Source organism: Musca autumnalis, unplaced genomic scaffold (assembly GCF_047663935.1).
Source record: "Musca autumnalis isolate F117 unplaced genomic scaffold, ASM4766393v1 scaffold_4, whole genome shotgun sequence".
Taxonomy (NCBI): domain Eukaryota; kingdom Metazoa; phylum Arthropoda; class Insecta; order Diptera; family Muscidae; genus Musca; species Musca autumnalis.
In genome coordinates, this window is record NW_027411977.1 from 6,165,833 (window position 1) to 6,237,921 (window position 72,089).

At 33.7% G+C, this 72,089-nt stretch overlaps 6 protein-coding genes across 6 annotated transcripts; 3 read left to right on the forward strand and 3 right to left on the reverse strand.

The window, feature by feature from the left end:
* Positions 1-441: 441 nt before the first annotated feature.
* On the reverse strand, positions 442-1,446 carry LOC141401156 (arylalkylamine N-acetyltransferase-like 2). The gene has a single exon (XM_073981082.1). It carries the CDS (start codon positions 1,369-1,371, stop codon positions 514-516), a length of 858 nt encoding a protein of 285 aa, XP_073837183.1. The 5' UTR covers positions 1,372-1,446; the 3' UTR covers positions 442-513.
* Positions 1,447-7,394: 5,948 nt separating this feature from the next.
* On the reverse strand, positions 7,395-8,227 carry LOC141402126 (arylalkylamine N-acetyltransferase-like 2). The gene has a single exon (XM_073982838.1). It carries the CDS (start codon positions 8,122-8,124, stop codon positions 7,474-7,476), a length of 651 nt encoding a protein of 216 aa, XP_073838939.1. The 5' UTR covers positions 8,125-8,227; the 3' UTR covers positions 7,395-7,473.
* Positions 8,228-22,758: 14,531 nt separating this feature from the next.
* On the forward strand, positions 22,759-23,621 carry LOC141401224 (arylalkylamine N-acetyltransferase-like 2). Its single transcript, XM_073981235.1, has one exon. It carries the CDS (start codon positions 22,889-22,891, stop codon positions 23,540-23,542), a length of 654 nt encoding a protein of 217 aa, XP_073837336.1. The 5' UTR covers positions 22,759-22,888; the 3' UTR covers positions 23,543-23,621.
* A 3,209-nt stretch (positions 23,622-26,830) lies between these two features.
* LOC141402231 (arylalkylamine N-acetyltransferase-like 2) lies at positions 26,831-27,606 on the reverse strand. The gene has a single exon (XM_073983102.1). The coding sequence runs from the start codon at positions 27,529-27,531 to the stop codon at positions 26,869-26,871; it is 663 nt and encodes a 220-aa protein (XP_073839203.1). The 5' UTR covers positions 27,532-27,606; the 3' UTR covers positions 26,831-26,868.
* A 21,004-nt stretch (positions 27,607-48,610) lies between these two features.
* LOC141402228 (arylalkylamine N-acetyltransferase-like 2) lies at positions 48,611-49,464 on the forward strand. Its single transcript, XM_073983098.1, has one exon. It carries the CDS (start codon positions 48,709-48,711, stop codon positions 49,282-49,284), a length of 576 nt encoding a protein of 191 aa, XP_073839199.1. The 5' UTR covers positions 48,611-48,708; the 3' UTR covers positions 49,285-49,464.
* Positions 49,465-62,873: 13,409 nt separating this feature from the next.
* LOC141402125 (arylalkylamine N-acetyltransferase-like 2) lies at positions 62,874-66,262 on the forward strand. Its single transcript, XM_073982837.1, has 2 exons — positions 62,874-64,102; positions 65,722-66,262. Exon 1 carries the CDS (start codon positions 62,959-62,961, stop codon positions 63,622-63,624), a length of 666 nt encoding a protein of 221 aa, XP_073838938.1. The 5' UTR covers positions 62,874-62,958; the 3' UTR covers positions 63,625-64,102; positions 65,722-66,262.
* Positions 66,263-72,089: the final 5,827 nt, after the last annotated feature.

The window sequence follows — 72,089 nt, forward strand, 5'->3', positions numbered from 1 at the left end:
TAAACTACACCTCGTGCTTTTGGCGGTAATTTATTATTTCTGAAAAATGATCAGACACCTATACAAGGGTTCATCGGCAGCATAGTGTATAGAGCGCATTATGAAATTAACAGCGAAAATTAATAAGAAGACTTTATTCCAAATTGCAGAGTGGTGTAATAATTTTGTGGCGGATTTTAAGATGATAATGTTGGCGGTAAATGTAGGACGGGAATGCCACTACCCCAATGTAAAAAAAAAAACAAATGGTCATTGATATCGAAAAGCGTGCTTTTTAACATTGGAAAAAATAGAAGACTATTCTTAGTTTGCGTTATGGGAAAAATTTCCGTATCGTACGAACTTTTTTGAGTTGTTAAATTTAAATCGATCAATGTATGTTGCTTTAAATTTATTTTAGTTTGTTTAGGTAATAACCTCAAAATATGTGAGACCACTCCATTTTTCATACTCTTACATTTTTATTATTCACACTGATTAGATTTGATTTAATAACAGTAATTAATTTAATACTCATAGCCTCACAGCAAAGGTTTTGCAGCATTCATGTGGTGGATCAAGAACAAAAACAGGTTTCTTATGCTCATCAACATAGTCTCTGTAATAGACAGTATTTATACATTCCCAACCCAGACGTTCACACATTTTGGCGGAATAGTAGCTTGTGCAGTCTGCAGCTAAAAGTTCATAACCCAACTGATTACCCAGCTTCATCAATTCACTCATTAAACGTCCTCCAATATTTTTACCACGCATTTTTCTGTCCACACCAATGACATGGGCATGTAAAACCTTTTGTACACCATAACGCTGGCATACATTGGCATCACGTTCAACACAGGCTAAAAATTTCAAAATTCTTCCCCATTTTGAGGAACCTTCTGTGGCAGCTTCTTCGAATAAGTGATCAGCTTCGTCGGGTCCTTTGGGACCTGCCAATACAGCACCAACAATTGCCTCACTTTCAGTATGAATTGCCATGAGACATGTTCCATGATTTATGTTTGACATATTAAACTCCTCATCAGCTTGGTCTTGTTGTTTGGGTTCTGTACCGATAGTCAGAGGTTCTTCGTGGTAATAATGGATACGCAGGAAATCCAAAACACGTTGTCGTTCGTTCGGTTGTATAACACATATCCGAATATCGTCAATATTGCCCATATTTGTTTGAGATTGATAGCTGCTAACCAGATGTTTTCTGGATTGATGACGTCGTTGTGGTTGCTTCCAGTTGGTTTGTTGTCGTCTAAATATCAGCTGTGATCGAGGGGCACCAATGCGTGGCGACGAGAAGATAACGTACTGTAAAGACGCGATCGTTGTGTGAAACTGAACGCGCTGTAGCATTGCGTTGATGAGAGACCACATACTGCTCAAATGAAGAGATTTTATTATCGCAAGAATTTTGAGTATGCGGAAGTTTAGAAAGAGAATTTTGAATTTAAGAGAAAACAACTATCAGCTGATATCAGTTTTGTTATTTTTACCATATGAGAATACAGTGGCTCAAAAAAAAAAAAAAAAAATAAATCAGAAAAATAAAATAGTTATTTTTTGGGCAAAATAAAAATTTTCATCAACTTTATTAGTTATTCGAGTATGGTTATTATTTGTTCATCTATTCTTATCAATAAACTAGCAAACCTAGAACACCATTCCAACAACTGCAACTAATAGGGTGAAGCTCACATATGTACATTAGCGTTGTGACCTTTTTCTCAAAAATAATTTCCTGTAGCGAGAATGAATGAGCTTTTGCCTATCAATGTCTAAAATAACTTTCATTCCATTTAAGTATTAAAGATACCGCACAGACCAAAATGAAATAAAAAAAAATTCTGAAAAGAATATATCCTGTTGCATGAATGAGTCACATTTTGCATATTAAAAACTAAAATAATTTTCATTCTTTTAATTAATATGATATAATGTAATGATATGATGATAAAATTAGTGAGAAACAAACGGTTATATCATTTTGGTTATGTCATGTGGCTCTTAAGCTTGTTTTCAGTTAAATATATCGTCGGTGTCATGCTTAAGTGTTCCATACGCCATTTTTGACTTTTTGAGATACATGTGGTTTCTAGTTTTCTCGTATGCTCTTTCTGAATTTCTAGTCGGCTTTCTCTTATCTGCTCTAGTTTCCGAGATATCCACGGCTTGACGGGAAAGCATAAACATTTCCCAGTTATGAAATTAATATTTTAAAAATTTACAAGTTTAACCCCCAGTTTTTGTAACTTATTTTTATTCGTTCGTCTATATTCGTAATAATTTAGGCATCCATAGCTCAGCCCACAGATGACATACATACTTAATTTTTCGTAGATGAGTTCCATATACCGTTAATAATTCATCATTTAAAAATCAGCGCTCTACACTTGCGCTAAGGCGAGTGAATCGATCAACAAAATTTGACAATTCGTGTGAGAAGAATAAAATTTTTTACAAAAACAGGGGGTAAAAACATATTTCAAAAATCAGAATTTTAATTTTCGATTTAGAAGTATTTAATTTATTGAGGCAAAGATGGAAATTTTTTTTGTCACTTTGTTCCATGTGATTTACAATATTTCACATTTGTGTCATAAGTGCGGATATGGAACAAATCGACAAAAATTCTTTTTTTTAAAAAAATCTCTATAACTTTTATATTCCAATACATATTCCTCTAAATTTTTGCAAATATGTTCTATATACTATTATTAATATTTCAAGTCAAAAATATAAATATTTTCTTTAGCCAGCTCCACACAGTTGTGACGCAAAACATTAAAATGCGATTATCTCAAAACGGGCAAATGGCGTATGGAACACTTAAGCATGACACCGACGATATGTTTACAGTGACATCAACAAATTGTCCAAACTTCTGAAAATGCAAACGTTGAAACCTTTTTTATCGAGTCACTTTATAATTAAAATTTTATATAATATTAGGTAAAAACTCATGAAAATATCAAACAGGGATATGAGTTTGTAAGAAAGTCACTACCCTGATCAATCCATCCATTTAAACCAAGCTAAACGTTGCAGGGATTCACAATGACAATGCATCAGTATGATATGCAGAATATCATGGAATTATAAAAGATAATCAATCATGTATGTACGCATGCTGAAGCAAATAAAACCTAGGAAATGAATGTGGTGAGATCGTGCTTTAAGAAAAAAATTTACTTGAGTGGAATCCACAAGGAACACGATTTCAAAGTCGACCAAAAACCCAAGAACTAACCACATAACAGAAATCAATCGTGTATGTTGGCGAGTTTTTGGGAAATCCAATGCTCTTATGAGGAGTAAACACTTTCTCAGAAGACATTTCCTACGTTAATTTTGAGTCGTTTGTGGGCTAGGTATCATAATTGCCTAATAAAACTTTAAATTTGCATACGATTAAAAATGAGCATTATCGAAAGATGGTTTAGACCTCTACACGTCCGTCTGGCTGATGGCTGCAGCGTACGATATTTCTCGAAAGGATTAACCGATTTGGTCCATACTCTGACCCTTGTAATATTTCGTCCAAACTTATATCAAACTCAATAATGGGCAATATAGGACTTCCCCTTCGTCTACCTACCCCACAAAACGTTCAAAATTGTTCTTTAAAATGGTGCGGATTTCATCCATACATTGTAATATTTCTAACAGATTGTATGTACCAGGTTCGAATATGTACTATATAGGTGCATTGCTTAGGTTTTATAAAATGCTGTCGTCGCGGCAACAATTACGACGGAGCAAGTCTATACTTCCTGAGATAATGCTTCAAAAGCTCCGACAAATAATACTGCCAGCTGCAACTAAAATTACTGATGAGCACCATAACATACAAATTGAGTATATTTGACAGAACTTTTCCCATTCTAAAATGACTTTCAACCGTGCATGAAGTTGCAAGAAGGGCTTCGCCTTCTGGTATATCCCACTTTTTGGGATGAAGTTTAAGGACTGTTCGAGGATTGATCCAAAACTCTAAGCGGCACGAAATTATTGCTATAGCCTTTGCTGGTAAAAGACTAAAATGCTAATTTGTCTGGCCCTTTCATTATTCTTTTACCAGAAATGACTTAAGCAAGATTGCCATTTTGCTTATGTACCGAAGCCTTTAGGACATGGCTGCTCAAAACGGTGTTTTTTCACACCAAAGAGAATAAAACACAATTTAAGAAAAATTAGGAAATAACGATTTTTGGAAGTTTGTTTCGACGTTTCATCCATTTTTGCACTTCAGTATCCTCAAAAACAATTCCCCTCATTTAACAATTAATAATTTAAACAAAAAATCTACAAAAATATTTGTTTATTTCCGTTTCAACAAAAGCCGATAGAGATTTGATGGTGAACCATTTCACCTTATATTTTATGTCCTCATTTTAAAGTAAAGACAAAAATTAGCTGCGATATGAGCGTTGGAAGAGGAGCATATGTATTGGGCCGGTGCGATTTGAAAAACTTGATGGGTGGGTCGCGTTTCTGGTTCCTGGGATTGAACTGAGCAAAAGAGTCTACGGTGAAAATCGAACATCCCGAATTTGACTTGAAATTTTGTTATCCACGTTGTTTGGATATTTTGGAATATAACAGCCAAACCATTCAGATTTTCGATCCAACACTAAGACAACAATTGTAGCCAAGACATTGCAAAAACATTGGAACGCTCAATCAGACAGTTTTGGCCTTGAGACAGTGCAAAATTTTCGGAAAATATCGATAAATGACGCTGTGCTACAAGCGCTCTGATGCAAAAATTCTTTCGTGCTGGGGTTCACGGACAACGTTTTATTGTTTTATAACGGTGAAAGTAGTGAACATTTAAACGGGCATAACTTCTTTTTTTTTTACAACGTACTTCTATTGTTCCTTTTTTGCTTTTAAAGGGGTGAATAATATCTAATCACTATAGCATCCACAAAAATTGAGATAGGATGCTGAAATTTTGGAAAGGGACATGTCAAGTTGGAATATGAGCGATATGGGCCCACGTTTTGGCTTAGCCCCCATATAACGGTACCGCCTGATTTCAGGTACTTTGAAGTTTTTAGAACAAACCGTGGACCTATGACAATCATTTTTGTAGAGGCTTTTCTTGATTATGGTGAAGCCAAAGTGCAAACACCCATTGTTGTTGTAAAAAACAAAAAATGCATTTTGAAAGAAGAAAAGTTCTATGACAGAGAAGCCGCTCCATAGCCGATATGTCTCAAGGGCCTCTGCCAAAAGCGAAACATGCATGTCACATAGTGGTGGTTGCGTGGGTCATTGGTCATTAAGCTCGATTCCAACGAGAAATTAATTAAAAATTAATATTAAAAAGTGATCTTCGCCCTAAAAGGCAACATTTTCAAATAATGTTTTTGGTTAATTGAATTAATCGATCTAACATGACCTAAGGGGGTTTGTATTAAGGGGGTTTGTATTAAGGGGGTTTGTATTAAAAAAGTGAATTCTAGCGAAGTCCCACACACCCAACCAATATGCTACGTGTGTTTCCCTATTGGTTTGTTTCAGCTAATGAGGCATATCGGATGTGAATGGGTAGAAGGCAAGGGCTGATTTTGATAACTTCTATTTATACAAACATTATTGAAAATTTGCAGATATGAAGTATTTTTTAAGCCTTTTTGTTGAACCAACTTTAAATGAAAGGAGCTTACACATGGGATGTTTTTGCGGATTCTGAAACTACAATGTTCATAGATAAGAAAAATCAAAAAACAAAAATCGCCGGAGCGCATTTTGAATATATCACCGGAGGGCTTTTTTAAATAAATCGTGGTCAAAGTTCACATTTGTATGTTTTTTTGGGTTTCACGATTTTGCTTGGAAACCGCAAGTCTTATCGAAATGTGGTTAGAAAAAATATTGTACCTGTGAAAATTCTCTACAAGGCTGACCTTTATGATATTTTTGTAGGTTTAACCATTTTTGAGATATAGAAGTTCTGGGAAGCTTTTGTGGATTCTGGAACAACAATGTTCATAGTTGAGAAAGATCTAAAGACTAGAAAAATCGCTGGAGGGATTTTTAAATAAATCGCGGCCAAAGTTCACATTATTTCCTAGTTTGTACAATTTTTGAGATATATATGTTTAAATTGGCATTGTTTTCTAAGAAGACGAAGTGCATTGTCCCAATTTGAACGTCTCTATCTCAAAAATGGTAAGAGCTACGAACATAGCATAAAGGCAAGTTTTGTAGAGAATTTTCACCGCTACAACATTTTTTTAGTTCCATTTTAACAGGGGTTGCGCTGCACCCTAAATATGTGAACTTTGACCGCAATTTATTTAAAGAGCGCTCCGGCGATTTTTTTGTTTTTGATTTTTCTCATTTATGAACATTGTAGTTTCAGAATCCGCAAAAACTTCAAACGTCAAATAAACCCTCATTGAGAAGGTTAACCCTGAAAAAGTCTATAATATTATTAACCGATTTAAAAAATAATAGCTTATTCGAAAGATATTATTCACCCCTCTAAAAGGAAAAAAGGATCAGTAGAAATCCGCTGCGAAAAAGAAGTCATCCCCTTTTAAATTTTTACTATTTTTACCGTTATAAAACGATAAAACGAAGTGACCCAAAGGAACCAACGGTATTTTCGCTGTCCATGAACCCCAACACGGTAGAATTCCTCAAGGGGCATTCCAATGTTTTTGCGATGTACTTGTCTTGACTACAATTTTTGTCTTAGCGTTGGATCGAAAGTCTCAATGGTTTGGATGTTATATACCAAAATGTCCAAAGAACGTGGATAAAAAACTTCAAGACAAAATCGGGAGGCTCGATTTTCGGGGTAAAAATAGACTCTAGTAGACTTTTTACTCAGTACAATCACAGAAATCAGAAACGCGACTCGCAAAACACAATATACATTTAATAGGTATATTTGTAGAAACTATGCAAGATTTTTCAACAGAAAAAATCCCGAAGGTCGCTCAAGTTGCGACCATTCAGATGAAAAACATATTCTAAATAGATAGATTTCTTGAAAAAAATCACGAAAAAATGCTTTTTTGTGCTCAATAAATGTTAATAGGTATTATATATTTAAGGGGTTATAAATATGAAATAAATGAGCTAAATAAACACCAGCGAAACGATCGTAGCATATTGCTTCGATGTAAGGCCCTTTGCTAGATATCATTTTCCAAAAACAACTCTGTAGGTCATATAGGTCAATGAATTATTTTTTTTTATTTAGTACGATTGACAAAAATAACTTCTCAATTATGGTCTGATGCTAAAAGACTCAGTTTTCATTCATTAATTTATTTTTGAATATGTTTCTGAAACCTCAATTAAAAATGTATTGTAACTACTGTAATTTTTTCTCACTCTCAATCAGAGAGTAATAGCCATTAAAATAATACACATTTCAATTCCGCATAGTAAACATCGATTAGATTTTTATTAGATTTTAATTGACACTTTTATTAGACACCATAATTGCTTCAATATTCACAGCCTTAGAACAAAGGTCTTGCAGCATTCATGTGGCGGATCAACAGCAAAAACAGGTTTCTTATTTTCATCCAAATAGTCGTTGTAATAGATTGTATGTACACATTCCCAGCCCATGCGTTCACACATTTTTATAGAATAATAACTGGTGCACTCTGCAGCAATGCATTCATATCCCAACTGTTTACCCAGCTTAGCCAATTCACTCAATAAAAGTCCTCCAATATTTTTGCCACGCATTTTGGAGTCCACACCAATGCCATAGGCATGTAAAACTTTTTGTACTCCATAACGCTGACATACGTTGGCGTCACGTTCAGCACAGGCTAAAAATGTCAAAATAGTTCCCCATTTAGAGGATCCCGCAGCTGCAGCTTCTTCGAATAACTTATCCGCCTCATCAGGACCTGTAGGTCCAGCTAATAAGGCACCAACAATTGCCTTGCTTTCTTTGTGAATTGCCATGAGACAGGTTCCATGATCTATGTTTGATATGGTAAATTCTTCATCGGCTGGGGCTGGTTCCTTGGGTTCTATACCGATGTTTATAGGTTCGTCGTTATAAAAATAGATTCGCAGGAAATCCAAAACACGTTGTCGGTCCTTCGGCTCTATAATACATATACGAATATCGTCAGCGTAATCCATGTTAAGAGTTTAATACAAACTATTCTTCTAAATTGAATTGGTTGTTAATTTCAGTTTAAATGTTGGAAAACAAACAAGCTGAAAAACAAGCTGTGTAAATAGAACGTATAGTACCAAGGCCGCCGTGTATGAGATTAAACGGTATTCTAGCTGAAAGACAATTTAACGAGAAGTATGTTCTAATCGCAATCAGTGTTGCCATTATGGAAAGTTTTTTTTCAAACATGTGACAATACTTTTATTGGTCATTTATAAAAATGTAATTCAACTTTTATAATGATTAGTGCAGAATGTTTTAACATTACGAAATGAATTGATTATTGGGTAGATAGAAAATAAATGGTTTGCTGTAGAATTAACCTCAACCAAAGAGCTGCATGATAAGGTACATAAATATGTTTTTATGAAGTTTGAAATTGAATGCTGTATCCTACTCGCTAACGAGAATCATAGCAATAAATAATGTAGCACACGTAAGTTATCGGTATCTGGCTTGTCTCTGCGAAGTTGGCCTTGCCTTGAAAGAGGTTATTCTCATCTTTCATCAGAATAGGTTGTTCATCTACCATTTCTTTTCGATGTTTAGGGCTAGATATATTATTAAGTTTATTTATGGCTAACTTACGCCATTAGTACCGATAGACTGAATAACAGTATGTACTGGGTTTCTCTCACATTTCAATATATTATGGATTTTACACCCACATTCAAGTTCAAAACAACATTAAATACTCTTAAATTTATTTTAATAAATTTTTCTTGTGTAAGTGCAACACTATGACCAAATGGCCTTCTCCAGACAATGACAGTCGACTGACAGCAGCAGCATTGCAGTCTATAAACTGATTATATAAATAAACCATTATTTGGCACCAAATCACACACACATACATGTGTACACTCACACTCATTCAGAATCAAAAACCACACTCGAATCCTTTCGCTTCTTTTTTCAGAGACCCATAATCGCACACACACACATAGAAACAAACTCATGTGTCATTACATGGTGACGTATACGTTATATTGATTGAAGAACGTGCTGCATTCATAGATGGATTCGTTCATAGCGTGCGTGGAATATTTTAATAAAGTCAACCGAACGACAAGAAGCCAATGATAGAACGATAGAGGGTGACAGATTCTTGACAAGACTGCAAAATGAACTCAAAGAAAAAAGGAATTGGAGGGGAATAAAACAAACGACATCCAAAAATGTTACAAAATTGTTGAGGATTTTTGCAATATTAACTGTGATTCAACGTGAGTGGGCAATGCTGGTATTTATAAAATGTTTTTTTTTTTCTAAGGATTTACACCTTTTTACACCCTACAACACATTGTGGTAAGGGTTTTTATGTGTTAGTGCATGAATTTGTATCATGCTAAAGAAAATGATCTAGACCCTTAGTTCCTCTTAGGGATATATGAGTCGATTTATGCATGCCCGTCCATTCGCAACGTGCAGGTCGCATTTTCTGTCCGACTCAGCTGAAAAATGGGAAAAAATAATTTTTTAGCCATATGAAGAACGCTATTGCATTTGGTGAAAATCGGTCTACATTTGGATATAGCTCCCATATATATTTTCACCCTATTTGATGTACTTAATGCACCAACCTCGCTATTTACATTGCACAGACATATGTCAAATTTTGATTAAATTTTAAAGGTATGACGGAAATTAAATTTGTTTTACAAACGGTCCAGATGTATATATCGTCTGCACCGTCGGAAAAGGTCGTAAGTCCCTCTCAATAAATTTTTCAGGAGGAAGAAAAAACATTCCAGCGCTTTCCGTATTAAAGATTTTATTATGGTGGTAAAGACAGTATTCTTCGTTTATTTATTCCGCTCCAATACCTGTACTTTGTTTGAAAAATTCCGTCGCGTTTGGAAGATAATTGGATGTCTTTGGACTAACGACCTTTTCCTTGTACAGTTTTGTATTTTTGTAGGGACTTTTCCTACAACTTACGGAAGTTTTTAAAATCAAATATTCATACTTCACAAAACAATGTGGAAAGGGTATTATAAGTTTGTTTTGTCCAATAATCGTGTAACATCGCGAAGTATTCGTCGTAGACCCCCTCCCCTTGCCATTTTTTCATATCTTGGCGAGATAAAGCGATCAAGCTATGTGTGTCCTTCCATCCATTAACAATTGTAATAAAACTCCAGGCCTCAATTTTGGACCGATCGTCACGAAATTTTGTGGAGAGATCGGGTTTCGACCAGAAGTGACCCCATTAATGTTGGTAACGATCGAAAGGTGTGAAATGGACCAAACCCACAATTTTTACCCGTCCTGTCCTGTAGATCGCAGTAATATCCCGATCGGAGCGAAATTTTAAGAATGATTTGAGTTTAAGACAAATAATAAGCTTGCAATTTAACATGGTGATGATATAATAATTAGCGGGTTTAATGGACCAGAACTTTTGGGTGAAATCTTATATATAAAAAAAGACAATGTGTGTATGTTTGTATGTTCCGCATAGACTCAAAAACGGCTGAACCAATTTTTTTGAAAATTTCAGAGAATATACCAGGATCAACCGAGGTGAAAATAGGCTTTATATATTTTTTTTGATTTTTTAAAAAACGTTTTTTTGCAAAGGTTATAAAAGTATCGGTCAGAAAATTAATTTGCGAGGCAACGGTTGTTGAATCTCCGACGCTAAGTAATTATTCCATGTAATTTTCAGATTATGCACAGGGATGTCCCTTGGTGGAAGTAGGCTATATATTTTGTTGAATTTTGGAGGAGCGGGTTACACCTGTGCCCTATTTTTTAAATGCGCTATATACATATATAAAACTTACGAACGATTCCGTTTTCCCAATCCTGGGTACATATTTTAGCAATAAAACCCGACCACCCCCACTTTCTTAAATATGCTAAAAATCAATGGAAATACCAGATGTTATGCATAACGAAGCTTTGGTATTATTGGAAAGCAAGTGTTTAGATTAGAAGGCAACATATCGATAGCTATAGTTCCATCAGGTATATAAGATACATTATAAGAAGGTGGACACTGTCGGCATGCCTCAAGTTATTAGTTAATTGGCGGCATGTTAAAATTGCATATCGACACCAACATTTCTGAAGATTTTTATACCCTCCACCATAATATGGAGGGTATAATTAAATTTGTCATTCAGTTAGTAACATATCAATATATTCAGCGGAGACCCTATAAATTATATATATTTTTGATCAGAGTAAAATTCTAAGTCGCTATAACCATGACCGTCTGTCCATCTTTTGAAATTAAGATCGACAGCTCGCAATTTTTAAGATAGTCTTCGTGATTTGGTATAGAAGTTTCTATTACTTCTAGGATGTTTGGTATTGACGCCTTTATATAGCCCCATAGAACCGTACCTCCCGATTTCCGGTATTTTGAAGGTGTGGCCTCAATATTCCTCCGAAATGGCTGAAATTTGGTATTTATTCTTCGTTTGAGGTATAAAACTTTCTCCCATGAATTTGTCTATATAGGTCCCGACCTTCATATAGCCCCATAGAACGGTGCCTCCCGAATTTCGGCATTTTGAAGGTTAGCCACATTGTTTTACCGAAATTGCTGAAATTTGGTATGTAGTCTACTTTATAAACGAAAGGAAACTAATTGAAGTAATATTCAATACAACTCATGGAGGAGGGTATAAAAAGTTCGGCCTGGCCGAATTTAACGACGTTCTTACTTGTTATTGATAGTCACTTTTATATCCCAACTATTTTGCAATGCAAAAAAATAATAGGAAAAGGTAACATAAACTGTTTCAAGGACCAGCAACGTGGACCGGTTCGGCTAACATTTAATATAAAACATGAAACGTTGTACTTACGACCTTGTATTTTTGCCTTACGACCTTTTCCTTCAATTAAATTTCAAGATTAATTCCGTTAATGTACGTAGTTTCTTAGCTACATTGTAATCCCAAATAGTGTTATTTTTTGTCTTCCCAAGTATTTCTGCCCCAACTTCCTGCGTATTATCACGAATATTGTCAATTATTTCATATTCCATATTCGCGCTACATCAAAGATTTTTGATATGTAGATTAAGAAAAAAATTCCCAGTACAAATCTGGTCGCGAGCCAATTTTTGGTTGTTGCGGACAAAAGTTATGGCGCTTTTATTTCGGTTTTTAAGAAACAAAATATTATAAAAACGCTAATTATTTTAATGAGCACCATTGTTACAAAAAAGATTTCTCGAAGTGATTTCAGCGAGTAGATTGCATAATACCTGCAAAATGTTACACAGAATTCGCGGAATGTACATAAAATTGATAAATTATTGAATATACGTAAACTTTTTTCAAAATTAAGGCCCACTTAGTGGTCATAAAAATTTTGTTGTGGATCAAAACTTCACGGCGAATCAAACGAGACTACAATCGTGCAGATTGGTGTTATATCTTTGATGTTACATACAAAATAAGCACATATTTTGGTCAAAAAATAATTTTTTGTTTGACAAAATATTTTTTCACATGAATTATGTAGTAGAAAATATTGGAAAAATCTGTAGGAATACTTCCTTCATTTTGTTTAAATCTCTTAATAAAATAGACGGATTTTGCTTTATAGACATTCATATTAAAGCTTTCCCATTAGGAAAGGTAATTGGGTTGATGAGGATATATCTCAAAGCTTCTGAAATGGAAACAGTGGTCAAATAACCCATTTTAATTTATATGCATTTTAAAATACATGTAAATCGCGTAATTATCAAAATCATTTTGTCCGCATGTGATTTTCATGTACAGTAAGACTATATCTTTTAATTTATATATATTTTTCGAAATATACATTGAAGGCTAAGATGTAGCATCGGCTGCATCCTAGCATTAAAAACATATTATATATCGCTAATTTGTGCAAAGTGCATACAATTTTTGTCCGCATCCGATTTCAGTGTTCACCATGAAAATCTATATCGATATACATCTATTTCAAGGCGATCAATCAAGAACCGTGGATGTAGCATCTCACACTATTTTTTGGGATAAAATGAATGTAGCTCCCTTATCAGTGAAGTTTTCAAATCTCTGTTTCCACTAAAACGAAGATGCTGTACTAGTTCTTTCATTGCAGTGGAAACGAACCTTAGAAAACGCGATAAAATACGCGATATTTCCAAAAACAATTTTAGATGATTTTTCTACTTTGGAATTTCTTGTAACTCGCGTTTTAGTAGATGGATTTTCACGGGGAATGATTTATTGGATCAGGAACGTAAAAAACTAAAATGTGCAATCAAGTACGAAGAAATCGAATGACAACTGTTAAAATTAGACCCGAAAAATATGATTTTTAGAAAAATGTTCGCACAAAATTTTCGCATTTGGATGCAGATTTCTATGAAGCTGTGCAGACTACATTCACAATATTCATATCAAATAACTCAGAATCGCAAGTACCACAATCCTATATATGGTTTTTTGAAAAACCTGTTTGCGGAATGAAATTAGAAGGAAATTTCAAAAAACACTGTAAATCTGGCTTCAAAATGTCAGCATCATTTAATGGTAGTAAGATGTTAATGGTTAGTAAGATGATCCTTATTTAGTTTGCTTCTGCTTTTACTTTGACAGGAAACTCGAGAGAAGTATATATGTATAATATCTCCCATATATGTTCGCCCGATCTCATGTATTTAATTCACCAAAGTCAAAATTCGTTTGGTGTAGAAAAAATTTCTCCAAATTATATTAAAATCGTGGTGGTGTAGGGTATCATATAGTCGAACCCGCCGACATTGATCCTTTCCTATGTACATCGTAACATTTTAATTATATTTCAAGAAATTTCCATTCATAATTCGAATTAACCATTTGAAATTTTAAATATTCCATGACTGTTGCTATGTGCTGTGTTGTGAAATGTTCATAGCCCTAGCATAGTCAAAAGCATTTTATGTAAAAATATCCGTAGCGCAGCACAGCAATACTTTCATATTCGCAGCATAGCACAGCAACAGTTTTCGTTTTTGTTTTTGAAAACAGCACAGCATAGCAATAGCATTCCTTTTTGATTTCACAATCACAGCGTAGTGCTATGCTTATTTCATGATGGTAGCATAGCACAGCAAAAGTTTTTGTTTTTGAAAACAGCACAGAATAATAATAGTCCTGGTTTTGGAGGATGACACATGTTACATAATACACGCAGAGAAAAAATATTTTTCGCTATTAAAAACAAAAATATATGTTTTGGTTCCAAAAATGTATTTGTTTTGTTCAAACATTGTAATCCAAATCCAAAAATACCATCTTTTGTTCCAAACATAGAAAACAAAAACAACTTTCGAATTTCCGCAATATTGTTAAAATCGTTAACAATACCGATTGTAGGAACTAACATAATCTAATTTTGTTTACAAAAAGTATTGTCAATACAGAAAACCAGCCCAGAAATTTTTGATTTGAGTGCATATACTTCTCATATACACTTTTCGCATAACTTGGATATAAATGTCGCGTATAATATTGCAATCATTGATGAACACAATACATGGTTTGCTGCATTGGCTGACAACAAAGACAAACAAAAAACCACAAGAACCCACCACAACATAAGGAATAATTAAACACCATAACAAACATGAAAAGGAAAGAAGAATGAAACAAAACAGAAACAAATAAGAACAAGAGTCTCACAAGTACATACACACAAAAACAAAGGTAAAGGCAGCATGTCATATAAACACACCACAACTCACCAAAATTGTTTTTTCAACACGGCATCGAATAGCGAGAGAAGAGAAACAAATTTTCGAAGAAAAGAGAGAAATATTGTTCAGTTGACACAAACTATTTTTGGATTTACAATACTACATGAGGAATCCAACAATATGTTAACAATACATATTTTGCTCTTGGAATATTGTTGGATCAAACATATTTTTTTCTCTGCGTGTATGTGTATATCACTGGAAATGTAACGGAACTGGTATCCTATCTAGAAATCAATTTTTTAATATTATTATTTATATGTGGTTGTTGTTGAGTTGTATTTGTTGTAGTATTTACTTTACCTTATTTGTATCACCATGATCGAATCCCATTTGGAAATTAACAATCGGTGATGACCAAAAATTGGGCTTTTGGCCAAATTCAAAATTCCCACTTCTACAGTGATTTATAATCATATGTTTTTGTTTTGTTTCTTTGTTCTAATGTTGACATATTTATACTAAATAATAAGATTTTCAGAATTCACCAAATATATCGAAATCTGGAGAAGGTAAAACAAAAACGATCGAAATGAAATTACGGAATTGAAACCATTCCGATCGGAATCTGTGACATGCCTGAAAATCTTTTCCATATGACAATTTTTGAGGAGCACGTCACTTTACATATACAAGTGGCACTAACATTACCAACAAAAAAAAAAAAAAACAAATTTAATTTGTTAAGTTTTTCCTTTTTAGGGCGAAGGTCATTATATGTGAGGTTTTTAATTAATTTAATTAATCGAGCTATATGACCACGAGCAAAAAACGGAAGATTCGCCGTAAACTCGATGTGGCAAAGCTTGAAAATACCACATTCAAAGCAAATTTCCGAGATAAAATAAATCAAGAACTGAGAAACATAAATACTGAAAACGTTGACGACTTGTGGAACGCACTAAGGACTACGCTCAAGCCCCTAGCGGATAATACCCTTGGATACCACAAAATATCTAAACAGAAAGAGTGGATAACACAGGATATTCTCGACTTGATGGAAGAGAGACGAAAACATAAAAACATAAATTTTGAACGATATTGGGAACTAAATAGGGAAATCCAAACCGCTGTAAGAATAGCAAAAAACAACCACATAATTAAACAATGTCAGGAGATTGAAAGATTAAAAAGCCTTCACGACGATTTTAATCTCCATAGAAAGTTAAAAGAACTTGCTGGTGTATACCGCAAAACTCCCTCAAAAGTACTTTACAACAATAATAATGATCCTGTTTTTGACATAGAAGAAAAGAAAAATATCTGGAGAGATTATATAAAACAAATTTTTACAGATGAACATAGAACAACTTTTGAAGAACAGACGCAACATCCTCTTACAGGAACACCAATAAGTAGAAGAGAAGTTGAAACTGTTATAAACAGTCTGAGAGATAAGAAAGCTTGTGGGCCGGACGAGATTCCCTCGGAAATCCTAAAACTAATAGATGAAGAAAATATAGAAATTATAACAAAATTATTTAACCATGTGTATGATACAGGCCGATTCCCGCAAGATTGGCTAAAATCAACATTTATTACCATTCCGAAGAAATGTCATGCAAAATATTGTAGCGAATACAGACTTATTAGCCTTATGAGCCATGCTCTAAAAATATTTCTGCGTATTATCCACTCCAGAATATACTCAAAATGTGAAAAAGCCATGGGAACATCCCAGTTTGGATTCAAGGAAGGTATGGGAACCCGAGAAGCACTTTTTTCAATACAAACATTAGTTCAGAAATGTAAAAACGCACAAAAAGACCTATTTCTATGCTTCATTGATTACGAAAAAGCTTTCGACACAGTGTTACACGATAAGTTGATTGTCATCCTCATCTCCATTGGCCTAGATCAGAAAGAAGTACAATGTATTAAAAGTCTATATTGGAATCAAAATGCACAAATAGAAGTGAACGGGGAAATGACAAATAGTATTGATATATCCAAGGGAGTCAGACAAGGGTGCATATTATCACCTTTGCTATTCAATATCTATTCAGAAAAAAATTTTCAAGAATCGATAAACAAAATTCCAATCGGCATTCCTTTAAATGGAACATTTCTGAACAACATACGATATGCTGATGATACAACTTTACTGTCGCATAGCATATCTGGACTCCAGAATCTTGTGAATAAGCTCACAACACACAACGAGAAATATGGTTTGAAAATTAACATCAGTAAAACAAAATTCATGGCTATAAGCAAAAAGAATGACCACAATAATGCAACATTGAAAATTCACAACACCAATGTGGAGAGGGTTAAAAGTTTCAAATATCTAGGAATTACAATAACTGAGCAGTGGGACTGTTCAAAAGAAATACGATGCAGAATTGAACTGGCCAGAGAAGCATTTTCAAAATACAGACGAGTGTTTACGAGTCATGACATTAATCTTGAAACAAAGATTCGTTTTATCAAAACCTATGTCTGGTCAGTGTTATTGTACGCAATGGAAGTATGGACCATAAAAACTGCTGATATAAAAAGACTTGAAGCTTTTGAAATGTGGATTTATAGGAGAGTTCTGAAAATTCCTTGGACAGCCCATTTGACAAATGCCGATGTTCTAAGAAGGAATGCACTGCGAAAGAGAACTTATCTCAGTTATAAAAAGACGAAAGACAGCGTATTTGGGACATATTATGCGAAATCAAAAATATAAATTACTGCAAATTGTAATCCGCACAAGGATAGAAGGAAGGCCTGCTAGAGGTAGAAAGGAGACAACATGGATCGATAACATCACAGAATGGACTGGCATCCGAGACATTACAACCCTATTGTTTAAGGCTAGAGATAGAGAGGCGTTTGCAGATATACTAAGCAATATATAAACAAAAATATTACAAATATTGTATTCATATGTATTTATAAAAAAAATATTTGTATTGTATTGGTCGCTAACATTCGGAAAACGAATTAGCAAATAAAGAAGAAGAAGATATGACCTAGATTACATTGAAAAATTGATATCTAGCGAAGTCCTACACACACATCAACCGCTATGCGACGATCGTTTCGTTAACTGGTTAGGTTAACATCCTCAGGCATATTAGATGTTGTTGTTGCTAGACAATTTTCGCCATTTGGAGCTCCTATTTATACATCCAAGATTGCAAATTTGCATTTGTGCCACCGTGGTGCAATGGTATGCACGCCCGCCTTGCACGCAGAAGGTCGGGGGTTCGATTCCCCGGCCAAGCAACATCAAACATTTTTCAACGGTGGCAAAATACCCCTCAGTAATGTTGGCGACATTTCCTGAGTATTTCAGCCTTGAAAAACTTCTCCATAAGTGGTGTCTTAAGACACGCCGTTCGGACTCGGCGATAAACAGTAGGTCCCATATCATTGAGCTAAATATGAATCGGGGTGCACTCATTGATATGAGAGAAGTCTCCCTTGTCCCGTATGGGATGTTGTGGAACAATGTTTTTTTTTTGTGAATTTCAAATTGAAGCTTTTTATTTCCAAAGACGACTCATTGTTCTAGAAATCAATTTTTCAATATTATTATTTCTATGTGGTTGTTTTTGAGTTGTATTTGTTGTAGTATTTACTTCACCTTTACCATGATCGAATTCCATATAGAAATTAACAATCGGTGACGACGAAAAATTTGGGGTTTTGGCCAGGAAAATCGATTTCTGAACCACTGTGCGACGATGAACCCACCAAAATGACAGACCGGGAAAGACATGGCTCCGATGGAGTAAGCGAGTGAAATCAAAAATCGTGATATTTAAAATTGACAACGTAAAACAACAATAAAAGGGGAGTCGAAATCTACTCTTAGTTTGCCTTACAGGACAAATATTCTGTAGAGGGCTGCCTGTCTAATAGGCTTCGTCATAGTCGTATGGACCTTGCATACTTTTTATTTACATTTGACGATATTTTACGTAAGATTAGATAAAATCATAATTATATGGTGATTCGACAAAAAATTCACACACAAATTCATTTCAAAATTTTTCTATATAAGGTTTTTTGACAAACGTTGGAGCCACACGACATAACCAAAATGATTTCTTAATAAATTGATCATCATATCATTACATACATATATCATTTTATATCATATATTTATTTTATTTGATAAAAGTTGTTTGCGCGGGACCTTTTTCAATTTTTAGATGATATAAAAGTTGTTATATTCAATAATAGGCAAATGCCCATTCATTCGAAATATTTTTTGGAGATTTTTTTTTCATTTCATAGTATTTGTTTCAAAAAAATATTTTTTAAAAGTGGTTTGTGCGTGCCCTGTTTTAATACGTAAATAGAACAAACGTCATTACTAGGCAAAAGTTCATTCATTTCCGCTACAGGAAATCATTTTTTTTTTTTAGAAAAAAAAACATCGAAGATGTCATAACCCTAATTCACGCACACAATGACACCCCTTAAGTATGCAATTAAAAAATGGAGAAAAAATATTGTGCCGATCGATCCCTGTTCAACACCTTGTGACTTCTTCCTTTGCGCCATTCAACACATAATGTCTACGCCACAAAAATGGAATAAATGAGGCTATCGAGGACACAGGTCAGCAACTTTCCGATTTGTTTATGAAGATTGGGTTTATGAAGAAAGATATGGTACTTTAAACGTACCATTGGTACTGGTATTTTAAACTGATATTGTTTTTCATCATTAACGCCATGTTCAAATGCGTTCTCATTGTTTGACCGGGTACGTCAACCTACTTTGCATGATTTTAATTGCGCCTATTTTCCCAAGAGAACATCCTATAAAATGTGCGATCTGTTGCGTGATTACATAGTTTAGATGGACAGACGGACGGACAGACATATTCAGATCGACTCAGCTCATCGATACATTAATTTTGGTATATATAGAAACCAATTTCTAATAACCTGCCCACATAGTTTTGTTAGTTATAAAAACAAACATTTGCTCTGTTCCAGAATCTGAAAGAAGCTACGAATTTTTACTATGATAACATTTTTTCCTTTTGGCCTGTTCCCGTATTTTATAAAGTGGTAAAAGTCGTAAAAGTTGTAAAAGTCGTAAACGATTTTCATATACATTTTGTGTAAGGGAACGCAAATTGTGTAAAAGTGGTAAAAATAGTAAAAACTTTATAGTTCTGGAACAGAGATTTTATGTTATCGGAGAAAATGGTAAAAATTAGTAGATTCTTGCAGTTCTGGAACAGACTAATTTTAAACTAAATTTACGTTTAAAGATTAAACAAGAAAATTATAAAACGTTCAGCGTTCACTAGTTTCCGTTTAAATATTTTTTATTTTATTTCCTTTCATCAAATAGCGGGCACTTTGCTAGTTTAGTTTTATACGTTGTTCAAATTATTGCGTGTATTCCTAATCAGAGGGCGACTTGGTTGGGATTGTATTGACATAGTTGTCAACCGTGAATTTGTGGATGAAAACAATAAACGGTACTTTAGTCCCCCACCACCTCATGTTAGCTGTAAGTGATTATAAGTGCGTATTTCCCTTACTAACTGATCGCAGATGAAGATAAAGACAGAATACATGCGGGTTGATGTCACGAAACTTATGTAGTATATGGATAATTGAGTAATTGAGTTTGATTAGTTCGCAAAACAAATAGATTTGGATCACCGCCTTAGGGAAGAGACGGAAGCAACCAAATGAACTAAAATACGATGCAACGCAACAAGAAAGCGGGAATTCGGGATAATGAAATCACAACAGGCAGCTTCAGAAAATTAAGCACGATTTACCAAATTGCTTGATAAAAACACTCTGCGTGCCGATAATGTACCAGCAGATAGGGCCTGTCAGAAACGGTGACCTATGTGTAATACGTTTTAGACGTTTAGTACATACATATGTATGCATGTTAAGAACGTCATATAATAGCTTGTTTCCAACGAGAAATTAACTAACAAATTTATATTAAAAAAATGATATTCACCCTAAAAGGCAAAACTTTCAGACAAAAATATATTTTTGACACAATTGACATTTCAAATTCTGGGTATGTTAAGATTGTATAGCAAACCTCCATTCTACATTTGATTTATGACATGGTTCATCTTGAAATTGGTAAACGTGACGGTAGTGATCTTGCGTTTGGATCGTATTTGATTATTTGGGAGTTTGTCTTGGTCCGTTTATTCTTTGGTGATTTTTAAATCCTCAGCATTTATGCTAACGGGGGTGAAAGTGTATTCATACGGGCAAAATGTGCCTCATCGAAATAATGGTTTTAGACCCCAAGTATGTTTGGACGAAATGTGTTTCAGACAATTTGGAGTTGGATTAGCCATGTCCGTCCGTCTGTCTGTCTGGCTGGAGTGCACGATAACTCTCGAACCGATCAACCGATTCGGTCAAAAATGTGCCTTTCGTAATATTTTGTCCAAACTTACTTTAAGTGCGAAGATGAATTATATCGGGCCACCCATTCCGGTACCTCCCACCAAAAGTTCGAAAATGTTCGGAACATTTGTGTGCACCATAATTCTTGAAGCAAGTAGATAGATTTGGTAGATACTTTGGACATCGTGAAATTTCTACCAGATTTAGATGACGTTCCAATAGGGACTCTATTGGTGCCTCCTTCGGGTACCTCCCACACAAAAAGTTCGGAAAAGTTAAGTTTAGGCCTGCATTCGAATCGCTTTGATTTTTGTTGTAACAACTTGTATTCACTGCCCCCCATACGTCGGTACAAGTTTTAGGAGCAAGTCCATACTTCCTGAGAAAATAGCCTGAAAGGTGCAAAAAACCCCTATGACAGCGTGTGTATGGTTCGAGCGCAAGATAACTCTCGAACGAATCTGCCGATTCGGTCCAAAATGTGCCTTTCGTTATATTTTGTCCAAACTTAGTTTAAGTTCGAAGATAAGCCATATCGGTCCACTCATTCAGATACCTCCCCCTTAAAGTTCAAACCTGTTCGGAAAAATTGTGAGCACAATAGCTTTTGATAGCAGTGACCGATTTGGTCCATACTTTACACATCCTAATGTATCTACCAGATATAGATCAGGTTCGAATATGGAATATTTTTGTCCACGGGATAAGTTCGGATAAGTTCACTTTAAGGCCTGATCTCGAATCACATTGCGTTCGCTAAAAGTTGTTTCAGAGACAAGTCCATACTTCTTCAGAAAACAGTCCGAAAGGTGTAAAAAATCCCTATGGCAACATAAGTAGTGGCTGCAGAGTATGATAACGCTCGAACTGATCAACCGATTTGGTCTAAAATTTGTCCTCCGTCATATTTTGTTCAATCTTAGTTTCAAAATTCAACTTTCAGCATTTGTGTCTAATTGCAGCTTAAGGTCTTTTCGAAGATCCTTTGGAAATGTATACCGATGCTATTGGTTGTGGTCCTGCTTTCAGCGATATTATGTTTTCCGTGGACGAGTCAATGCTTCCTGGCATATTGGTCTAAAAGTCATACGATGGCTCACTGAAATAACTAGTGGGCGCGATACCTATCGAAAAGATATGATTCTCAAAATGAGATTCACTTCCATAATGGACTATGTCAGTCCATTACTTTAAGTACTTCCTCCGCAACACTTCTGAAGTTTAATCCTAATTCACATTTTTGTCAACAAGTTCAAATGTGCAAAAGGGCTACTAAATTCTGAAAGACCCTAAATACATTCGATCTGTCCGTAGATGAACGTTTCAATTCACATAGGCAAAGCCGACTGATACTTTTTTATTTGTGTTAATAATTTCTTCGATCCGTCTGATATACTTTTGCTTGTAGTGCTCATTAAACTATTGTTGTATTTTATGTCCGAATGCGATATGATCGGTTTATTACATTGTCATCACCCGCAGTATTGTTTTTATTTGTATATACACCACATTTTCACAATTGTTGATAAGGAATAATTGACTAGATTCTCTTTGTGTGTATTTCTCAATTCTTTCATATACATTCAGTTATATAGTTAACGCTGTTCGGACAACACTACACACTTTAAGTATTTAGAAATAAAAAAACACATTCCCAATAAAATGAGCTGCGCAGATGACATTGAACTTAAAGTTATAAAGGAAGAACATCGTGAAAAAATTGCGGATCTCCTAAGAAAATTCTTTTTCCCAGATGAACCATTAACGGGTCACACAGAACCAATTGGTGTGGCTTCCGCCTCCGAAGAGGAGTTCGTTTTGGACAACATCAAATATGGCACCTGTGTTATGGCTGTACACAAACCCACAAACAAAATTGTTGGAGCCTGTATGGCTGGACCTCAGGGTGTCGACGAAGCGGATAAACTATTCGAAGAAGCTGCTAAAGAGGGCGATACAAAATGGGGAAAGATTTTGAAAATGCTAGCCTGCATAGAACGTGATGCTAAGGTCAGCCAACGTTATGGTGTAGATAAAATTCTCTATATCATCGGAACTTGTGTGGATTCTTCAATGCGTGGAAAAAATATTGGTGCCTACTTGTATAATGCTGTCCGGGATTTGGGCAAAGAGAAAGGCTATCAATTGCTGAGGGCTGATTGTTCCAGTTTCTATTCAGCACAAATCAAAGAGCGTCTTGGTTGGGATTGTATTAACACTGTTGTCTACAGCGAATTTGTGGATGAAAATAACAAACCGTACTTTAGTCCCCCACCGCCGCATGTTAACTGTAGATCGTATGCTTTAAGATTGTGATGGTGTTGTGTAAAATAAATATAATTGTTGATAGTTAAAAAATTATAGCGCATAACAAATGTTACACTACTAATTAATATTCTTAGATTTGTTTTCTTTCAAGAGACTGCAGACTATCTCTTGAGCTGGTCTTCAAGCTTATAAATATATTTGTAAGACAAAAGTGAGATTATAAACTTGGTGTTCGGATTGCGGGTGATTTCAAATCACTGATTTGTAACTAATCGGGGACTCCATTTATTCGCTGTTCTGGTACATACGATGTGTAGGCAATCTGGAATTCAATGTGATGATGCTCTGGGCGATTTTTATATAACCGGGAGTTCGATGTGGGGATATTCGGTTTGTAAAAATTTTCTAGAAATCCGGAACACATTGGAGTGGATAATTTGTAGAAAACTGGTAGCTGAAGGCACTGATGTTCGTCCTGTAAATGATCGGGATCCTGTACGGGATGTAGACTATCGGAAAAACTCAGTAGTCGATCGACGGTTTTGTTGATGGACAAGTTTGTAGAAGGTTCATGAGTTGTAAAGACGGTGATGTCAGCCACTCTCTATTGTTTCATTCCACAAGGGTCTCTATGATAATGATCTCGCCAATCATTAAGGATATTGATTGATATTCAGCGAAACGCAATAGCCTCGTTGTTGACATTACTTTTGTGGGTTCTAAGTTGAGTAATTGCCGTCAGTTACAGGTGCTTTTATTAATTCTTGGCAATCGGAGACGAAAGACGTAAATCATCGACGTTCCTTACCAGCGATTGTAGAACACGGTGCGCGTTAACCAACTATAAATGAAATGAGCTTACATAAGAAGTTTTTTTCGAATTTTGAAACTAGGTGAGAAAAATCAAATGAGAAAAATCAATGTTCAAATCAAACAAACTAAAAATCGCTTTCAAAGTTGACAGTTTTAGGGTTTTTTAGGTATTCACGATTTTGATTGGAAACCACAAGTCCTGTGGAAATGGGACTAAAGATAATTCTCTACAAGATCGGCTCTTATGATATGTTCGTAGTTTTTACCGTTATTGAGATATATAAGTTCAAATTAGGACAATGGATTGACTTATCGCCTCCTTATAAAACAATGCCATGACTGCAACTTCTCAACTTAAACTTATATATCTCAAAAATGGTACAACCTAGAAAAAACATACAAGCGCCAATCTTGCAGAGAATTTTTACAGCTTTAAGATTTTCTCTAGTTCCAATTCGAGAAAAATCGTGAAAAACTAACAAAAAAATCTAAAAACGTGACATGAACTTTTATATCTCAAAAATGGTAAAACCTAGGAACAAATCATAAGGGCAAATCCTCTAGAGAATTTCCACAGCTACAACATTTTCTTTAGACCCTATAGAAGTGGCAGTTTTCAAGCGAAATCGTGAAAACCTAAAAATGTGACCTTTGACAGTGATTTATTTAAAAATCCCTCCATAAATTTAGTTTTTTGATTTTTCTCATCTATGAACATTGCTGTTTCAGAATCCGCAAAAACTTCCAGGTTGGAAGCGGTTTTCATTTAAAATTAGTTAAGGGGTGACCCCCAGTTGTAAAGCCCAATTAAAGCCATTTTTCATGAATTTTCTTCATCTGAAGTAGCACATCTTAATCTACTTTCTGAATTTTTCTTGTTGAAAAATATTTCGTAGTTTTGTGGCAATTAACCATTTACCAAACCATGTTTTTATTGAAGCGTTTTGCGGTGCCAAATCTAGCTCGAAAACTAATAGATCGATCGTCATATATTTTTGTATGTTTATTAAGAACATAAAGATCTAGTCCTTCATCGATCGATTTTTTAAAAAATATTAGGTTTTAGGGAAATGTTGGAACCAAGAGTTAAAATTTAATTTTTTTTTGCTTAAAAAACTGACGTTTCTGGTCATAAAACGAGCAAAAAAATTAAAAAATAAAATTACACGTTAATTTGCATGATGTTACTCATACGTTTTTGAACTAGGGCAGTGAACTAGGTCGTTCAATTGCCCAACTCTATTACAAATCACAATGATTTTTTCCCCTTCCAACACTCATATCTCTGTCAATTTTATTCCGATCTGCTTGAAAGTTACCACATATTCTATGATACTTATACTTTAAAATAGGCCTGTAACATTTTTTCGATTTTCTGAAATTTACAAGTGTGGGTCACCCCTTAAGTCTCACCGTAAATGACAATGTTTTATAAGGAGGCGATACAGTCAGTACATTGTCCCAATGTGAACTTCTATATCTCAAAAAAGGTAAAACCTACGAAAATACCATAAAGGTCAACCGTTTAGAGAATTTTCTCAGCTAAGCAATATCTTGAAAACCCCTATAAATGTGAACTTTGACTGCGATTTATTTAAAGTTTTTTTTGTTTTTTGATTTTTCTCATCTATAAACATTCTAATTTCAGAAAAGTCCCAGGTGTAAGCAACTTTCATTTAAATTTAGTTCGGGCGCACCGTGAGAAGTAATATAAATTTTAGTAAAATTTCGAAACTCAGTTACAATTTAGTTGAAAGTTTACACACATGTGTCTCGTATATGTTTTGAATATATCGGCGCGACGATGGAATATTTAAGTATTCCCATACTCCATTATTCTGCTTAAAAAATGCATATTAAAGTTTGATCCGAATTGACTTGGAGCTGAATAAAAAATAGATTTGTGACTTGAATTATTAGAAACAGTGTATGGAATATCTGTGGAAAAATTAGGTGAATAATTTGAGGATTTAAACATTATGAGGAATTGTTTGAGAATATATTTCAGTGTTTCTATGTAAAACCGGGAAAGGATCGGGTAAAGTGAAAAGGACAATATCAATTACTTGTACTTAAAGACCTCACCTAAAATCTTCTACTTGATATTTTTCATAGAATATTTGGATGTAAAAAATCACATCTTATGCTACTTTTATTACGGTTCATAAAGAAGGGACAAAGATGCCATAGAAAACGAAACTACAATAACAATAAGAGATGTAAAGTTATTTTCTTAAGAACTATAGAAAGTCAATCAAAGAATTTGTTAAGCCATAACTCTGAAACTTTACCTACGTTGAAATTTCCTTTTGAGTTCTTAATGTACTCGTCTAGAGCTATCATCCTCAGAAGTAATTTTTAAAGCTAAAATATTAAACCAATAACGTTTATGTTGTCATATTGTCAGCGCACTCCATATTAAGCAACGAGAATCTTCCGCAAAAAAAAAAATAAAATAAATCAAACCAAATGAAATAATTCAAATATATCCAAATCATAACAAACTCTTTTCGTTACGGCATTATCACTTTTTATTTGCCTTTGAAAACACTTCTTCTAATTCACAAACGTATGGCATACAGCCTACAACCATCATGCGGTGCTTTTGGATTAAATACTTGTTTCATATTCTCATCCAAATAATTTTTATATAAAACACAATGAACCAGATCCCAGCACATTTTCTCAAACATTTTTGCCGTATAAAAACTTGTGCACTCAACAGCAATCAATTCATAGCCCCTTGTTTTTCCCATATCCATAACTGCTTTACTTAGGCGGGATGCAATGCCTTTGCCTCTCCATTCAGTTTTCACAGTTACAATAATAAGATGTAAAAACTTTTCAATATTATAGCGTTTAAATAAATCTGCCTCATTTTGTACTTTGGTGAGGAATTTATGAATACGTTGACCGGTTGTGCCATTTGTATGCACTACAAAACTGCACAGGTTTTCATCTTTTTTGTTGTGTTTATTCTCAGCATCATTGAGTACAACTCCAATCAATTCGTTGGTCTCTTCAACAGTTGCCATTAGACATAGACCGGACCCAATTATTGAACTTAAATTTGATTCGTCGAACCCCCGTTCCTCATTTGCTTTATGACATGTTGACAATGGTTCATCTTGAAAGAAATATAATTTTAGAAATTCGTAAACTTGTCGGCAATCAGCTTGCGTTATGCTTCGTAGTTGAATATTTGGGAGTTTGGGTGAATCCATTTACTCTTAGTTGATACTTCTTTTTTCAATTTATATGATCCGTTTGTTGTTATTTTGCTTGCAGTGCAGTTGCAACTATTTTTTGTAATTTATGTCCGAATGCGAAATGATCGTATATTTTACATTGTTATCACCCACCGGCTTTCCAGTGGTGACATACATTCAGTTTTTTATGAGTGCAATAAACTCTGTATTTATTCGCACATCATGTTTTCGCAATAGTGTTTATAGGGACTTATTTTCTAGATTCTCTGTACTAATGAGTTTATCTCTTGAGTGGATTTTACAACGTGTAGCCGATGACAAAGAAGTTCCTTATCAAGTTACACCCATCAGGTTCTAGTGAGAATAGACGAGAGGCACACTATGTGCTTTTTTAATTCTACCAAACCTATGCGCCAACTGAGTAAAAATAACTAGAGTTGTTCCAAATGTACTATATGGAACTATCTAGTTCACTATGCAGATCCAATGGTACACATCATTTGTATGAACAAACTGCGTATAAGTAATATCACACGTTAGATTTTATGACGTCACTCATACGTTTTGGAACAAGTACAGTGAACTAGGAACTTGTTTACCCAACTCTAAAAATAACCCAGTATTTTTCATCAATGAATCAGGTAGTTTACATTACTTTGTAATATGATATTTGGCTCATGTAGCTTCCAATTTTTGCACAACCGTAGGTGTATAAAAGTTAAGAAAAAAAAAAAACATAAGCAATAGACGACAGAAAAGGGGAATAGAAAATGTACACTATACACACAAGAAAACATATTACTTGCCAACGAAGATGACATTGATCGACAAACGTTGCGAACTGAAGCCACATTCAACTGACAATTAAACCCTACGGGCAATAACCAAAATGATATATTTGTCCCAGCAAAATGTTCGATGCCAAAGATGACATTCAATCATGGGTGCAAGTGATCTAGCATGTCATCTTTTTAGCATCTTCATCGATGAATTTTGTATGAGCGTGGACCCCAAAAGATGACGTTCTTTTCTGGATCCTAAGCATGTTATTTTAACCAATGCGTTGACATGTCATTTCCACCAATGCTTTGGCATGTCATTTCCACCAATGATTTGACATGTCATTTTCACCAATGCTTTGACACGTCATTTTCACCCATGCTTTGACATGTCATTTTAACCAATGCTTTGGCATGTCATTTTCACCAACCCCTTGGCATGAAATTTTCATGTCTTGTTTGGAAAATGGAAATGCTGTATTGAAATATGGTTTTCATGAAAAACAAAACTCTTTATTAATTCAAACGAATTCATGAAATAGGTACAATTAATTTATCAGTTTAGTTTTTCAAAAGTTTACATCCAAAATTGCAATGTAATCACCACCGCTGCAACGCAAAAGATTACTTCCTCCGTTCTCCGCAACTGATATTCTTTCATCTTACAAAAGGTTTTTTCAATTATTTTCCCATCACCAGTTCAGATTTCAACATGGACTCCAAATGCACTCCTTTAAGTATTTTAATTTCGTAAATAACTTTTATTTTATAATTTTGTTATTTTATAACACATTTTGGTAATTTATACTCTTTTGTTTAGTGACGGAAATATGTAGGGATCTACAACCCGGCTTGCTTTAGGGATCTCTAAGAACAAAATGTAACGAACGGGGAGGAGAGACTTTTTATGGAAAATACCATTTATGCTTAATTAATTTATTTTTAATTGTTTCTTTCCAAAAGTAGTTTCTTCTTTATTTTCAGATTCTTGTTCCTCTTCGTTTCGGACTTTTTTTTCAAATTCCAAGAAGCGAGATTTGATTGATTTCATTCTACATATGTCAGATTTAGAACAGACAAGGGAACTTTTAAAATAGCAATGTGTGCAGTCCGATTCTATTTTTAGCTCGATGGTTGGGACTTCATATAATACCAATTGTTTAGAAGTTTTAGTTGTTTGATATGCAGGAAATGTAAGACAACTTCACGACGACAGTTCTAACAACTTTGGTCTGTTCCAGAAACTCCAAGAATCTACTTATTTTTACTACGATAACAATTTTTCCTTTATGTTATCGGAAAAAATAGTAAAAATTAGTAGATTTTTGCAGTACTGGAACATACCAAAATGAAAATAAACAGGTGTGTAAATAAAAACACAAACATCATCTCTATTGGATCGATGGAATGGGTACAAATGCTGATGAAAAGATCGGATCTTTCACGACTTCCTTTGCATTGGTTCAAATCCTAATGAAAATATCGGATCTTTCACGACTTCCTTTGAACCAATGCAAAAGATGACATGAAATCACGTCATCGCAAAGAACCCCTTCCGTCAAATTTTGCTGGGTGTACCAATATAAAATTGACGTTGTAACCCATAGAAAAAATGAGGACTTCTTTCTGTTTTTTTTTTCTGCAAATTAGTGTGTTAGAATGCGAGCTATATTTTAGAGCTGCAGTGTATGTATCTTCTTTATAGCTTTTGGATAGGCTAAAGTATATTGAAGAAATTTTGAATGTAAGAAATTAGGACTCGTGCATATGTATACATTCAAGTATTGGTATTGGACGACGTTTTTACGTCCTTTTATTGGAACAGATGTTATCACTGAACTTCAGAAAATGAAGCAAAGTCTTTATGTAATGTTGGTGGAAAAGATAGCGGCTGTACTATTTCCAGAAAATTACAATAGTTCTTATCTCCAGCACACTCTCAGTAATAGAATAACACGAGAATTAAAACATTTAATGAGCGATAAGGGACTGATACAACAAACATTTCCAAGCTTGTGTATACATTCAGTAAAATAGTTAACGATCTTTTGTCATCAGTACAGTACAGTACATTTTTGGGGGGATTTCTTAATGAAATCGAATACTTTAGAAAATAGTGTTCTTTGATTTCCTTTATTTATTGCTGTATTGATGATGTTCCGCAGCAAAATATTTCAGTACATTTTCATATTATTTGACTAACGGTTGCGAAAATATCGCACTTTGAAAAAGTCGAATTCGAAGCTATATGCAAAAAATACTTAAAATATCTTTAAAATTGGTTGGGATTGTATTGACAGCGTTGTCTACAGTGAATTTGTGAATGAAAATAACAAACCGTACTTTATTCCCCCACCACCTCATATTAGATCTAGATCGTATGTTTCAGGATTGTGATCGTGTTGTTAAACATAAATGGCATTTTTAATTAACTGTTCATAGAGCATCCAAAATGTGGGTGATAATAATAATAATAATAATAATAATAATAATAATAATAATAATAATAATAATAATAATAATAATAATAATAATAATAATAATAATAATAATAATAATAATAATAATAATAATAATAATAATAATAATAATAATAATAATAATAATAATAATAATAATAATAATAATAATAATAATAATAATAATAATAATAATAATAATAATAATAATAATAATAATAATAATAATAATAATAATAAAAATAATAATAATAATAATTAATAATAATAATAATAATAATAATAATAATAATAATAATAATAATAATAATAATAATAATAATAATAATAATAATAATAATAATAATAATAATAATAATAATAATAATAATAATAATAACAATAATAACAATAATAATAATAATAATAATAATAATAATAATAATAATAATAATAATAATAATAATAATAATAATAATAATAATAATAATAATAATAATAATAATAATAATAATAATAATAATAATAATAATAATAATAATAATAATAATAATAATAATAATAATAATAATAATAATAATAATAATAATAATAATAATAATAATAATAATAATAATAATAATAATAATAATAATAACAATAATAATAAAAATAATAATAATAATAATAATATTAATATTAATAATAATAATAATAATAATAATAATAATAATAATAATAATAATAATAATAATAATAATAATAATAATAATAATAATAATAATAATAATAATAATAAAAATAATAATAATAAAAATAATAATAATAATAAAAATAATAATAATAATAATAATAATAATAATAATAATAATAATAATAATAATAATAATAATAATAATAATAATAATAATAATAATAATAATAATAATAATAATAATAATAATAATAATAATAATAATAATAATAATAATAATAATAATAATAATAATAATAATAATTAACACTAATAATTATAATTAACACTAATAATTAACACTTAAGCATGACACCGACGATATGTTCTACCGCATGCCATACAAGAAATAAATGCAGGTGAAAGGTGTATAGTAGATTAACGAACACCCTGCTAACCGACAGAGCTTAATGACGAACGATTTAACTACTGAAACTACGAAAGACGACATAAGCTTAACCTGGAAGGAGCGATAAGCTTAGTTCAGCTATAAATTACGACTCTAGTCCAAAAGCTCTAAAAATCCTATGGTTTCCTTCTAAAACGGCTGATTCAACACTTTTTCGCTTTAATTCAGTTTAAAGCCATATGGGCCTCGAAATGTCCGAATATTAAGGGCCAATCCTTCATACACCTGTTGCATTAAAATTTTTTGTGGTTTTTGCTACAATGCACGATGGGGCTAATAGCAGGTTTTCGAGGCAAAAAGTCAATTTTTGAAGTGAACAATTTGAAAAAAATAATAACGGATTTCGGTTGCCAACACTCTGAATCACTAAAAATAAAAAATAAAAAAAAAAATGGTAACATCACATAGCGACATACTGATCTGGCAATGGTGACATATTTTCTTATGCATCACATTTTCCGACATTCATTATAAATAAGTAGTGAAAGCATTTTAGGTGCCAAAAAGACAATTTCAACATTTTTATATTTGTTAAACATGGAAAGCTCTTCAATGGGTATATAAAAAAGATAGTGTTAACAAATTATAAAAATGTTATGTGTGGTAAATGTATTTTTGAGTTAAGATGTTATGTCATTTTTGGAGTATTTTGCTTTGTTATCCATGTGTCCTCTGGAGTATAACTTTTGAGATCTAGGTAGATCTAGGACATTATATATATGTGGTGAAAGGTATTAATGTGTACTATCATTTTGTGAAAAAATTAGCTGCGCCCAGCTGCGCCTTTTCATAAAAATCTGATTTCAGATGTCGTAATACTTAAAAATATGGACATTTTTATGTTTTGGTTGGAGAATAATCGGAAACCCATTAATGTTATCAATTGGATTTCGGAAAAATTTAATAGATGTATATAATAATATATAATTTCCAAGATATCGCAGACAAACTTTGGCTTTTGTGGCGGAATCTTAGCCGATTTTTACTAAATTTGGAACCTTGTTTTATTAACTTATAACAAACCACAGACAAAACCATGAAATTTGAACATATGTATATAGGGGAGCTTTTTCTATATCTGAACCGATTTCAATATAACTTGAAAAACTTATTTGTAGTCCGAATTCCGTAACATTTTCCAAATTTCATTGTAATTTGATGGAATTTGCATGCTTGGTCAATCATTTGCCTTAAATCGGGCGAACATATATATGGGAGCTATATCCAATTCTGAACCGATTTCAATATGATTTGCCAAAAATGTTTCTAGACCAAAATCCGTCACACATTTCAAATTTCATCAAGATTGGACATACATAGCGGGATTGGTGACCAAATAACTAAAATCGGGCGAAAATATATATGGGAGCAATATCAAAATCTGAACCGATATCAATATAACTTGGCAAACTTATTTGTAGTCCTAATTCCGCGGTATTTCCCAAATCGCATAAAAATTGGGCAGAATATGCGTGTTTGGTCCATCAATTGCTTGAAATCGGACGAACATATATACGGGAGCTATATGCATATATGAACCGATATGAACCAAATTTGGCATATTAGTTTCTAAGCCCATTATAAACTTCTGTACAAAATTTGGAAGGTCTAGCTTGCCCCAGTGATTTGTTGCCTCGAAAACCTGTCATTGGCCCCATCGTGCAATGCTCTAATTATACCCTCAGCCTTTAGGCTAAGGAGGGTATATACACTTTGATACGATGAAAATGTGCCTCATCGAAATAATGGTTTTAGACCCCAAGTATGTTTGGACGAAATGTGTTTCAGACAAATTGGGGTCGATCTAGCCATGTCCGTCCGTCTGTCTGTCTGTCCTGCTGGGTGGAGCGCACGATAACTCTCGAACCGATGAACCGATTCGGTTCAAATTTTGGCTTTCCTAATATTTTGCCCAAACTTAGTTTAAGTTCGAAGATGGGCTATATCGGTCCACTCCTTCCGGTACCTACCCCACAAAAGTTCGAAAAAGTTCGGAAAATTTGTGCGCACGATAACTCTTTAAGGGGGTAACCGATTTGGTTCATACTTTGCTCATCGTCAAATATGTACCAGACTTAGATGAGGTTCCAATATGGACTCAATAGGTCTACTCCTTCGGGTACCTCCCACACAAAATTTCGGATAAGTTCAGTTTAGGATCTGCTCTCGAATCGCTTTCGTTTTTGTTTTAACAGCTTGTATTCACTGCCCCCCATACGACGGTACAAGTTTCAGCAGGGGCAAGTCCAAACTTCCTCAGAAAATAGCTTGAAAGTTTCACAAAACCCCTATGACACCGTGTGGGGTGGTTGGAGCGCAAGATAACTCTCCAACGGATCTGCTGATTGGGTCCAAATTTGGCCTTAGTAATATTTTGTCGGTCCACTCCTTCAGGTACCTCCCCCACAAAATTTCAAAAATGTTCGGAAAAATTATTCGTACGGTAACTTTTGAAGGGAGTGGCCGAATTGGTCCATACTTAACACATCTTAATATATCTACGAGATATAGATCAGGTCCAAATATGGACTATATTTGTCCACTTCATCCAGTACCTCCCAAACAAAATTTCGGGTAAGTTCCCTTTAAGACCTGCTATCGAATCACTTTTATTTTTGTTGAAGCAACTTGCATTCGCTGCCTCAATTATGATGGTAAAAGTTTTTTCAGGGGCAAAACCACACTTCTTAAGCAGACAGCCCAAAGGGAGTAAAACCCCCCTATGGCAACGTATGTAGTGGCTGGAGATCGACTTCCGTAATGGTCAATGTCGATCCATTTTTTTAAGTAATTCCCCCGCAAAACTTCTGCTCTTTAATCTAATCAACATATTTGTCGGTTCATGCGTTCAAAATTTTTAAAACCCTCTAAATACCTACGTTTTATGGGAAAAAATTGTTTCAATATACACAGGCTGAGGGTATATCTCTGTCGGCCAAGCCGACTGATACTTTTTTTACTTGTTTTATTCTTCAGAAAGCTACAAGTGATATTCTTGCAATATATGAAGGCTTATTTTTTGGTGTTAGCTGATTATTAACATTTTTACATTTGTGTGTTTGGTGCATCAAATACATTAAATCGGTTAACAATATCCAAATCCGATTTCAATATAATTTGGTAAAACTTTTTTAGTCCGAATTCCGTCACGCATTTCACGTTTCATCAAAATTGGACCTACGTACATAGCTTGGTACGAATATGCGTGTTTGGTGCATCAAATACATCAAATCGGGCGAAAATTTATATGAGAGCTATAATCAAATCTGAAACGATTTCAATATAATTTGGCAAACTTTTTTTAACAAAGACCAAAGACCCTATTATTTATGTCGTCTGCAAGAGCAGATAACATCAAAAAACATTCACTACAACGTAAGTTTATTCTACTATCAGAACATGGTTGTTTTATTTTATTCGGCTGATAAGACACAATTTGAACTTGAAAGTAAAAGTAAAAAAGTAATAGTTTTAAGACGATACAATACGAAGTGGTACGAATTTGGAAGGCATAAATTAAAAATATATAAAGAAAGTAAAAAAGTATCAGCCCACAGAGATATACCCTCAACCTATGTGAGTTGGAACTTTCATCTACTAACAGATGGAATGAATTTAGGGTCTTTTAAGAATTTTGTCGCACTTTTTGGACATTTGAACTTGCCGACAAAAATGTGGATTAGGATTAAAGATAAAAAGTTTTGCGGAGGAGGGAATGGACCGACATAGTGCATTACGGAAGTGGATCTTATTTTGAGAGTCATATCTCTTCGATAGATATCGCGCTCACTAGTCATTTCAGTGGGTTATGGTACACCTGTTGGACCAGTATGCCAGGAAGCATGGACTTGTTCACGGAAAATATAATATGGCTGTAAACTGGACCATAAAAAAACATCATCGGTATAAATTTCCAAAGGATCTCCGAATAGACCCTAGACTGCACTTGGACACAAATGTTGAGCTTTTGTGTGGAGGTATCCTGAGGAGAGGACAGGTCTTTAAGTGAACTTATCCGAAATTTTGGGAGGTACCTGAAGGAATGGACAAACATAGTCCATATTCGAACCTTATATATATCTGGTACATATATTACGATGCGTAAAGTATGGACCAAATCGGTCCTTCCCTTCAAGAGTTATGGTGCGCACAAATTTTCTGAACCTTTGTGGGGAGGTATCGGAAGGAGTGGACCGATATAACCCATCTTCGAGCTTGAACTAAGTTTGGACAAAATAAAATATTGCGAAAGCCAAATTTTGGACCAAATCGGATCATCCGTTCGATAGTTATCGTGTGCACCAGCCTGCCAGACAGACGGACGGACATTGCTATATTAACTCCAAATTGTCTGAAACACATTTCGTCCAAACATACTTGGGGTCTAAAACCATTATTTCGATGAGGCACATTTTGCCCGTATGGAAGTGTATATACCCACGTTAGCATAAATGCTGAGGGTAGAAAAAGTAGAGGCCCAATCGAAATACCTACACCATGTTTTGTAATCATTCCTAATGGTTGCAAATTGTTTAGGTACCTATTTTTTAAGTGATAGACTATGGATAACATGTCCCAAATATAAACTGGGACTACAAGTCCACGTTTACATCAGACGACACAAAAATAAAATACGGGGTTTCCTAAAACAAAAGTTGTAGAATCCACTATAACCGTAAATCAGTAACATTCAAATGTAAACATTTGCAAATGGTCTGTGAACTTACCCTGCGTTTACACATGACAGGACAGTTGAGTTCATGTATTGATTGTCAAAAACCCAAAACTTGCCTGTGTGACGTAGGCGTCCCGACAACTGCAAGGACAGTTGTAAAATTATGAATGAAAATCGTCGATTTCTTTTTGTTTTCCGTTCACATATTTTGTTTTTGTTCATGTTCTTTTGTTTTCAACACATTTCAATTATCATCTCACACATTTTTACAAAAAATGTCAAAATTTTGTTAACCCGGCTGTCTGTGAAAGAGAGAGACAAACGACAAATGTATGTATGTGTTAGTAAATCAGAGTTGTATTTGAAGACAAACTGTCTAGTGTAAACGCCTAGTTAGCAATAATACTTCTTTAGACTTGGATGAGAAATTCTGTGAATTCTATGGAGATACATAAATAAAAATCCTATTTTCGTGGGATTTTCAAATTGTAGAGGTCTAACATCATGGATTTGATAAATAAACATAAGTAGTACCATATACATATATTTCGAGCGCATTTTTTCCTGTCGCCACACCACATGAATGTTGCAGATCGTTTGCTATTAATTTGTAAGAATTAAGAAAAACTGGAGGTTCATTGCTTTAAAAACGAATTAGAATTGTGGAGGCTAAATTAGACGTATTGCGTATTAGAAGTATTGGATCTATATAATAAAATGTGATTATGAAAAGAAAAATACTCTAAAAAACACAAATTATTTTATATTTGAATTTGTTGGTGGCATATCATTTTTGTATTTCTTTCCATTTTAAACAGTGAATGGGAACACACAGCCAATCTTAATTTGATAAACAGTTGTAAACATTAGACACTGCTTAAAAACAACCTCATTGTACTTACTCGTAATAATGTTTGTTTTTCCAATTTTAACGTTTATCAGCATAACCACATTCATAACAAAATTAGAGTCTTTGATGTGTGATATACAATTAAATAATTAAGATTGATTTAGTGTTTGAATTGACACAATTCATAGGGGAACAGAAAATAATGAAATTATTTTTAAAAATCAAAATCTTACGATAATTAAAAAATGCCCTCATTTATTGGCATAGAAACCTAATCTAATTTTATATTATTGGTAATATTATTACACTGACCACTGTGAAAATATCATACAAATAAATGTTGTTTAGTTTTATATGCTTGTATAATATTCTGAAACATTTTGCCGTATAAAAACATGTGACAGTCAGTGGGGCGGAGTTCTTTCCGCTACTCTGTGTACATACAAAATTTGTACCTGTTTTCTAAATCGATTAATAAAATATAAATAGTGAAACGGTAAATAAATATTTATTAGATTTCCACCAGTATGAGCACTTGATGTTTGCCTCAATGGCTTTACCCACCCATTTTTGACTCATTAAAGTCAACCGTGGTACTTCCGTCGCCATGAATAATTATGGAAATACCCCTATTTCTATTAATCCACTACATGACTACTATTAGGCCAATACTTATTAGAAATCAATTCATTATAACAAATCAAATTGATTTAAGCTAGAATTTAATATAAACTTCATATTTTTATCTACATTTGTAAGCCTCATACAACTATGCTACAAAATTATGTATAATTAATTAATTATTACTATTAATTACAATTATTACTATTTATATAATCATATATTTTCGTTTGAAAATGACAACTTTTATAAAAATTTTTTTTTACACAAATGAATTATACATTTTATATCATTAAATTTTATTCACACGTGTTTAATGTAATTTAGATTTTAAAGCAATGGTAAAATTTTTATACACCCATATTATTTTTTTATACTTTTAATTATTTTTTTAAACCAAGCCTTGATCTATACTTTAGTTTTTTTTATTGAACAAAATAAATGGTGGGGAATCTGAACACGAATGACAGTGAATACTTGGTAGCTCGTGGTCATTTATGGACACGATTATGTATTTATAATATATTCAGTAATTATTTAAAATTATTTTTGTACAAGGATATTTCTTAATGTAGGTTACTTATTGACAACGTAACTTAATGCATATTATGTTCGTTTGTACTTAATCTTTCTTGTCATTAAACCTGGGGCTAAACAGCGAGATTTTTTAAATGGTTTGTCTGATCGCTATGAATGTTGGGTGTCTGTGCTATGATGGGGATCTCAGTTGGGATTTATGTTTAAAAGTCCCTCGGGAAATTGTGGTGCCACCATCTACGATTCATTGCACTTTGCTATCATGTTTAGGTTACTGCGTGTCCAACCTAATGAATATTGTGGCCAGTCTTTTTGTTGAGGTCTTAGTCTTTTAATTCACAATTCCCTAGATAAGGATTAGACCATTTGTCTTTCTTCTATATTGCATATTCGATATTCGAATGTTAGCGACCATATTACATTTCATGTATAATATTTTATATATCAATGACAAAATAAGAAAATAATTCTCTATTTCTTGCGACACTTATTAAATTTTCTGCATTTCGGAATTCTGTCCATTGTTGAATATTTTGGAGCCAGGACATCTCTTGCCTTCCTCTGCTACGTTTTCCTTCTATACTGGCTTGTAGAATTGATTGTAGAATGCAATTTTTCTCCTTTTTATATGATTGAAGAGTTCTCTTGTTCTGTTTAATCTGCGTAGAACCTCGTCATTTGACACGTGAGCTATCCATGGGATTTTAAGAATTCTCCGATATATCCACATTTCGAATGCTTCTAATCGCTTGACATCTACTGCTTTTAGAGTCCATACTTCCGTTGCGTATAACAGTACTGGCCATATGTAGGCTTTTATGAACCTTGTCTTTGTTGTGATGTTAATATCATGACTTGTCAAAACTTTTCTATATTTGTGAAAGGCGTCTCTTGCCATTTCTATCCGGCATGTAATTTCTTTGGAGTTATCCCACTGATCATTTATTGAGAACGCGAGATATTTGAAGCTCGACACTCTCTCGAGTGGAGTGTTGTGAATTATTAAATTCATGTTTTCGTAATAGTTTTTTCTGCTTATTATCATATATTTAGTTTTCTTGATGTTTAATCTTAATCCATATCTTTCACTACACGCAGTTAGTCTAGTGACAAGATTTTGTAAAGCTGATAGGCTGTCTGCTATTAGTGTAGTATCGTCAGCGTATCTGATAATGTTTATATAAGCATTATTTATGAGGATTCCTTCTTTAGCGTTATTTATTGCTTCATTGAATATTCTTTCCGAATAGATATTAAACAGTAGTGGGGACAGAGTGCAACCCTGTCTTACTCCTTTGGATATAGATATTTCTTCGTCATTTCTCCGTTGATATTAACATGTGCGGTTTGTTCCAATATAGACTTTTAATGCATCTAATTTCTTTTTTCCCTATTCCAATTGACGCCAAAATATCTCGTAGTCGATGAAGCACATAAAAACGTCTTTATGGACACTTCTACATTTTTGGACCAACACTTGCACGCAGAATAGTGCTTCTCTGGTTCCTTTTGCTTCTTTAAAACCAAATTGTGTTTCGCCCATTTCTTTTCTTTTTTGTCTTTAACCAGTTTTGAAACAAACTCATTAGAATGTTAAAAAAAGGACAATGTGCCTACCCTAGGGTAGGATTTTGTACAAAAAAAATGAAATTAGTTTGTTAAGTCAAATGTTGTATACGTATTGTATCCGAAATAAATTAATTATTTACTGTTGACACTTTTTTTACCACCGATTATGACAACACGCTGCTAAGACAAGAAAACTAATTTGTGATACTTTTAAGAACTGTACACTATCACAATTTCTGACTTTTTCTATGTCCCAAGGTGACATTCTTTCAAGGTCAGAACTCACAGGGTAAAAATTCAGTGATGAAACCTTGAAACAAAGTCCGATTTTCCCTATATATCAATATTTTCCCTATATATATTCACCATAGATATTTCAAAAACAGTTTGGATCGAGCACACATAATGTTCTGAAAGAATTTATTATCAAAAAAACATCAATAAAATATATTTTGTGACCGCAGATAACGAAAATGTGAATAAAAACGGTAGAATATGGTCCTAAATCATATATAAAAAGCGAAAGCTTCTGGAGATGTTAAATATTATAGCTAGAAATTTCTTTTGTTCAAAGACTCATAATGAAATTTGATTTGGAACATTTCTTCTTTTTAGATTTTGACTCAGTATGGAATACATTTTAATTAGGAGTCTAAAAGTTTAACAAATAATTTCTACCTATAATATCTAATTTTGTACCGTCATTTTCCTAACGAAGTATTTTACTTAGGTATCTAGTTTGTTCCGGGACTTACAGTGAAATTTTGTGTAGAATATTTCTTCTCTTAACACCTTTCGTCTAAAACAAAATTTAATGTTACTTTCATGCATCAACTCGAAAAAAGAACAAAACAAATTTATTCAATAAATATTTGGGTGTTTTCTTGGCAAATTTGATTTATATATTTTCTTGATATATATTGTAAATACATATTTCATTTATTCGGCGACTTATATTGAAATTTAATGCAGAACATTTTTGTCTTTGACGTCTTCTATCTAGAATGAAGTTTTGTGGGACAAAACTTAATAAATTCCGATAAAGTACAACATTAACCCTAAAACGTGATTTTACTTTTGGCAGATTCCTGGCGTTTAGGTACGATTTAGAGTTTTGGTGTATTCGGGGGCCTATAGTAAAATTGTACGTGCAATAATTTTGTAGAATGTTTTGATCTGATACGATCACATTTTAAGGAGTTTTTAAACGTTTTTAAAAAAAGAGACCAAAAATACCCGTTTAGTGACTCGGATGAGGGTAAATTTTTTCATAAGAAGATACCCCGCATTGTTGTGAGTAATATTGCCAAAGACACTTTATACCTAAAATGCAAGGATTCCAAGGAATCTGATGTCGAATATTTCAAAACCTGTAGAAATGGGCGGAACTTGCCACGCCTATTTAGGTTACTTCCCGACGTAAACTTTCAAAACGCCTATACACGTGTCTTCTTTTTTTCGGTCTTCTTTCATAATCTGGCCGAATTATCTTGTAATTTGTTTTGTGTTGTACAGTGTTATCAACAATATCCCATAACATAACAAACTATCTAACAAATCGGAATATGTTAACACGTAAACAAGTAGCGTCTGGAATATTTTTTAATAACAACAGTTTTTATCTATAGAACTCTCTCAAGATTATAACAAGACAATAATTAAAACATTTAATGAGCGATAAGAGACCGGGACAACAAACATTTCAATTATTTTATAAATATACAGTTTTATAGTTACCGTTGTTAGGTCAGCACTACATTTTAAGAATTTAGAAAACAGCACGTTCCAAATAAATTGAATAGCGAAGATCGCATTGAACTTAAAATTATAGAAGGACATCGGAACTCTTAAGATTTTTCTCCTAGACATTAAAAAATGATTGAAAATTATGAAAATGAAAATCAACGGAATTAACGGAGATTTTGATAAAGAGGTCGGCTATGAACATCTTGATTGGGATTATATTAACACAGCTGTCCTCAGTGATTTAGTAAATGAAATTAAGTACAAAAGCAAGGCAACCAGGCGAGGCAGCTTATGTACCTAGGCCGTTATGCCAACGAGGGTATAGGGTAAAAACCAAAAATGTTTTGCAATCGATGAATCCGAGTTTCACCCTTTCAGAATTCGCGAACTGTTAACATATTCTATATAGTATGACTGAAATTCTTTAAAATAAAATGTTTTAGGAGGGATCCCATTGTGTCGACGAATAAAAATAATTTTCGTGGAAGCTGTGTTGAAAAATGGGTTAAAATGGGTTGAAGCCAACAAGTTTTTTATGTTCCCTTTCGATTTCCGGGTTAACTTTATATTTTATATACCAACGCCAAAAAAAACAATCACAGAAGACTCCACGGGGAACATAATACTATTGTATGATTTTTCGATATAACCACTTCATCCACCTAAAATTTATGCTGACATTTTGAAGCCGGAATTTCGGGGCTTTTTGAATTGTTTTAATAATCCGGACACGCAACAAGATAATATTCAAAACTCGTAATATGGTTATAGGACTCGTGATTTTACGTTGTGTGCTCCATACAGTATCCAAGTAATTTGAGTCCTAAAGGCCCATTTGTGCGTTTAAAATTTACAAGTGTCATTCAATTTCCTTCGAACCACGCGTGAATTTAGTTTTTTACTCGACGGATCTAAAGAGCCCTTCCGCGAACGAATTGAACCACTAAAACCAAGGATATAGATACCTTGGAAATAAGAAAATCCGCGTACTAAGCCACGATTTTCTTTAAAAATTTTAAATAATGGAATCCTTTAGACTCGATTATAATATTTGCGAAGACGCGTGTCATAAATTACAGAGATACGCGAGTAATATGGGTATCTTACACAAAATAGAATGTAGAGGCACATCAGCGGTTCTAGAAGAACCTATTTGAAATAGATGTGTTTTTACGTATATTTGATGGGTGCTACTGAAACCGGATGCGCATCAAAATAGTATGCACATTGTGCGACTTTTAGCCACTTTAAGGTTTTTGGCATTGTGTGATGCAACTGGCGGCACATTTTGGCCGCTGAGTGAAACATCGAAATATGCATAAATATTGAAAGAGTTCGATTCGCTGTATCCAAGAACTGATGTGCATCAACTTACTTTAACTAATTCGCGAATAATATACTTTTTAATTTTCACATTTTTTGAATGATTGTAATTTCAATTTTACTCTTATTTTCCTATCCTTATAATTTATCACAGTAAGGAACTAAGCTTTCACGATGGTAAACCATATTTCTTGATGAAGTTTTAGCGGTACACATTGATTATTGTATAGGATTTTAGCGAAATAGATGGAGAACTCCCAAATATTTTTTTCTACTTTTTCGAATGAAACTAAAAACAAGTAAAAAAGTATCAGTCGGCTTTGCCGTCAGAGATATACCCTCAGCTTGTGTATATTGAAACAATTTTTTCCCAAAATACGTCTGTATTTAGGGGGTTTTAAACATTTTAGGCGTTTGAACCGACAAAAATGTTCATTAGGATTAAAGATCAAAAGTTTTGCGGAGGAGATACTAAAAGGAATGGATCGACATTGACCGTTATGGAAGTGGATCTCCAGGCACAACATATGGTGCAATAGGGGGTTTTTACACTCTTCGAGCTGTTTGCTCAAGAAGTATGGACTTGCTCCTAAAAAAACGTTTACCATCGTAATTGAGGCAGCGAAAGCAAGTTGATTCAACAAAAATCAAAGTGATTCGGTATTAGGTCTTAAAGTGAACTTATCCGAAATTTTGTGTGGGAGGTACCGGATGGAGTGGACAAATATAGTCCATATTTGAACCTGATCTATATCTGGTAGATATATTAGGATATGTAAAGTGTAGACCAATTCGGCCACTCCCTTCAAGAGTTACCGTACGAACAATTTTTCCGAATATTTTTGAACTATTGTAAGGGAGTTACCTGCAGGAGTGTACCGATCTGGCTTATCTTCAAACTTAAACTATGTTTGCACAAAATATTACTAAGGCCATATTTTGGACCGAATCGGCAGATCCGTTCGAGAGTTATCTTGCGCTCCAACCACCTCACACGGTGTCATAGGGTTTTTTTTTTTTGCAACTTTCATGCTATTTTCTCAGGAAGTATGGACTTGCCCCTAATGAAACTTGTACCGTCGTATGGAGGGCAGTGAATACAAGTTGCTAAAACAAAAATCAAAGCGATACGAGAAATGGCCCTAAAGTGAACTTTTCTGAAATTTTGTGTGGGAGGTACCCGAAGGAGTGGACCTATTGAGACCATATTGGAACCTCACATTACTCTGGTAGAAAATTTACGCTATACAAAGTATGGACCAAATCGGTCACTCCCTTCAAGAGTTATCGTGCGCACAAACTTTCCGAACATTTTCGAACTTTTGTGGGGGAGGTACCGGAAGTAGTGGACCGATGTAGCTCATCTTCGAACTTAAACTAAGTTTGGGCAAAATATTACGAAAGCCAAAATTTGAACCGAATCGGTTCATCCGTTCGAAAGTTATCGTGCGCTCCAGCCAGCAGGACAGACAGACAGACGGACGGACATGGCTAGATCGACTCCAAATTGTCTGAAACACATTTCGTTCAAACATACTTGGGGTCTAAAACCATTATTTCGATGAGGCACATTTTCATCGTATCAAAGTGTATATACCCTCCTTAGCCTAAAGGTTGAGGGTATAAATATATTTGCAACAATATTTTCCAACAATAAGTTTTTCTCTTTTGCAATTTATGTACCCAATCTCTATAAATTTGGTTTCATATTTTTCTACGCATTGTCTAGATTCCTCATATATATTTTTAATTTATTTTTTGAGGGTTTGTACGGACTCTGGGACAGGATAATTGGGATTTACTTTAAACTGTTTTTATTCTTTGTTGATCTTCAGCGAAAATAATAATAAATTTAATAAATATTAACGAATAGATATGGAATGCTGTTAACGATTTATGCATAACTTTTTTCATAACAACAAATAAGATATTTTTAAATATTTTTTCTTTATATGAGAATAAAAACCGCATCGTCCAATTTTGTGAACGCAAACAGATTTGAAGCCAGAATTTTTTCCTTAACCCCTATACCAAAAATTGTAAAAGTGCTCGCAAAATTTTTTTTTGATTTTTTTTCAAATGGAATTGCAAAGAAAATTTGGTTTTTACCATATACCCTCGTTAGCATAAATGCTGAGGGAATAAAAATAGATAATAATAAATATTACACTATTCTTAAATTAACTCCTCTGAAAAGACTACAGAAAAAATGCTCAAATAACATTTTAGTCAAAATAACTTATTATTTTTGACATGTCAAATGAATTTTTTTATAGAATTTGTTTCCAGTTTAATGAAAAACACCAAATGTTGGGCTCTTGGGGACCGATGAATTACTTACTCATTATGAAGACAATTCGTTATATGAAGAAAAGACAAAATTTTTTAGTTTTCCATAAAAAAAAATTAAAAAATTTTTTTAAGCTACATGAAAGATTTTTGGTGCATAGATTGGGAAAAAAATTCGATCTGTTCGAGATACTAATTTTGGTTATTGCGCGCAAAAGTTGTGGCGGTTTCAATTCTGATAAAAATAAAAAAAAATCTTTAAAAGACTCTAATCATTATATTGAGAAACTCTATTAATTAGGGACTCCCTACATACTATATGTTTACTGAGGTCCCATAACTTTAGTGAAAAAGTTGTAAATTTTCGCGGAAATTAGGAAATCATTCAAAACAATTGGTAGTTTACAACTTGTTCTAATAAAATTCAAGCTGTTTATGCATCTGAAAAATATATAAAAATATGTACGCAATCTAAACATCGCGAAGATTCAAATGAAACCAAAACTATACAAATCCGTTTAGCGGTTTGCATATTATAGCAAAAAAACAAAAAATATATTGAGGAAATTTATAAAATTTTTGTTAGAGAAAATATTTATTAAAATTTTTTTGTGAGTTAGTTGAACAATATGTAAGAAAAATAGGTCGGAGTTTTCCTTCTATTTTAGTTAAATTTCACGCAATAAATCACATTTTTTTATTCTAATCACTTCTCGAAAACACGCTAACATCTAGCAGAAGGTACGGATATCTTTCAAATAAATGTTGGGTTCCTTTAAATGGGGTATAATCTTGAAATAAAATTGTATCGGGTAATGTTCATTTTGAAATGCGTGTAAATCGCGAAATCCTCAAAATCACTTGATGCGCATGCGGTTTACCAATACAGCGAATTCTTCTCTTTTAATTTGTACACATTTGCCAGGATTTACTTTGGCCGCTAAGATGTAGCATCGTCTGCAGTTTAGTGTGCAACAAACTGTATAACGCTTATATTTTGCACAAAGTGCATATACTTTTTATGCGCATCCGATTTCACTATCAACCGTGAAAAAATACATCGATCTAAACATATTTCAATAAAATCCATCAAGAACCGTGGATGTAGCATCACACAGTATTTTTTCGATAAATCGGATACAGCTCCCATGCCACTAAATTTTTCAAACCGCTGTTTTCTCACAAACGCGAGTGATGATTCATTTTCTTCATTGAAATGGAAACGATCCACATAAAACACGAATTAGTCAGCGATATTTTGAAAAACATTTTTCGCAAATGTTTCAATTTTTGCAGTAGCCATTTCCGCCGTTCTAGTAGATGGATTTTTACGATCTGTGATTCATATGATCCGGATCGCCGAAAAACTAAAATATCGCGGGGTACCAGCACACTCAAAACGATATTGTAAATACTGTACCCAAAAAATAGGTTTTTTAGAAAAAATATCGCACTAAATTTTGGCCTTTGGCAGTAGACTACTCTGCTGCTGTGTGGGCTACATACTCAATATACATATCAGATTATGTGAAATCGCGAGTTCTTTAATCCTATAAATGGTTTTTCGAAATATCCGAATGCGCGTCCCAGTTACATAAAAAATACAAAAAACACGTGAAATCCGGCTTCAAAATGTCAGCATCCATAAAAGGTGGATGCAGTGGAAATTTTGGAAAGTGATACATTAGAAGTGTAATCTTCATTTTGTATTCTCTTACTTTTACTTTGGACAGATGTCCGTCATTTGAATGGTTTAATCAGAAATCGAATAGCAATGTAAAAAACCTGTTTAGCTTCAACGTGTTTTTACCTATGTTTTTTCCTTTACGCGGTCGTAACTACCACGTAAATTAAATTTTTTTTACTAAATTTTTGAGCTTTGTACAAAAACATCTAAATTAATCCAGCAATAGTCATAGTTACTGGTAAACTACAATAGTTCGCGTATTATAATAGTGCAAACCTTGGCTTCATGGAAACTAAAAAATTTTGACTTTTCCTCATATATAGGTTATTTTGTGTGAGAATTTCATCTTGTGCTTAAAAAACAAATTCTATATAGAGAATTAATAGTTCCAGGGAAGTTCCTTTTTTAAACAGAATGTTTGCGTTATTAAATCTGTTTCAAAGTTGGGTTAGTTTTTGTCCCTAAGAATATGGGCCAAATCTCTACTTGTATTTATAAAAGCAACATTAAGTTGAATAAAATCCAATGGAAACCTTGGAGGATGGTAAGGACATTTTTTAAATAATCAGCAATTCAAGATCACGATATTTGTAAAATACGAAATCGTGTTTGAAAAGATTCGCCATCATATATTTTTGTGGGAACTCTTAAATAATCAGTTAAAAAAAATAGTGGACAGTCATTGTCACTATTGTCACTGTTTTAAAGAATAGATGTTGATTTACTTAATAAGCCCACAAAAATATATATAGATCGCCATTTCGGATAAAACACTTTGTGTATTTCCCTTCCAAAGCTCATATCTCAGTTATGTTTGTTTCCATCGATTTGACATTTTTAACTAATTTACTAATCTACTTATACCTTAAAATAGGCAGATTTTTTTCGAAAGTGACATGTGGTGGTTGTAGCCCCTTAATCTTATAAGCGGTTACTGATTTTGTTTTTATTTTGTGTTCTTGTTCTTTTCTGCCTACAAACCAAACCAACAAAGAATTACAGAATACCACTACTAGCGTTATCAAAACCACTTTAAACTCCAATATGAGCTAATGTTATTAACAGAACGCGAGTGGAATTTTACATCGAAAGTAAAAGTAAATACAATTCAGTTTCAGCATGATACAATACGATTATATTACGCCCTTCAAATTAAAAACAATCAATTAAAGAACGACAACAAATACTCCCTGACGGGGAGTGTGATGTTTCTATGCAAAATAGTTTCAGAAAATGTTCTACATTTATACATTTTTAATATGGTGTTAAAAAATAAGAAGAAACATTCCGCTCGATACCCAATTTGTAGAGGTCCAACATTTCGAATATTATGTAACAAATGAAATCAGTAGTTGCATAGGTTTTTGAGTGTAATTTTAATTCTATCACAGAAGCGATAACGATTTAAAATCTTACATATTAAATAGTTATAGTAACTAGATTATCGACACAGTAAACAGTTTAGTTTGTTACGGCGTTTAATCAATACCTCTATTTGTCCCGTTGAATCTATCGGTTCATTACCAATTAATAAGTTACAAAAAGAAATCGAACATAATGGCACCAACATATCCCCAAGTCGAGGATGGTATTGAAATTCGTTTGGCCCAGAAGGAAGACCGTGAAAGAGTGTGGAATTTGTTGTATAAATTTTTCTGTCGCGAGGAACCACTAGCTGCCGGTAGCGAACCTAAAGATGAATTTTATTTTGACAAAGATTTTCTGATGTATAACTTCGATCATGGCATTAGTTTAATTGCCGTCATTAAGGATACCGATGAACTGGTGGGTGTAACCATTACCGGACCCAAGGGTCCAGATGAGGCTGAACATTTGGCAAAGGCCGCTGCAGCTGAGGGCAACACAAAATGGGGCAGAATTTTAAAATTTTTGGAGAAAGTTGAAAGAGAAGCTGATGTCTTTAAACGCTACAATGTCACAAAAGTGTTGCATCTCCATGCTACCTGTGTTGATGATAAAATGCGTGGTAAAAACATCTGTGCTCGTCTCAACAACGCCGTCGTTGTTTTGGCCAGGCAAATGGGCTTTGAACTATTGACAACAGACTGTACCAGCTTCTATTCGGCAAGTGTTAAGGATCGTTTAGGATGGGATTGTGATTGTGGATGCTGAGGGTAAACAAGTTTTTCGCCCTGATTCACCACATGAATGCTGCAGAACGTTTGCCAGTCATTTGTGAAAATTAAAAAAAAAAATTAAGTAGCCTTAGTAGCAAATTAGAATTTTAGAGTCTAAGTTCATTCATGTGACTAACAAAATAAAAATAAGAATACAACTAATTCAATATTTCAATTTATTGGTATATCGCATTTGATTTATTTTGGACCAATCGATGTTATTATTAACTGTAAAATTCTGAATACATTACAGAAACACAATATTTCTAAAAACGTTTTTGTAATTGGTGTACAAAAAACCCTAAGTGTTTCCAATTTTGGTGAACATTGGAACATTTTACGAAACTTGGTTTAGAAGTAATCTTGACAAATTATGTAAAAATCGGTTCAGATTTGGATATACCTTCCATAAATATTTCCTCCGTTTCATCTTTTTAATGTACCAAAGAAGTCCCTTACATCAACATCTTTGCGACGATTGTGTCGTTACGTGGATAGGTTAACATCATCAGTCATATTAGAAGTGTCTAGATAATTTTCGATATTTGGAACTACTATTTATACGTACAGAATTTTTCATAACGTATAAATTAAAGATTATTTTGAAACAACCCCATTGTTCTTCCAATTTTATAATCGATTATCAATATAACCAAACTCATAACAAAATTTAAGTGTTTGAAGTGTGAAATATGATTATGATTGATTTAGTGCTTCTATTATCACAATTAAAAGGTGAACGGAAAATAATGAGACTATTGTTTGAAAGCAAAATCTTATTATGATTGAAAAATACTCTCACTTATATTCCGCTATCTGATTGTATATTATTGAAGATAATATCACAATGACCACTGAGCAAATATCTTACAAAAAGTTTTCTTAAAAAAAAAAACAAGTGAGCAAAGGCTATAGTCGGGACGGGGCCGACCATGTGATACTCTACACCACTACCACTGGGCATATGCTTTTCACTGGTAAACATTTCCTTTAGGGAATATAATCCGACTACCACCAAACATAATATGCTTCTTTCCGATCCGATCAAAATTGCGATCTGTAGCGTGATTGCAAAAAATTGAAGGATTGGATGCATTACCAACTATTGTGGTATCTCCCTTGTTTGACCACCTTCGCCAACCTACTTTACATCAATATAAAAGAGATCTTTTCTTCTTCCATTGACGGGCTTTCCTTTTGGAATACTCCTACCAGACGCGGAGATATTTGCATAAGAAAAAAAAGTTGACTTTTCTCCACATAAGCTTTATGGTTATTCCGACTCCTGAATATTATCCGACCATCACCAAACTTAATAGGCTTTTTCCTCTGTGGGACCCGCATAAAATCCCAAAAAATTCGTGACGATCCGATAAAAATTGCGACTTGTAGCGTGACTACAAGAAAATCGGAAAATGGGATGTATTACCGACTATTGCGAGATCTTTGTTGTAAAGGTGATATTTTCTACTTTCCTTGCCATGATTTGCTTTTGATATACGTTTTAAAGAAACAGAGATATTGGCTTTGAAATAAAACGTTGATCTTTTCTCCAAATATGTTTTTGCCCATTCCAACCCCTGAAGATTATCCGACCACCATCAACATCGATAGGCTTCTTCCTCTGTGGGACCTTCATGAACCCTGAAAATTTCGTGACGATCCGATCAAAATAGCGACCTGTAGCTCGATTTCGAAAAAAAATTAAAAATGGGATGTATTACCGACTATTGCTATATCTCCGTTTTTGGCCACCTACGTCAACCTATTTTGCATCATTGTAAAGGTGAGATATTCTACTTTCATAGTCAGGCTTTGCTTTTGGAAGCTCCCCAATCAACGCTGTGATATTGGTCATTATAAATAAAATCGCAAAATTGAAAAGTTGTGTTATATTAACGGCTATTGCGATATTTTTGTTTGACCACCTACGACAACCTGCGTTACATCGTTGCAAAGGTGATATTTTCTACTTTCATTAGCAGGTTTTGCTTTTGGTATACCCCTTGCAGAAGTTGAGATATTCGCTTTGGAAAAAACTTTGACTTTTCTCCAAATAAGTTTTTCTAGGCTTCTTCCCCTCCGGGGCCGTCATCAACACCCAAAATTTGGTGACGATCCGATCAAAATTGCAACCTGTAGCTTTACTACAAAGTTTAGATGGACAGACGGACGGACACACATAGTCAGATCGACTCAGCTCGTCGAGACATTCATTTTGGTATATATAAGTATGGGTCTAAGACCATTATTTCGATGCGTTGCAAACTTTTTGGCCAAAAACCAACTTTTAATACCCTCCCCACATAGTGGTGTAGGGTATAAAAACATTACCGAATAACGGGTTTTTATAGTAATTTTTGGTAGTCCTAACTACTTCCAAATCAACTTATTAACCCATTATTTTAACAAAGGCATGTCGCACTGAATAACAATTTATTTTATTGTCACAAGAAGTTGTATCACATCACATCCTCGAACAGCCATTAAGGGATACTTTCGAAAAATCGAAAAAAATATTGGTTTATTTTAAAGTACCTACACCATAGTTTTGATAATCAGGAAACTTGTTAATCCGGACAAGGCTGTAATCCATACAATAAAATTATTTCCACCATAGACAAACTTATAAAATTTGCCACTTCCTATCAACAACTTCGTAAATAAAATAATAAATAAATAAGAGGGATATAAGATCAATCTTAACCTTAATTAGTTGTACCGCAGACGAAACGCCGTGATTTATTCGAAGGATGTCTGAAAAAAATTACAATTGTTTTATTGGAAATGAACAATTAGTAAGCAACTAAGCAAGGAAAGGATACACGGTACACGTGAACTAACTTTAAATGAAAAGTACTTACACCTGTAAAGTTTTTGCGGATTCTGAAACTACAATGTTAAGGACGACAAAGATTTCATATTTCCCTTTTCATATAATTCAAAATCATCGCTTTCGATTAGAAATCCCAAAAGGAATATAAATATAATCCAAATTGTATTCCACTTATAATGTTTCACATGGTACTATGTACTTCTAAAATATACGTAGTATCTATATATGAAATAGAAATTGGTTTGTACGTTTGTTTGTGCCTTATAGACGCAAAAACCGCTCAACAAATCTTCCCGAAATTTGTAGGGTACATTGCTACATTGCACTATAGGTAATGTGGACAGGTTTTTAGGCAAAAAGTCGATTTTTGTACTTTTAATAACGCGAGTTTTCTAATTTGATTTGAAGAAAGAACATGTCAAATTCTCTGGATGTGCAATTTGTTTTCAAAAATATTCAAAACTCGCGATATAATTCGAAGTTAAAATCAAAATTTCGAAGACAAAATAAAAAAAGTTAAAAAAGATTAAAACTCAGAGCAGAATTTAAACGCAATTTGTAAGAGGTTGCTAATAATCAAATACAAAGATGTGATATTCAGTGCAATGCTGGCGGTGTGTACTTTCTGTTTTAAGAAATAATTTTCTTCAAAATGTTTGTTACAGCAGAAGAAATCGTCATACAGGATACAACCTAAGAATTATTTTTTTTACAAAATTATAGTTTTATATTATAGACTTTTACAAAATTGTCCAACTTTGAACGAAATTCTGCCACAGGGAATATCTTCAGCAAAGGGTTCTGAATCAACTACATAATTACCAAGGTGCGATTTTTTGCGTTTTTTGAGTTATATCGCTTTTTTGAAGGCGCCCTCCTTGCAGAAAAAAAAATATTTTTTTTAATTTTTTGTTTGGTGAAGGAAATATTAAACACATAAAAAGCATCCGATTTGAACTAAAAATACATTTTCTTTAAAGAAATGTTCTCCAAGTGTTCTAAAAAATGTACAGACGTGTTGTGGTCAACATTTTTGTTAATTACAGCCGTAATATGTTCTAACTAGGGATCATGATTGCCTGATTTCTTTGGTCCTTAAAAAAATAATATTTATAAAGATCTTTTCGCGAATCAATATTTTTTAAGCATATCAATGTTTAAACAAATTTTTGTCTGATAGTACTTTAGTTCATTTAACCGTTTTTGTTTTGTTTTAACCGCGTTCATTGAGTTGGAACGAATAAAATAGGTAAAATGAGAATAGGGGGTAGGAAAAAGAAAAGTTGTTCGTTATATCGGCGTTCGTTATAAACGTGTTCATCTGTAAAATTCTTATTAAAGCTTATTTTTAAATATCATATGTTAGAATATTTTAAACAGTGCTTAAATTCGTCCCTATCCCAATAAATTGTAAAAAATTCTACTCGCGGGATAAAAAATTTTGTTCGTTATAATGGTGGTCGTTTTAAGAAGATGAATGTATGTGCAAATATTAAGAAACATTCTTTGGAAACACAAAACTTTGTTCGCTATAAACGTAGTTTCTTATAACCGATGTTCGCTATATCCGAATTTTACGGTGTAATTCTTTGTTTTATCTTACTTTTGCATTAAAAATTTATAAAAAGCATTAAAAAATTATAAAAAGCCCACATATCCACCGCTATTAATTTTTGCCTCAAAAACAGGCCAAATTACCTATAGTGCATTGCCGGGAATGAAAATAGGCTATATCATTTTTTGAAATTCCGCGTTGCTCTGGAGATATATAATTAAAACCGTTCAAAGAAATTTGGAATGTGTGACGGAATTTGGTCTAGACATAAATGTGCCAAATTATTTCGAAATCGGTTCAGATTTTTATATTCCTTCTATATATATATTCGGCTGATTTTCTGTATTTTATGCACCAAATACGATATATTTGTCTAATTTCGCTGAAATTTGGAATGTGTAACGGAATTTGGTCTACATTTGGTCAGATTTGGATATAGCTCCCATATACATACATATATTTTTGGTCGACTTCCTTTTTTTAATGCACCAAACAAGCAATATATGTCCAATTTCAATAAAATTTGGAATGTGTGACGGAACTTGGTCTAGAAATAAATGTGCCAAATTATATCCAAATCGGTTTAGATTTGAATATAGCTCCCATATATATTTTCGTCCGATTTGAGGTATTTGATGCACGAAACACGTTATATATGTCCAATTTCGCTGAAATTTGGAATGTGTGACGGAAATTGTGCCAGAAATAAATGTGCTAAATTATATCGAAATCGATTCAGATTTGAATGTAGCGCCTATATATATTTTCGACCGATTTCCTGTATTTTATGAAGGACTTGGGCGTCAATTTCTTTCACCCTAAATGCGCACGACAATTTACAATGGAGTTCTAAAACAGCCATTTCCAGTAGTGAGAAGCATTTTCGGATATCATGAGTGGAAATTTCATCACGATTTAATAAACTTTTGTACACTTCGAGTCATAAAAATTTTAAATTTTGAAAAGAAATGCGGTTACCCTCGAGGGGCCGTCATATTCTACAGTGGTAAATATTCTCTAAAATGTACGGGAATGACTTATGCGTAAAATCTACGACTAAAGGAGACAGTACGCATCCAAAAATAAACTTGTTGAAAGAAAAAAGCAAGCTTTGTTAGGCATTACACCTGATTATTTAAAGAATCCTTGCCAAAGCAGGATATACGGGTGTATCCTTAATCAGGAGGGATATACATTTACTGAATATTACTGAAAGTACTTCGTTTTTAACATAGAGTGAATATGCATCGATATTCTAATACAATCTTTCTGTATTCCCAAGTTTTGAAGGGGGTTCTATTCAAATGAGCCAAATTTTGTACTTCAATTTTTGACTTTATTTTGTTTTCCTTGTATAATTCTTATACAAATTGGATTTGAATGCAAATGTATCAATAAGTTTACTCCAAACACATGTAGCAAAATATAATAAAATTTAAAAACTTCATATCTTGTATAATTCGGAAAAAATGGAGGTTGAAAAGAATTTTGCAGTGGGGTTCTATTCAAGTGAGCGGGAGTGTATGTAGTCGAAAAGACTTTAGGAGGAGTGTTACCTCCGAAACATACAAAAATACCATAGTAGCTTCAACCAAACCTGAATGGGTAGAGAGCGCCTTCATATATCCTATATTTATACCTTAAAATATAAAAAAGTATAATTATAACACTCCATTATATTTTATCTTAGCCGGGGTAGCAAAGCGCACCGGGTTCAGCTAGTTTTATATAAATGAAGAAAAGCAACATTTTTTAATACTCCATTTGAAAAATATTAAATTTTTTTTAAGCTACATGAAAGATATTTGGTACATTGAGAAAAAATTCCCATTCTCAAATATGTATGTTTGAGATACTAATTTTGGTCATTGCGCGCCTAAGTTATGACGGTTTCAATTTTGATTATAAAAATAAAATAAATCGTATAAAAAAACTTGAAATAAAACTGAATTTGGTAATATAAATTTTGAAATGCGTATAATTCTCGAAATCCTCAAAATCACTTAATGCGCATGCGGTTTACCAATACAACGAATTCTTCTCTTTTAATTTGTACACATTTGCCAGGATTTACTTTAGTCGCTAATATGTAGCATCGTCTGCAGTTAAGTGTGAAAAAAGACTGTGTAACGCTTATAATTAGCACAAAGTGCATACACTTTTTATGCGCATCCGATTTCACTATCAACTACGGAAAAATACATCGATCCAAATCTATTTCGATAAAATCCATCAAGAACCGTGGATGTAGCACCACACACTGTTTTTGGGATAAATCGGATACAGCTCTCATGCGCTAAAATTTTTAAACCGCTGTTTCCCCAAAAACCCGAGTGATATGTCAGCTTCTTCATTGAAAAGGAAACGATCCACCGAAAACGCGATTAAATACGCGATATTTTCAAAAATATTTTTTGCACATTTTTGGTTTTTGCAGGAGCCGTTTGTGCCGTTCTAGTTGATGATTTATATGATCCTTGCCGTTAAAAAAAAAAAACTAAAATATTTTGGGGTCCCAGCACACTCAATGGGACATTGTAAGAACTGTACCCAAAAAATAGGATTTTTAGACAAAATATCGCACTTAATTTTGGCCTTTGCCAGTAGATTACTTTGATGCTGTGGCGGCTACATAGTCAATATTCATATCAAATTATGCGTAATCGAGTACTTTAATACTATTATTGGTTTTTGAAAATAACCGAATACGCGTCGCAGTTATATAAAAAAACAAAAACATCAAAAATCTGGCTTCAAAAGTTTAGCATCCATAAAAGGTGTGTTGTTGAGATTTTCAAAAATGATACACTAAAAGTGTATGTAATGTTCTTGTATTCTTCTACTTTTACTTTGGGCAGATATCCGTAATTTAAACGCTTTGACCGGCAATCGAATAACAACGTAAAAAAACTCGTTTGCTTCAACGTGTTTTTACATATTTTTATTAATTTACGCGGTCATAAATTCCACGCAAATTTACTTATTTAGCCATATTTTTGAGCTTTGATCAAAAGCACTTCGTTTGGTCCATATTTTGCGTATTTTAAATAGTGAAAACCTTGGCTTCATCAATATTAATTTTTTTTTACTTTTCGTAATACAGATATGTACGTAATAATTATATGTTGATAAAATTAGTGAGAAACAAAAGGTTATGCCGTTTTGGTTATACCACGTGACTCCAAAGCTTATTTTCAGTTCTATATGCTTATAGTGGCTTTAAAAGTTTGCCAAAAAGCTCATTTGGAACAAATGATTTTGTGGGTGAGCTTATTTTTATCGAATCACCTTATAATTAAGATTGTATCTAATCTTAGGTAAAAGCTCATCAAAATATGATACAGGGATATGAGGTTGTAAAAAGTCATAACCCTAATATTCAAACGTCGAAAAAGCGTCACAAAATTCTCGAAACTTTCTAAGTACGAAATGCTTGGGGAGCAGGAATTTTGTTGTGTAGCCGGTGTTCGTCTGTTCAATTCAATTTTCAATTCACACAGGCTGGGGGTATATCTCTGTCAGCAAAGCTGACTGATACTTTTTTAAAGGGTGTTTTTTTAAGCTAGATAGAACTTTAAATTGTAAAAAGTAACACAAAAAATTCAATTTTGAAGAAACTTTTTTTTTATTTGTTTCAGTATACTCTGACATAGGGGATGGATGATACCAAGCAACGGTCCTGACCGGTTTTAACATGGCAAAGCCCAGGATTTATTTTGGTCCCTCTTTCATCTCAAGTGGACACTGACCTCCCCGTGGTGTCACCTGGGGAACTGCCTTTAACACCCGTTAAAGGTAGTGAGCTAACATGTGCCGCGCGTTCTCCCATAAGAACGTTAAAAACTTGGGTTTGGGCGTCGGGCTAGTAACCCTCCCCTAGAAAAAACAGCATACTATGAAAAAACGAAAGAAAAGAAAAACAACCCCCTCTAAAGTTGACGAACCCCGCAAACGTTTTAAGGACCATGATCTGCGAATCTGCACCTGGAATGTTCGCACTCTCTATAGAGAAGGTGCAGTCTTCGCATTGGCAGACGTACTTGAAAAGTACAAGGCCGATATTACTGCCATACAGGAAATACGATGGATTGGGGAAGGCGTCACAACAACACCTAAAGGTGACGCACTGTATTATAGCTGCCATGACTTAAAGCATGAGTTTGGTTGCGGATTTGTAGTTAGTCGGAGACTAAAACATCTGGTAACCAGCTTCACTCCAGTGAATGAAAGACTTGCTTCAATTCGAATAAAAGCTAAATTCTTCAACATCAGCTTTATTTGCGCTCATGCTCCCACTGAAGAAAAGGACGAACAGACCAAAGATATATTTTACGAGCGCTTAGAAGAAACATATGACAGTTGCCCTGCCCATGACATTAAAATCATTCTAGGCGATTTTAATGCCAAAATTGGAAAGGAGAATATCTTTGGCCCAACAGTAGGGAAATTCAGCCTCCACAGTGAAACATCTGACAATGGTATGAGGCTGATAAACTTTGCAGCTGCAAAAAACATGGTAGTTAGCAGTACCAGATTTAATCATCTCGATATTCAGAAGGGCACCTGGCTGTCTCCAGATCAGAAAACAAGAAATCAAATTGATCATGTTGTGATAGATGGAAGACATTCATCGAGCGTGTTGGATGTACGATCGTTCCGAGGCGCAAACATTGATTCGGACCACTACCTTGTTGCAGCAAAGGTACGCACCCGCTTAAACGTAGCAAACAAAGTACGAACAGACACTGCACTGTAAGCTGCAATCACAACAGATAGCCACAGCATATTCCACTCAACTAGCCCAATTGCTTAATCAAAGCACTCCTCATCCCGATAACATATCAGCGCAATGGCAAAGCATTGCCCACTCCATGCAAACAGCCGCAAAATCCATACTTGGATACCAGAGGCCTCCACCAAGGAATCCATGGTATGATCAGGAGTGTCGTGCTGCCACCGAAGAGAAAAATGCGGCATATAGGGCTACTTTACAATCCGTAGCAACGCGTAGCGCACGAGAGAGATACAGGGAGAAAAGGAGAGAGGAGAAACGTCTTTTCCGCAGGAAAAAGAGAGAGATGGAAAAGCGGGAGTGTGAAAAAATTGAGATGTACAGGAGCCAGAATGAAGTCCGAAAATTCTACCAAAGAGTCAAGCATCAAACTGATGGCTTTGGTACAGGCACATCCTCCTGTAGAGACCAGCGAGGTAATTTGGTAACTGATACAGATAGTGTACTCAGGATATGAAAAGAACAATTTTCAAAACTGTTGGTATCCAATAGCAGCGAAGACGACGAAGATACCACAGTCCCAATCCCAGAAGATGGCTGTTTAGGTTACAAAACAAAGCTTTAAAAATCGTCGGAAATCTTCCAATCCGATATCCAACCATATTGCTATACAAAGAAATGTTTCCATCTGTCTTGCCGCTATATAGCATTTATAAAATGCAACTGTTAATGTATGTGTACAAATGTATTCATAATATTGGTTTCCATACAATTGGATTTTTTGTGAATCAAAATGTTTTTAATACCAGAAATAACACAAACTTAAGGGTAGCAAGGTGCAGACTTGAATTAACAAAACAGAAGATTTTGTATGTAGGATGTTATGAGTTTAATAAATTACCCCATGCTATAAGAAATGTAACCCGAATTTCAGAATTTAAAAATAATATAAAAAACTATCTATTTGAAGAATTAGATGCAATTTTAAATTAATTTAAATTTTTCAGTTCTAACAAAAAGATAATAATGCTAAATTTTGCCTTTCAAGTACCAATAATGTTTACTTTGCCAACTTTAGCCTCTACAATGTCTTTGTGACGCTGAGGCATCAATGTAATTAGAGTAATATCTATTAGGTACTTATAAGATATTTTTATAGTATGTCTATATTTTAAGTACTTAATACACCAATAAATGAAATGAACTATTTAAAAAAAAAATATATATACCGCCCAGCCAAGATGAGGTAAAGACAGCAATAAATCGGCTGAAGAATAATAAGGCAGCAGGAGCCGATGGCTCACCAGCCGAGCTGTTCAAAACCGGAGGCGACACGCTGATAAGGTGTATTCATCAGCTAGTTAGCACCATCTGGCAGGAAGAACGAGTACCCGACGATTGGAACCTGAGTATCCTGTGCCCCGTCCACAAGAAGGGGGATAAGACTGTATGCTCTAACTATAGGGGCATAAGTCTACTCCCTATTGCCTACAAGATCGTGTCAGGGATATTGTGCGAACGAGTAAAGCCAATGGTCAACGAGATAATTGGACCATACCAATGCGGCTTTAGACCTGGCAAGTCCACCATTGACCAGATATTTACCCTGCGGCAAATCCTGGAGAAGACCCAAGAGATGCAGATCGACACCTACCACCTTTTTGTCGATTATAAAGCAGCCTTCGACAGCCCGCTGCGTTCAATGGTATTCCAAGCCATGTCTGAATTTTGTATCCCCGCAAAGCTCATCCGTCTTTGCAAAATGACTTTAACTGACACGAGGTCCTCAGTTAAAATAGGAAAGAACCTCTCCGAAGATTTTGGTACCAAAAGAGATTTCAGACAAGGAGACAGCCTTTCGTGTGATCTCTTTAACATCCTGCTGGAAAAGGTTATACGAGAGGCAAACGTCAAAAGAAGTGGCACAATATACACCAATAGTCACATGTTACTTGCTTATGCTGATGATATAGACATCATAGGCCGATCAGTAAAAGAAGTAACTGATACCTTTATGAAGGTCGAAGGAGAATCTGCTAAAGTGGGTCTGGCGGTAAACGGTGAAAAGACCAAGTTGATGGTGTCGACGCGCAATGCGTCCATTGAGCTCGGACCGACTGTGGAAGTTGGTTCCTATAATATTGAGGTAGTAAAAGACTTCGTCTACCTCGGCACCTCCGTCAACACAACAAACGACATCAGTTGTGAAATAAAAAGAAGAATTGTATTGGCCAACAGATGCTACTTTGGATTAAGTAAGCAGTTTAAAAACAAAGCCACATCTCGTCAAACAAAAATAACGCACTGATACTACCCGTGCTGATGTATGGCTCCGAAGCCTGGGTACTTGCGCAAGCAGACATGGCAGTGCTTGGTGTGTTTGAGAGAAAAATTCTTCGAAAGATCTACGGACCAATCTGCGTTGACGGTGAATATCGACGTCGCATGAACCACGAGCTGTATCTGCTGTACAACGACATCAATATTGTTAAACGTATCGAGATGCAGCGATTGCGTTGTCTAGGCCATATCATAAGAATGAGCGATGATGACCCCGCTAAAAAGGTGTATAAACATGGACCGCTTGGCGGTGCATGCAGAATTGGCAGGCCAAGGAATAGATGGCGCAAACAAGTGGATGATGAGATGAAAAGGCGCGGTATTCCGGAAAGCGAAGCAACAAATAGAGATAATTGGAGATCTTTTCTTAGTTCGGCCTATAGAACAAATGTTCTGTAATGGGCCAGCTAAGTAAAGTAAGTAAGTATACTCTGACAAATCATCATGAATAGACTCACGCTTGAACAACGCTACGAAATTATCCAAATTTACTTTGAAAATCAGTTGGCAAATGACCCGTTGTTTTATCGCAAAATTGTGTTCAGCGATGAGGCGCATTTTTGGCTTAACGGGTTTGTTAATAAGCAAAATTGCCGCATATGGAGTGAGACCAATCCCCAAGAGACCCTACAGACTCCATTACATCCAGAAAAATGAACCGTATGGTGCGGTTTTCACGCTGGTGTCATCATCGGACCTTATTTCTTCAAAAATGAGGCCGGAGCTCGCGTTACGGTCAATGGAGATCGTTACCGCAACATGATCAATGATTTTTTGTTTGAAAATATGGATGACATTGATCCGGAGGAGATGTGGTTTCAACAGGATGGCGCTACGTGCCATACGGCGAACGCAACCATCGACTTATTGAAATCAAAATTTGGCGATAAGTTGATTTCGAGAAGTGGACCTGTCAATTGGCCTCCAAGGTCGTGCGATTTGACACCTCTCGATTATTTCCTGTGGGCTACGTGAAGTCACTGGTTTATGCTGATAAACCAGCAACAATTGATGCCTTGGAGGCCAGGATTGTTCGTGTTATTCGTGACATACGGCCAGCAGTGCTCGAAAAAGTGGCCAAAAATTGGACGTCCAGAATGCACTTCGTCAAGAACAGCCGCGGTGCCCATATGCCCGAAATCATTTTCAAATGTTAATGCCACGTATTGATCTTTCGAATAAAAAAAAAATTTTTTTGATTACAATATAATTTTTTGTGTTATTTTTTACAATTTCAAGTTCTATCGCACTTAAAAAAACACCCTACTTGTTTGACTATAGCCCCAACTACGCTGTCCGTTTTATTGTGCCATTAAGGGGGATATATAGGCAGCAAGGCATTTTTGGCTGAAGTCATTCTGGTAAACGACCTAATTCAAATGTGGTTCCGATATTTCATTATTCCTCCATAAGTTCCCATTGCTGTTAAAAAGGTAATGTATTTTGTTAATTTTGACTTGTCTTAACAGCGTTTTGGCTAACGTCATGGAGCATTATTTTCTGCAATTGTTTAATCCCTGTTTTTCATGAAAATGCAAATCCTATTCCCAATTCTTGCATTATTTTATGAGCAAAAACTTGAAAGAGCAGATAACATCAAAAAGTCTTTTGATTTCTTCCATTTGGGGCCTTAACACAACACAATTTCTCTCAAACATAAGTTTATGGTTTTATCAGAACACAGCTGTTTTTTTTATTCGGCAGATAAGACAGAATTTGACATAAAAAGTAAAAGTAAATACACTATAGTTTTAAGATGCTATAATACGAATACATTATGCCCTGCAAATTAAATACATTTTCTTGTAAAGACCGAAAACAAATTCTCAGAGTAGGCTAACGTTTGCAAACGATGCGTGATGTTTCTTAGTAAAATAGTCGGAGAAAACATTTTATGTAAAAATTCTTAATATGGAGCTATGTAAATTAACATTGAACAACTTTCCGTTCTATTCTAAAATTGTAGAGATCTAACATTTCGAATATTATGTGACAAATGGATTTGAACAAAAAATATACATATGTTTTTGAGTGTCGTTTTTTTCTGTCGCGGAAGCGATAACGATACTAAATCTTACTATTTGAAGAGTCATAGAAACTATATTGTCGACTCGATTATTTAGTTTAGTTCGTAGCGGCCTTTAATCAATACACGTTTTTGTTCTATTTTACATCGAGTCGTTATCAATTATTATATTGCGAAAAAATGACAACAACATATCCCCATGTCGAAAATGGCATTGAAATTCGTTTGGCCAAGAATGAAGATCGTGAAAGAATTTGGAATTTGTTGTGTAAATATTTCTATCGCGATGAACCACTAACTTCTGGCAGCGAACCTAAGGATGAAACTAATTTTGGCAAAGATTTTCTGTTGTCCCACATCGACCATGGCACTTGCTTTATGGCCGTCATTAAGGACACCGATGAACTGGTGGGTGTAACAATGACCGGGCCCAAGGGTCCAGATGAGCCTGAACATTTGGCGAAGGCAGCTGCTGATGAGGGTAACACAAAATGGGGTAGAATTTTGAAGTTTTTGGAAAAAGTCGAAAGAGAAGCTGATGTCTATAAACGTTACAATGTCACAAAAGTACTGCACGTCATTGCCACCTGCGTTGAGGAGAAAATGCGTGGTAAAAATATTGGTGCTCGTCTCTACAACGCCGTCAATGATTTGGGCAAACAGATGGGCTTTGAACTGTTGACGGCAGATTGTACCAGTTTCTATTCGGCAAGTATTAAGGATCGTTTAGGATGGGATTGCGTTAATGTGGCCTATTACAAGGATTATTTGGATGCTGATGGTAAACAAGTTTTTCGCCCTGATCCACCACATGAATGTTGCAGAACGTTTGCTATTCGTTTGTAAGAAAAAAAAAAGAAAACAGAAGTGCATTGCTTTTTAGAACGTATTGAAATTATGGAGGCTAAACTTAAGTATTGGTTCTATGTAAATGAATGTGATTAAACAAACAAAAATATTAATAAAAAATAATTCTATACCATTTTCAATTGATTAGATTATTATCTCTTAAATAAGAGTATCTAGAAGGCAGCATTTAGAAATTGTGAAAACATTTTATGAAGGAAAAATATTTCTAGAAACAAAAACGTTGTATTGTGTTTCTGGGTAAATGATTCAGTCGATATCGAATAAAAATTGCTTAGTACCAGAAGCTTAGAGTTTTACCACTTTTTTGATTATAAATATTGAATGGGAACATTAGCAACTTATGCAAATTATATACTAATTCTAACCGAAGAATAAATAGTAAAATTTTTCTAAATATTACAAGTGTAAATTAATTTTAAATATTTCACAATTATACACACAATCCCAATATACAGTGGCGGCCATATAATTAAGAACGACATCGTATTAAAAAGTATTTGACTTGCTACGCTCCAAATATTTGAATATTTATATGGAACAAAATTTGTAAATAAAATATAGGGCAAGCACTTTCAAATAAAGCCAAAATATGTTTTAATTCTCCTTCGTTTATACGAAAGAAAAGTCGATTTATTAAAATAGTCATAAATCGACCTGGCCACATAATTAAGAACGATATAAGTAAATGTTACTTTAAGGTAATTTTCATACACAATATGTGAATATATCGTTATGTATTTTAGAAATCGGTTACTTTGATTAATTTTTGGTATCAAATGTCCTTCAATGGTGCATATTATTGAGTCTAAGTTTGATAATTAGGGCATACCTAACGTTTTCAAAAATTTGCCCATAATTTGACGAATTTATTTTATTTTTGGGATCTAAAGCCACAGTTTTGGCTTCCTCTCATTCCCTCGATACCCTGTGATTGTCGTCCCACAGTCGGCGCTTATGTACCCTTAAATTGGATTTTACCCCACTTCTGTGAATCCTTTACGAGGAAATTGTCTGGGAAATAGTTTCGTATGAGCCATTTCCACCTTATAAATCGGTAGAATTGTTGTCTGCAGGTAGTAGACAGGAAATAAAAAAAAATAATTTTGTTTTGTACAAAAAAATGGCCTAACGGTATACCGAACAAAAATTAAAGGTTTAATATTTTGAAAGCCTTCATTGCACAATGTCTTTGTGGGTGTGGTAGGCATAGTTATGAAAGACTTTTTAATCAATGAAGCTCATATTAATATTAAAATCAGTCAAATCAATAATTTTTATTGATGAAAATACAATTTTTGTATAAACTAATGTCTGATGTACATACACAAAATTATTGTGGAATTCGAGCAGTCAAAACATTATGTTAATATTCGCTGTGGAATTCTTCCAATTTTTGTATAGACGTTATATTATTGTTTCATTTCCTGTCTACTACCTGCAGACAAAAATTCTACCGCTTTATAAGGTGGAAATGGCTCTTACAAAACTATTTCCCAGACAATTCCCTCGCAAAGGACTCAAAGAAGTGGGATTAACGCCTATTTAAGGGTAAATAAGCGCCGATTATGGAACGCCAAACACAGGGTATCGGTCAGAGCGTTGTCGAGGGAATGAGAGGAAGCCAAAACTGTGGCTTTAGATCCCAAAAATAAAATAAATTCATCAAATTATGGGCAAATTTTTGAAAACGTTAGGTATGCCCAATTATCAAGCTTAGATTCAATAATATGTATCATTGAAGGATATTTGATACTAAAAATTAATCAAAGTATCCGATTTCTAAAATACATAACGATATATTCACATACTGCGTATGAAAATTACCTTAAAGTAACCTTTACTTATATCGTTCTTAAGTATGTGGCCAGGTCGATTTATGACTATTTTAATAAATCGTGGTTTCTTTCGTATACACGGGGGAGAATTAAAACATGTTTTGGCTTTATTTGAAAGTGCTTACCCTGAACTTTATTAAAAAATTTTGTTCCATGTAAATAATCAAATATTTGGAACGTAGCAAGTCAAATACTTTTTAATACGATGTCGTTCTTAATTATATGGCCGCCACTGTAGTAATATTAGTTTTCCAATTTTATCAATGTTTATCAGTACGTATAACCACACTCATATCAAAATGTAAGTGTTTGAAGTGTGGTCTATAATTAAATAATTAAATACCTGTTTCTCTTAGATGATTCGAATTCAAATATTTAAGTAATTAATGACCTGTTTCTCTTAGATTATTCGAAATCTAATTCGTTCGAATTAATACGAAACTCCTGTTGTTGTAGAACATATTTGTTTCATTGAAAATAAAAACAATTCAAATATTTAAAAAAAAAAAAATCATAAGTTTGTTAGTAGTTCAGCGAACTTTAATTCGAATCGTCTAAGTGAAACAGGCTATTAGACTGATTTAGTTTTTGTATTGACACAATTCATAGCTGAACAGAAAATAATAAAATTATTGTTAAAAATCAAACTCGTACAATGATTAAGAATTACACTCAGAAATACACGCAGAGAGACCTAATCTAATTTTATATTATTTATGATAATATCACATTGACCACTGAGCAAATATTTTTCAAATAAAAATCTTGTTCTAGTTTTATATGTTTGTGTTTATATGTGTGTTTATATATTTGTGTTGTTTGTTTTAAATATAGGCTTACTGATAATAAAAAATTTTCCAACGAAATGTTTGAGTGAATTTAAGCATATTTCTGTGTACAGTCGACCAAAAAAGTCTAGATAATAAACAATATTAAATACGAAAAAATATATTCCATAATACGAATTACGATAAATTCTATAAAAATGAAATATTGAGATTACCGTAAAATTTATGGAATAAGCAATACAAATTTTACATTTTCTTGCTTTTCCGAATACCTCTGGTTGTCCATGATATCTTTTAGGCCAAATAGGAACATATTTGTGGATTACTTGCCGTTATTTCAGGTCAGATTTCGCGTATAGCTCGTTAATGTAGACCTTTGCAGATTTCTTTGAGTTTGTTAATTTATAATACCACAACATTACAGTGGGACTGATAATTTTGAGATCCTAGAGCACTTTGAAGTTGTGGACACTATATGCTCCTGAACTTCGCAAAATGTACGAATTTCTGACTTTTTTCTTTTTTACTATGATCTCGTATTATGATCGTTAGGACCACTTAAAGCGCTATAAATGTCTGATAATTTTACATTGCTGATTCAATGGATGCTCGAGGATTGTATCAGATCTTATTACAAGGTAATTCCAAGTCAGGAATTCGTATATTTTGCAAAGTTCAGGAGCATATAATGTTCACAAAGTTAACTTGAAAGCGCTCTAGGATCTCAAAATTATCAGTCCCACTGTATTTTCTGGGGTTTTATAAACTACTAGACTGAAAAATTCAATGAAATCTGCAAGGGTCCGCTTTAAAGAGTTATTCGCAAAGTCTGACCTTAGATAACGGCAATTAATCCACAAATATGTTCCTATTTTGTCAAAAAGATATCATGGACAACCAAAGACGTTTGATAAAGCAATGTAAAATTTCTATTGCTTATTCCATAAATTTTACGGTAATCTCAATATTTCATTGGGGTGTAATTTTTATAAAATTTACCGTTATTCGTATTATGGAATATAGTTTTGCTGTATTTAATTTTGTTCATTAGGGATATGAAATAGAACTATGCACTTGGATGTTCATAAAAATGTTTCCTTACCCTTAAAACTCGAGATTTATAGGGTGTATGTATACTTTTTTGGTTGACTGTATATTGAGTGACTGTGAACCAAAGAGACAATCGCGAACAACTCAGCGAATTTGTGGAAGAGCATCATTGTAAATGAGTGCGTATGATTTCTGAATTGGCGCCCCTAAAATATCCAATACCGCCCACGTTCATTTATGATAACGATAAGAGTGATGAGGGTAAATAAAAAATAAACTTCAAGCACAAAATGGTTTTAAAAATAGGAAACACATTTGAGTGTATATTGAGTGACTTTGAACCAAAGCGATAATCTCAAAGAACTCAGCGAATTTGTGGAAGAGCATTATTGTAAATGATTGCGTATGATTTCTGGTTTGACGGGACGAGTCTGTGACGGACGAGTCCAAACCTCTCACGTTCACCTTTGAAAATGAAAAGAGTCTTAAAGGCAGTACCTGTCCGGGATCTCTAAAGTGCAGTACACATTGTGTTTTAAATGTCGATTTTTCGCAATTGTCCAACCGTCCAACAACCTCAAAATATTTTGTGCTTGCATGATGAATCACAAAAATGAACGGCCGATTAGTTGGGCAATTATTTGTGCAAAACTGTCATTTAAAACTGGCAATGTGTGGGATACGTATTAAAAAGCAAAAGTCGACTTTTTCGATTCGAAAATTGATATTTCGACTTTTGCCCAAAAAGTCTACTTTTCCGTTATTCTTAGACTGATACATTCTTTATTTACGCCCTAGAACATGCTACAACGAAATAGATTACCATTTTTAAATTTTCCTTTATACATTCTACCCAAAAACGGTAAAATTAAAATGCAATATCATGAATGAAAATTTCAAATAAAACTTGACAGCATTATTTCTATCGATAGAACTATACGAAAACTTTTTATTAATGGCTAACTTCCAGAAAAATTTCATTCATTACCGAAATTATAAGCATCTCCAAAACCATTAATTTTTTCTTAATGTTTTCTATTAGAAAAATATTCGCTGGAATGTAATACACAACTCTTCAGAACATGCCATGTGGTGAAATCCGAAATGCGAGAATAAACTGTTGGTGTGAACTGTGTGTGAAATACGTGTTGTAAAAGATATGATGCAAAATACCTCTGAAACAATATGAAGTAAGCATTTTGGAGTTTCAGAATGTGCTGAAGAATTGCTGAGAACTTTATTTGGGAAATTTTGCAAAAGTTACTTGGTTCAACTGCCAATAGTTTATATTATACTGACCAGAATTCCAGCAATTATGTAAAATGTTTTAAATTTTTATCTATTTTGATGCCCTAGATGGAGTTTTTCTTATATGGTCTAGTTTAGGGCTACAATATTACCAAAGACAGCAAGGCCAAATACATAATCGTTTCCGAGTTAAAGGCCCGATAAATGCAAAAAACTGTAGTTTTAGCCCGGTTTAGATGAGACCATAAAATCCGAACTGAATCTGACAAAAATCATACTAGAAGTTGTTTGTATTTTCAGTGTTGCATAGTGGATGGATAGTTAGTGTAACATTTTTTATACCCTCCACAATAAGATGAATGGTATAATTATATTTGTCATTCCGTTTGTAACACATGGAAATATTCGTCTCAGATCCTATAAAGTATATATGCGGGTTTCTGAGTGAAACCGGACACTTTTTCAAGATGAGGTGTTTGATTTCAGCAAAACATTTTAGTATATTTTCAAAAGTTTTTTAACTAACGGTTCCAGAGATATCGCGCCTTGAAAATGTCAAATTCTGTAAAAACTATGTGCAAAGAAATACTAATATAAAATTAATAATGGTCCAAATAGAAGAAAATGTGTTTTTTTTTGTATTTTTTGTTGTTTTTTCAGCTATCTAATAAAAGTTATAAAACAATTTTGTACAGTGGGCTTGTATGGATTTTGTGCGATTTAAAATTTAAAATAAATTATTATCAATGATTTGTACTCTTTGATTTTCTTTAAATTTGTTTGTATTAAACTACGATCAATTACAAAAATTTTAAGACCTATTTGGTAGTGGGATTCGAATGATTACTATTTTTTCTTCACATTTGTTTTTACCAAACATTTGTGAAACATTTATTATTTTACCAAAAAAGTAAAAAAATTAAATTTTTCATCATTTGTTTTGTACTTTTATTTGGGAATTTATCTTAAACATCTTAAAAACTTTGCATTTTTCGATTTTGAAAATAGTTTAGCTGTTAATGTATCAGCCGGACAATAAACTAACTAAATTGTTGATCAAAAATCTATAGCTTGGGAATTATATGAATGGGCATCCGAGACCAATAATCTACAAAATTTGAAAGTGATATTTTCACCAGAAGAGTACTATTTCAATACGAAGGAGGTTTCGAATTTGAGATATTCAATGGCTAAGCCTATCGTGGGCACAAAAAACTTCATTCAGTAATACGCACTGATGTTGGTACATTAATTGCTACACCATTCTTAAAATCGCAAAATGAAGCAGTTTTAACGATTTTTAAGATAAATTCCTAAATAAAACATCAAAACAAATATTTATAATTGAACTTTTTGTTTTTTGGTAAAATAACAAATGTTTCACACTGATATGAAAGAAAAAAAAAATATTGACAAATTTTAAAAAATTAAGAAAAAATAGTAATCATTCGAATCCCACTACCGAATAGGTCTTAAAATTATTGTAATTAATCGTAGTTTAATACAAAACAAATTCTGATAATCAAAGAGTACAATCCTTTATAAAAATTGATTTACATTTTAAATCGCAAAAATTCAATCCAAGCCCATTGTGCAACATTTTTTATATTTTTTATTAGATAGCTGATAAAACTGCAAAAAATACAAAAAAAGATTTTTTCTATTTGGACCATTATTTAAGAAGTTATGAGTATTTCTTTGCACATACACGTAGAAAAACATATGTTAGAAATATGTTAGGGTCCAAACAAATATTTTTTGGGACTGGTTGCAAACAAATATATGTTTGGATCCAAACATAATTTGTTTGTGTGCAAACAAATATATGTTTGCAACATTTTGTAACATATCTCAATTTTATTTGTTTAAGTACCAACATATTTTTTATGTTGAAACATATTTTTTAGTGGTGGAGAGAGGATTTTTGTCAAAGAGAGTAACAACAGGGCTCTCGCGGATGCGGAATGTTGTTTTATAACAAAGAACTGTGTGTATGGTGTAATAGGAGACGCAGAAGCTTTGGCCAGAAAAAAATAATTATGTTGTACTTTTTTGCAGTTGTCTAAATAACATCGTTGAGTAAAGACGGTAATGTGAGTGAATAAATCACTGTTTTGTGTTTTCTTAAAGAAATGGTGATTTTTATTAAATTAAATGCCCAATACATTTTATAATTGAATCAAAAAGGTGAATGGAAATATATTATTGGACAAGGAATAAATCGCATTTATTTTGGTAATTACATCAATACATTTTTCATATACATACATATGTACATATGTATGTTTGAAATATGGGTGTACCTATTTATTATATTTATAATCATTTAATTCCAGATGCCGATTTCCCACTGATGATTTGAATTTTAAGAAAAATGTGTTTTTTTCAGCCAAGCGAAAGTGTTCATCGATGTTTCTATATATTTATTTCTTTTAAAAAGTGCAACTTGTTATAAATTATTTCGTTCCGATTTGCTTTTAGTCCCAATTTACATTGGGCGAGTTTACTTGCGGCAATTGTCATTTTGTAGGAGAGAGAGGTGAGGCATATGGTAACCCTTTGCCTCTCAGTACCCTCTCTCACCTACAAACTGACAATTGCCGCAAGTAAACTCGCCCAATGTAAATTGGGACTTATTAAAGTGTGTTATGTACTTCTTTAGAATTTTTTATGTACCTATAGCTTCGTTCCAGAACTAAAAAGCTTTTACACATTTAACACATTTTGCACATTTTCCCCAAAATGTGTTCCCGTACGCCAAAAAAGTTGCATAATGTTCACTTCTCTTTGAACAAAAATGACGCTGAATAGCTTTCTCTTTAGAAAATTTTTACACGACAAATTTGGGCGAGCAAAAATGTGCAAAATGTTTGCCGGCATCTGATTGGGTCAATCGCCGATTTTGACATTTGTTCCACTTTTTTGACGTTTCTGCCATTTTTCCGTTCCCGTACATTTTGGAAAAATGTGTACATTGCACTCATTTTCGACGGTTTGCTCTTTTGACACTTTTACCATAAAAATAGTACTGGAACGAAGCTTATGCGTCTGTTGTTGCTTATTTCCATGCGTTTCAATAAACAACCGCCATTATTTATAAATGAGGGTATATGTTACATATATCCAGTGAGCGCTTATTGACAGCAAGTGAGCATACATTTCAATGTGTTTTTTCATTGAAATTTATTTATTTTTTTGTGGCTTTTGGGTTTGTATTTGTTTACACCCAAACATATACATAATTTGTTTGCACCCAAACATAAAATTTGTTTGCACCCAAACATATTTTTGTTTGCAGGACCCAAACATATGTTATGTTTGGGACTGCTTGCAGACAAAAATATGTTTACTGCAAAATATGTTTGGGACATATTTTCGAGAGGCCTTTTTTGTGTGAAGTTTTTACAGAATTTTACATTTTCAAGGCGCGATATCTCTGGAAACGTTAGTCAAAAATTTCTGAAAATATACTAAAATATTTTGCTGATAAGCAGCATCACCACAGCAAAAAATAAAGGAA

Coding starts and splice junctions, on each gene's coding strand:
- LOC141401156 (XM_073981082.1), bottom strand. CDS start 1,371: ATGTGGTCTCTCATCAACGCAATGCTACAGCGCGTTCAGTTTCACACA.
- LOC141402126 (XM_073982838.1), bottom strand. CDS start 8,124: ATGGATTACGCTGACGATATTCGTATATGTATTATAGAGCCGAAGGAC.
- LOC141401224 (XM_073981235.1), top strand. CDS start 22,889: ATGAGCTGCGCAGATGACATTGAACTTAAAGTTATAAAGGAAGAACAT.
- LOC141402231 (XM_073983102.1), bottom strand. CDS start 27,531: ATGGATTCACCCAAACTCCCAAATATTCAACTACGAAGCATAACGCAA.
- LOC141402228 (XM_073983098.1), top strand. CDS start 48,709: ATGGCACCAACATATCCCCAAGTCGAGGATGGTATTGAAATTCGTTTG.
- LOC141402125 (XM_073982837.1), top strand. CDS start 62,959: ATGACAACAACATATCCCCATGTCGAAAATGGCATTGAAATTCGTTTG.